At 41.4% G+C, this 72089-nt stretch overlaps 3 protein-coding genes and 2 non-coding genes across 5 annotated transcripts; 2 read left to right on the top strand and 3 right to left on the bottom strand.

Annotated features, from left to right (window-relative positions):
• Positions 1-39619: 39619 nt before the first annotated feature.
• Positions 39620-49680, bottom strand: LOC144065980 (uncharacterized). The gene is made up of 2 exons (XM_077589247.1): positions 49068-49680; positions 39620-42066 (listed from the first exon to the last, which is right to left on the bottom strand). Exons 1-2 carry the CDS (start codon positions 49201-49203, stop codon positions 39902-39904), a joined length of 2301 nt encoding a protein of 766 aa, XP_077445373.1. The 5' UTR covers positions 49204-49680; the 3' UTR covers positions 39620-39901.
• Positions 49681-51880: 2200 nt separating this feature from the next.
• LOC144066350 (U1 spliceosomal RNA) lies at positions 51881-52045 on the bottom strand. Its single transcript, XR_013297525.1, has one exon. It is a non-coding gene; the product is annotated as a U1 spliceosomal RNA (small nuclear RNA).
• A 682-nt stretch (positions 52046-52727) lies between these two features.
• On the bottom strand, positions 52728-52840 carry LOC144066461 (U5 spliceosomal RNA). Its single transcript, XR_013297626.1, has one exon. It is a non-coding gene; the product is annotated as a U5 spliceosomal RNA (small nuclear RNA).
• A 4751-nt stretch (positions 52841-57591) lies between these two features.
• Positions 57592-62635, top strand: LOC144065984 (uncharacterized). The gene is made up of 2 exons (XM_077589252.1): positions 57592-57993; positions 60351-62635. The coding sequence occupies exons 1-2, from the start codon at positions 57960-57962 to the stop codon at positions 62264-62266; spliced, it is 1950 nt and encodes a 649-aa protein (XP_077445378.1). The 5' UTR covers positions 57592-57959; the 3' UTR covers positions 62267-62635.
• A 5172-nt stretch (positions 62636-67807) lies between these two features.
• On the top strand, positions 67808-69242 carry LOC144066157 (uncharacterized). The gene is made up of 2 exons (XM_077589503.1): positions 67808-68538; positions 68623-69242. Exons 1-2 carry the CDS (start codon positions 68103-68105, stop codon positions 69240-69242), a joined length of 1056 nt encoding a protein of 351 aa, XP_077445629.1. The 5' UTR covers positions 67808-68102.
• Positions 69243-72089: the final 2847 nt, after the last annotated feature.

The following is a 72089-nucleotide window of genomic DNA, read 5'->3' as shown; positions in this document are numbered from 1 at the left end:
GTTTTCCACTTTAATTTTGAACATAAAAACATATTTCGTTTCCTTTTGAAATTATATGATTAAAAGACATCTTCCCTTACTTATATTAAATAGGTGTATATATATATATACATATATATATATATATATATATATATATATACACATATATATACATATATACATATACATATATAAGCACGTATATACATACATATAGATGTGCATGCATGCATACGGTAGGTCTTAACACACAGCAATTTTTTTCTTAAAGAGCCTGACAGCTGTTGGGATGAAGGATGTGCGGAAGCGCTCCTTCCTGCAATGAGGGTGCAGCAGTCTATTGCTGAAAGGGCTTTGGAGAGACTCCACAGACTCATGCAGGGGATGGGAGGCGCTGTCCATGATGGACATCATCCTGGTCAGCATCTTCCGCTTTCCCACTTCCTCCACAGAGTCCAAAGGACAGCCCAAAACAGAGCTGGCCCTCCTGATCCGCTTATTCAGCCTGTTCCTGTCCCTCTCTGTGCTCCCGCGACCCCAACAAAGCACTGCATAAAACAATGTAGATGCCACCACAGTGTCGTAGAAAGTCTTCAGCAGTGTCCTGCACACTCCAAAGGACTGTAGAATCCTCAGTAGGTAGAGGCGGCTCTGGCCCCTTTTGTATGTTTGTGGACCAGTCTAGTTTGTTGTTGAGGTGAACACCCAGGTACTTCAAATTCTCCACGATTTCAATGTCTGTACCCTGGATGTTCACCTGAGTGGTCTGTTGAGGATTCCTCCGAAAGTCGATGACCATTTCCTTTGTCTTACTGGTGTTGATGTAGAGATGGTTTTGCCTACACCAGTCAACAAAGGCTGTGATGACTCCCCTGTACTCCAAGTCGTTCCCGTCCGTCACTCGTCCAACAATAGCGGTGTCGTCAGAGAACTTCTGGAGGTGGCAGGTGTCTGTATTATGTTTGAAATTCTGATGTGTAGAGGGAGAAGAGGAGTGGGGAGAGCACTGTGCCTTGTGGGGCCCCCGTGCTGCAAGCTACCACATCAGACGTAGTCCCGGAGTCTCACATATTGTGGTCTGTCAGTGAGGAAGTCGATGATCCATGCGGATAGGTGGTTCCTTACTCCTGCCTCTTCCAGTTTCCCTCTCAGTAGGACCGGCTGAATGGTGTTGAACGCACCGAAGAGGTCAAAAAACATCATTCCCACCGTGCTCCCCGTGTTCTCCAGGTGTGAAAGAGACCTGTGCATGAGGTAGGTGGTAGCATCTTCCACACCAATGCCTGGACGATAGGCGAACTGCAGAGGGTCCAGCTCTGCATTCATCAGAGGATGATCCTCTCCAATGTCTTGATCAGGTGAGAGGTTAATGCTACCGGCCTGAAGTGGTTTGGCTCCCTGGGGTACGCAGTCTTAGAAACTGGGACCACGCAGGAAGTTTTCCACAAGGTGGGGACCTTCTGCAGACTGAGGCTGAGGTTGAAAATATGCAGAATCACTTTGCCAAGCTGATCCGCACACTCTCTCAGTAGTCTGGAGCTGAGGCCGTCTGGACACCTTCCTTGCCTCGATCTTCTTTAGCTGTTTTATCACCTGATCGACAGTAATGCAGAGACCGGTGGAAGAGGGGGAGGAAGAGGAGGAGGAGAACGAGGGGGAGAGTTGCTTCTGGTCTGAGGGGTCAGGGGAGTGGCGGCAGGACTGAATCTGTTAAAGAACTGATTCAGTTCATTGGCCCACTCCCTGTCTCGGGTCTCCGGGTCTCTCTCACTGTTGCCTCCATGGCCCGATGTTGGTCCTCAAGCTCCTCCAGACCTCTTTGGTGTTGCCTCTCTGGAGTTGGTTCTCCAGCTTCCTCCTGTAGATGGTCTTTCCCTTCCTTATCTCTCTCTTCAGCTCCTTCTGGACCATTTTCAGACTCTCTTTCTCCCCCGACCTAAAAGCCCTCTTCTTGTTGTTCAGGAGGGCCCTTAGATCCCTGGTGACCCATGGCTTATTGTTGGAGAAACAACGGACCTTCTTGGGGTGTACAATGTTCTCAACACAGAAGGTAATATAATCTGTGATGCAGTGGGTCAAGCTGTCAATGTCTTTCCCATGTGAATTGCACAGCACCATCTCCAGCTCACCTTTTTTAAAAACTGCCTTTTCAGCTTCGCATTTAATCGACTGATATTCATCATTTCCTTTCGTCAAGTCGAAAACAACATTTGGCATATCACATTGTGCTTTTCGCACAGCCGTTAACTGCACAAATTCACATTTTTGGAACTTAAACAGTGAACGCATCCAGCTCAATATTAAATTCATCATCGTGTACGAGTAAATTGCTCAATGGAGAGGGGCTATTTATCGTGCGTTATTTTTTTTTTGGTTTAGTATTTTGCGTCTGCAATAATTTTTTGAACATGTACAATGATTAAAAATGAATTCAGGAGTTGAATAAGAAAAGCGTGTTTCGGGTTTCAAGACCCCCACCTCTCCTGTTATGTTATGCTGGTGGTACGTTCCAGTAGTCAGACTCAAATGCGAACGAGACCAACTGATCTTTTTTAGTCATTTCGTTTTAAAAACTCATACAATCAATACAACCAAGATAATAAGGAAATCATTTAATTTATAAATGTCATTCGCATACCTGTCAACCTCTGCCGATAACTGCCCTTATAAATGATTATGATTCCCCTTACAAACCCCCAAAAAACCTTACAAACAACGTACGACGCATGTTTACTCGCGGTAACCAGACAGTGTAATAGAAATAACAAAGGTAATTTGCATACAAAGTCTTTTATTCAATTTAAAAAGTTTACAATGCAACAAACTGTGCCTTCAGTGCTTCCTATTGTAAGCCAATGTGCATGATTTAGCAGACTTTATCTGCTCTAATGAGGGTCTCACTTGTGAGCAACAGTTGTCACAGTTCAATTTCATCTGTAATAAAGAAGTAAGAGTGTCTGTTCCCATTGTCTTTCTGTACTCTGTATGAATTTTCCTCACATGGCTGAAAACCCGCTCGCTATCAGCATTACTGTGAGGAAGGCTGAGTAAAATTAGATACATCTTTCTCATCAGTGGAAAGCGATCCAGCCCCAAACCACTTTTCATTTTGAACACATGAGGCCAAAATGTCTCTGGACGAATTGGTTGTCCATCCTGACTTTTCTGAGGGAGAAGATCATCAGGTATTAGTTGATAGTCTTCCCACTCATCTTTTAATTGTTCCTGATCAAAGTCTGGTGTAAACCTATTTGCAAGCTTAACAATACTTGTGTAATCCAACATCTCTCTCTCTTTCTTGGGTCCAACACCACCAAGTCACTCAGTGTTGTATTCTCAAATGAAAATTTTTGTATCATTTTAGTTACAACAGCCTCGTAGAAGGAGCGAACAGAGACAAGGGATGGAGGAGGCGTACACCATTGCCACTGTGAGTGTACGAAAAGCTGCAGAACGAGGTAAAAAGCACTATGACACCAAAGTGAGGAGCTCCGTGCTACAACCAGGAGAGCGCATCCTGATAAAAAACCTGACACCAGAAGGAGGAAAAATTGACAAGAGTATGGAGAGAAATAAACAGCAGCCGGTATCTCATCTTCAAGAGACAGACCAAGACAGTGGTTACGAAGATGACTTTTACTACGAGCCCCTCCAGGTGCTAAATGAGAGAGATGCCCAAGGGATGGAGTCTAAGCACAGGCCACTGCCAGCGAATCAGAGACTCGAAGTGAAGGGCCCTGCTTCCGGACCAGTACAAGCAGAAGATGACTATCAGCTGGAGGACCTGCCTGGTGAGGGAACAAATCTGGCTGTTGAAGATCCTCGTGATGATCATTTATCAGAGACCTCTCCGCCAACCACTGTGAATGAACCTGAGGCGTTGACTTATGAACGGCCAAGAAGTGAGAGACATCCACCACGACGAACGACCTATGATCAGCTTGGTGTCCCCTCCTGTTATAGTACTCAGTCACCACATCAGCTGCTACCTGCTTACCCTGCACCAGGAGTGGTTCCTTGGTTAGTACACCTGCAGCCATATTACATTCAACCACCCTTTATGTATGGACTCCAACAGGCTTGAGCCTACAAGGGTGACATGTATTATGCGAACATGGACTGTTACGGACTGTGATTACAGTTTCCATCCAGTGAACGTGGACCGTACGAGTTGTGGATTATATTTGAACTGTGGCCCTTGCCGCCTGGAGTTTTCATGAGTATCAGCTTACAGAAGAGGATGTGAAATGACAAGTTCGCTAGACTGTTCAGCATTACAACCAACAAGGGGAAGATATTTGGAATATACTGATGTCGGGACGACGTTTGTTTTTGTGGGGGAGAGTGTGACATACTAGAGCAGGGTTGTCCAAACTATTCCACAAAGGGCCGCAGTGGGTGCGGGTTTTCATTCCAACCCATCAAGAGGACACCTTTTCACCAATCTGGTGTCCTACAAGTGCAATCAGTGGATTGCAGTCAGGTGCTTCTTGTTTTCTGCAGAAATCTCATTGGTCAAAGTGCCTGGGCTGGATCGGTTGGAACAAAAACCTGCACCCACAGCGGCCCTCGAGGACCGGTTTGGCCACCCCTGTACTAGAGTGTTTGATCTATTAGTGTGACATACTAGAGTGTTTGATTTATTAATGATTGAATGTTGAGAATGCACAACGAGTTTGGATTGAATGTGAAGATCGGTATTCGATTACTGATGTCTTAGCAAATAGCTTGAGGCACGGGAGGTGTGTTGAATCATTACAGTAAAAGTTGGATTGAAGTAACAACAACATCTCACTGTTCTGATTGTTTCCCCCTGTGTGTCAAGATCGAATGCAGGGTGTAACATACGCAATCCCATAATCATTTTTTATTTATGACAAATACAAATACACTTGGGAAGTCCGTAGTCTCGATCTTTACCAGAATTCACCTTACTTGCATATCTGGCCTGAAAAAGGAAGAACAAAATCATTCTCGTTCAACTCATTTTCATAATTTGCATCATCCTGGACATCAATGTTATCACCAGTAGGCTGTCTAATAAGCAGATACAATCCTTGTAATTCGGAATTTGTTAGAGCTACTGTATATACCCTAAGTCGGTCTAGCAAAAATGGCGGCGCACACGGATGCAGCGGCTTTTTGCTCTCCAGTTTGGTGTTTTCTTTTCTCAATCCTATCGTTATTTACCAACATCTGCGAGGCAAACTTTTCCTACAGTCGCCACGACTTAATTGCTATCGGGAGGAGATGCGATATATCCGATGTCACAACGAACTACCAACAAACCTACGATATCCCCGAGGGCATCTCGAGACCTCCGGGATCTCCGTGGATAGTCAGCCCACTCAAAGCACGTCGAAGGAGGCGAAGGCGGCGGAGAGAAAGGAAGCAAAAGCACGGTTGTCGGGCGGGCCTTGCTGCTAAGCTAAGTCAACAACCACACCGAGCACCGCTTCCGAGTATCTTTTTGACCAACGCCAGATCCATCACCCACAAAATGGATGAGTTGGAACTTCGAATTGCCACCAACAGCTTTGTTAAGAACTGTAACATTATTCTCATCACGGAAACGTGGCTACACCCGCAAATCCCTGACGCTGCGGTATCGCTAGCTAGCCGAACGCTTTTTCGGAACGATCGTTCAAAGGAACTAACAAGCAAAAGCATAGGAGGAGGACTTTGCTTGTTCATACATAATGAATTTTGTGGTGACAGTAGAATCATTGACACTCACTGTTCCCCGGACTTAGAGCTACTGGCAGTACGATATAGGCCCTACTATCTACCGAGAGAGCTAACGGTCGTCATAGTAACGGCGATCTCAATTACTCCTGATGGTAACGTCAACACGGCATTAAACCTCCTGCTAATGGCTGTAAACAAACAACAGCTTGACCATCCCGATGGAGTCTTTATTGTTGCTGGTGACTTCAACAGAGCATGTTTAAAGACTGTTCTACCAATGTTCCCTCTAATTTTTCGTTGGTCTGAGCAGAAAGTCAACCTCCCTGAGCGCACTGAGTACCAGTGTGAGCGACATCATCGGTACTCGGATGATTCGCCTAAAGACGTTTCGCCGACGGACGTTTGACAGACGGGCAGGACGCCGAATGGACGTTCCGCCGAACGTTCATTCGGCCGAACGGAGGTTTCGCCGAAACGGGATTCGCGCGCTCGCCCCGCCCCCGGATCGTGTGTGTACAAGTTTTTCAACCTCGGCCCGCGGGCCATATACGGCCCGTTAGGATTTTTAATCCGGCCCGCCGCCGGTGTTGTCCAAATTATAGTAAAAATCAATGTTAGTCTACCATCAATGGCAGCCCGGGAATAAGCACTCTTGGGCGGGCAGATGTAGCAGAACCGAGCCGTAAAATGACAGCAATCGGGTCAAATCCATCCTAAAACAGCATTTAATGATTAAATACAAATACTGGAGCTCTTTGGACATTAGAACCGAGCCCAGGGAAGTGAATTCCTTGGTAAAATGTCGTGATGATATCGCGATGGAGGCAAAAAAACGTCTATATACGTCCATTCGCCAAACAGCTCAAAATGCTCTCAAATTCGGTCAAATCCAGCCGAAAACAGCGTTTAATGATTAAATACAAATACTGGAGCTCTTTGGACATTAGAACCGAGCCCATCATGAAGAAAGGGGTAAAAAAAAAAAAAAAAAAAAAAAAAAAAAAAAAAAAAAAAAAATCCGTTTTTTTTTTTTTACTGCGCGCCATAGGATTTCTGCTGCGCAGAGAAGACGAGAGTAGTGCGCAATTGCGCACGCGCGCAGCTTAGAGGGAACAGTGTGTTCTACCTAAGTTTATCCAATACGTAAAATGTCACACGAGGGGAGACAAAAATCTTGACCATGTTTATTCTAACATCAAACATGCTTACAAAGCCACTTCCCTCCCTCACCTAGCTGGATCAGATCAGCTCTGTCTAGCCCTCACCCCAGCATACACTCCATTCCGGAGGCTAACAAGGCCACAAATAAAGACAATAAAAACTTGGTCCGGGGACGCCCTTTCTCAGCTGCAGGACTGTTTTTTCCGCACCAACTGGGAACTCTTTGAACACAACAACCTCCAGGACTATACGGACGCTGTACTTTCCTATATCAAAAACTGCATGGACGACGTCACTATAAATAAACAATGCCGTAACATCGCTTTCAGATCAGGGGACAAGATGAAATATAGAGCTGCCAGAGCTGAGCTGAAAAGAGGAATTAAAAAGGCCAAGGCAGAATATACTAAGAAAATTGAGGAGCACTTCACAGAAAATAACCCAAAGAAGATGTGGCAGGGAATACGACATATTACCAACTACAATAACAATAATATGTCTGTTAACGCAGATGCCTCACTAGCAGAGAAATTGAACTGTTTCTTTGCCCGCTTTGAGACTGACAAATCAGACCCAGTCTCAACACCCCCACCACCACCCTGCAGCAATACACTGACGTTCCGGGAACAGGAAGTGAGACTGGAAATGCGGTCTGTGAATACCAGGAAGGCTGCTGGCCCTGATGGAGTACCTGGGAAGGTGCTCAAAGCCTGTGCTGACCAGCTGACTGGTGTTTTCCCAAAGATCTTCAATTGTTCCCTGCAACAATCCATCATTCCATCCTGCCTGAAATCTGCCACCATTATCCCTGTCCCCAAAAAGCCAACCATTGACAGGATGAATGATTATAGGCCTGTTGCTCTCACGCCTGTGATCATGAAGTGCATTGAAAAGTTGATAGCCCGCCATATCAGGAATACAATCTCTCCCTCAGTTGACCCTCACCAGTTTGCTTATAGAGCTAACAGGTCCACTGAGGATGCTATCACCATTGCTCTACATACAGCATTGAGCCACCTGGAACACAATGGGAATTACGTGAGGATGCTTTTCATTGACTATAGCTCAGCCTTCAACACTGACTGACAAACTCTCCCACCTTGGACTATCCTCCTCCATCTGCTGTTGGATAAAGAACTTCCTAACCAACCGACCACAAACTGTTAAACTTGGTCCCCACCTTTCTTCCTCCATTACACTGAGCACTGGCTCCCCTCAAGGCTGTGTACTGAGTCCTCTTCTGTACTCCCTGTACACTTATGACTGTACACCAACCCACCAGTCTAACTACATCATCAAATTTGCTGATGACACCACTGTGGTCGGACTCATCTCAGAAGGGAATGAGGCGGCCTATAGAGACGAGGTCAACAAACTGTCTTCGTGGTGCTCGATGAACAACCTCACACTGAACAACCCAAAAACTAAAGAAATAATCCTGGACTTCCGCAAACAGAGCACAGATCTGGCCCCACTCCTCATAAATGGAGTTCGTGTAGACAGGGTCCAGTCCTTTAAATTCCTGGGGGTCCACGTCACGGACAAGCTCTCCTGGTCCACAAACACCACAGCAGTAGTGAAGAAGGCCCAGAAACGACTCCATTTCCTGAGGGTACTCAGGAGGAACAACTTGGACACTAAGCTTCTGGTAACTTTCTATAAAGCCACTGTGGAGAGCATCCTGGCATACGGCATCACAGTGTGGTACGCTGGAAGCACGGCAGCAGACAAAAAGGCCATGCAGAGAGTGAGTAACACTGCCCAGAGGATCGTCGGCTGCTCTCTGCCCTCACTGGAAGATATTGCCAGCCCTCGTTACCTCAGCAGAGCCGGGAACATTGTTGGGGACCCGGACCACCCTGGTCATAACCTGTTCCAGCCCTCGTTACCTCAGCAGAGCCGGCAACATTGTTGGGGACCCGGACCACCCTGGTCACAACCTGTTCCAGCTGCTTCCCTCTGGCAGGCACTACCGGTCTCACAAAGCACGGACAAAGAGGCTTAAGGACAGCTTCTTTCCCACAGCCATCAGGACTCTGAATTTAAAGTAGCACGACACACAATCCCCTCTGTGTAACAACTTCGGGGTGAGGAAACATGAAGGACGTTGGGCGGTGATCTGCCTCCTGCTGGCTGACTGAAGGTAAGTAAGCAGACAGTGGGAGGTAAGTGATCCATTTTATTCTTTGTTGGCATCGGTGAGGCAAACCTTTTCGCAGTCGCAGGGAGTTGGTTGCGCTCGGGAGGTGATGCGATGTATCCATCACGGCAGAGTGCCAGCAAGTCTGAAACTATCACTTGGTTGGGCTCTTGCCTGGGAAAAGCGCACTTTATGGAGAAGCACTTTCAATTTCGTCATACGCAGCTGGGTATGATGACAATTAGGCTTTTGTCTAGTCAATGATGATGATAAGCCTAAGTCTGATTTTATTTTTATTTATTTTAGCTTCCTTTCATTGCTTTTCCCCCTGGTTGCACTGCTTCCAGATGTGTGTTTTCATATTGAAGCATTTAACCAATCCCATTTCAGCCATTATTTGTTGCCAGATCAGACCTGCCTCAAAGCCTTCACAATCAGTTCTTGCGGGCTCTGCTGCATTAAACTAGACTGTTGCTTTTAACCAATCAGATTTCGAGTTGGCAACCCCACAATGATTTTTCATAGGCGTTAGCATTTTGCTGGCTGGAATACTTCATTGGTTTCACCAACTATGATTGGCTAGTAGGCGGGCCAAAGCAGTACCCGAGGCAGCTGAGATCGCAAACTCCACCCACAATGGCCGAGAGAAGCAAAAACAAATGGATTCTGTGTGCTCACAAAGCTATTTTCCAGACGGACTTTTCCAGAAAAAAGTGGACATCATTAAGAAAGGGGGGTCAACTCCGAAGCTAGCAAGCCTGTTACAGCCGGGAAAATGGTGTGTGCGGCACTTTCAGCGCGCTAACTTAGCTCCACAAGCAACTAGTATATTGTTGTGTTGATTTAAAGCTATTTTCAAAACGGACTATGCCGGAAATATAACAGGACAGGCTCGACTTTCATCATTAGCTTTGATGGCGATAGAAAAGAAGGAAGAAAGGAGGATGGATATTGTGTAAAAAGTTTTTTTGGTGAGTAAAATATGGCTATATTCCTAAATAATATTTCAATTGTGGGCCAAGTTCTGATATCTGAAAAGCTCCAGTGTTTGTATTTAATCACAAAATGCTGCTAGGAAGTGGATTTTACCCCAGTTTAATTTTTGGCGTTTCACCATTGACGTCCATCGCTGTCTTTTCCCGGGAAAAAATCACCCCCTGGTCTGGTTGTAATGTCTCAAAAGCTCCAGTACAGTGGTACCTCGTCATACGACCGCTCGTCATACAAAATTCTCGTCTTACGGCGGAAATTTCGATCGAATAATTCGCCCGTCATGCGATCAAAATGTTGTGATGCGACCAAGCCAGGTCTTTTTTGCATATCTTTCGTGTATAACAATATTTACGAGCACGGAACGATTAATTCAGACGAGTTTCTCCTAAGACAAGGAAACGCACAACGCGCATGCGCGGGCAAAAAGAGGGCTTTCTGGGTAATGAAGTATACTCGTGCACACAACACCCATAGGCAATGGCAACCTTTCTCAGAATAAAACTTCATTACCCACAATCAATACGTGGGTAAGCTCAACTATTGTATTTCCTGTTATTCTTTCTAAGGAAAGAAGCTCCTGCGATCGTTCTTTAAAGACTATTTCTCGTTGGCAAGTGGTCTTGCGTTATCCTATTGTGAGGACATTTGTGTGCATCATTTTGGGAATATTTTGAAAGCAATACAACAGCAAACAGTCCATCGATAGCGAACGTGAGGGTGGAGGCGTGGCAAACCGCCAACCCGGAAAACGAAGGTAACAAAAGATTACAACAAAATTAGAATTCAGTTTTGTGTAAAGTTACATTAAACGTATGTTTGAGTGTCTGTATATATTAATCCAAGTTAATTTAAATTTGTTTGTTCCGTTTACGAGTGCGTTGTCGTGGAAAAAAAACGGAAAAAAACATCACCCCCTCGCCCGGTTTAATGTGTGAAAAGCTCCAGTATTTGTATTTAATCATGAAATGCTGCTAGGAAGTGGATTTTACCCCATTTTTGTGCATTAATTTATTGATTATTTTTTATGTGTCGCAGCTGTAGCTGCAGTAGAGGTTTTATAGCCATAAAAGTTTTTGAGGGTTGGATTGATACGTTGAAGGCGCTACCAGAAAATGCACCGCCCGCTACTGGTGTACACACACGATCCAGTTTCGGCGAAACCTCCGTTTGGCCAAACATCCATTCGGCGAAACGTCTTTCGGCGAATCGTCCGGTTACGCTTTTCTAATGTAAATAAGCTAAGTAAATAAAAAAATTGTTACATTTCTACCAATTATCCCCTTCAACATCAAAAAGATAAAAACAATTAACCGCTAATTTCAGACATGAAGTTACTGTATTTTCACCCCTGTAGAAAGAAAACTATTAATTTGTCAAATTGTTCAAATTAATGTATTCATTTTCCTTAATTTTTAAATCTTAGCACATAACACTTCTCTTTTTTGTCACCTTTGAATTTGGAAGGCTGATTTTGTCAACAAAAAGACCCAAAAAGTATTTTTCGCCAAAAAGAGAGCTTTATTGGAACTACCAAAAAGATGACACGATAAATCGGTTTAAAAACGTGATTCATCTTATAATATGACAAAAGTATAAGGACATTGTACAACTTATTTATTTTGAGCAAATTCATTGTCTTTCACACCATATATCTACTAATGTTACTAATGTATCATTTAGATCACATTATTGATTATTCACTTTGTAATTTCCTAATTTAGGCTCTACTATTTCGGATAGAATTTGGAAGTAAATAAAATCTTCAACAACACTCTTTTCTTATACAGTATTACCTTGACATACAAGTGTTCCAACATACAAGACAAATTTGCAATATGAGCATACCAGATGTTCTCAATTGTGATTCGGTAGTAAATTTGAACAATTTTTTGTGTTTTTTTAGTATGGAAACTGATTACCGTATTTTCACGACTATAAGGCGCACTTAAAAGTCTTAAATTTTCTCCAAAATAGACAGGGCGCTTTATAATCCAGTGTGCTTTATATGGGAAAAAAATTAAAATGTGTCAATCATTGAGGGTGCGCCTTATAATGCGGTGCGCCTTATAGTCGTGAAAACACGGTAATTTGTATTTTGTTCATTTCTATGGGAATAATTGACTTGAGATACGAGTTAATTGACATACTAGCTCGATCCCGCAGTAAGCTTGTATCTTAAGGTATTACTGTATTTGAATAGTGTGGATCGATATTACACATTAAAAAGTGTAAACAAGATTTTCAGAATGCAAAATACAATTATACTGCGATTACAATGATCCCTCATACAGAAATTGAAAAAGCAAGCAAAGCCGTCATTGGCCACCGCTTATCACAACACATTTGCGTCTTTTAAGTCTATCCTTATGACTAAATCTCTGGCAAGAAGCTGAGCAGGAAAGGGGTTTCTGACCGCTGTGGGTAATTGTGTTTTTAAGATATTCCTGCCACAAATTGAGCAAAAAAGAGCTTTTCTCCTGTGCGGGTTGTTAAGTCTTCTTTTCAGGTTTTTCAATTGTGTAGCTTTTTAATTGGACTGTTGTAGCGAATCTGTGGCTACAGACTGAGCAGGAAAACATTATTCTCCAGTGTGGGTTATGTGTTTTTTTAAATATTGCTTTTGAGAATAGGCTTGACCACAAACTGAGCAGGATATTGGTTTTTCAGTTGTGTGGGTTCATGTGTGAAGATTTAAGTGTTCCTTCTGTGTAAATGTTTTACCACAAACTGAATATGAAAATGGTTTTTCACCAGTGTGAGTTCTTGTGTGTATTTTTAAGATTCCGTTCTCTGTAAATCTTTTACCACAAACTGAGCACGAAAATGGTTTTTTACCAGTGTGGGTTCTTATGTGAAGATTTAAGTGTTCCTTCCGTGTAAATGTTTTACCACAAACTGAGCACGAAAATGGTTTTTCACCAGTGTGGGTTCTTATGTGAAGATTTAAGTGTTCCTTCCGTCTAAATGTTTTACCACAAACTGAGCACGAAAATGGCTTTTCACCCGTGTGTGTTCTTATGTGGATTTTTAAGTGTTTATTTGTAGAAAAGGCTTTACCGCAAACTGAACACGAAAATGGTTTTTCACCAGTGTGGGTTCTTGTGTGTCTTTTTAAGCTTCCGTTCCCTGTAAATCTTTTACCACAAACTGAACATGAAAATGGTTTTTCACCAGTGTGGGTTCTTGTGTGTATTTTTAAGATTCCGTTCTCTGTAAATCTTTTACCACAAACTGAGCACGAAAATGGTTTTTCACCAGTGTGGGTTCTTATGTGAAAATTTAAGTGTTCCTTCCGGGTAAATGTTTTACCACAAACTGAGCACGCAAATGGTTTTTCACCAGTGTGGGTTCTTGTGTGAAGATTTAAGTGTTCCTTCTGTGTAAATGTTTTACCACAAACTGAACATGAAAATGGTTTTTCACCAGTGTGAGTTCTTGTGTGTATTTTTAAGATTCCGTTCTCTGTAAATCTTTTACCACAAACTGAGCACGAAAATGTTTTTTTACCAGTGTGGGTTCTTATGTGAAGATTTAAGTGTTCCTTCCGTGTAAATGTTTTACCACAAACTGAGCACGAAAATGGTTTTTCACCAGTGTGGGTTCTTATGTGAAGATTTAAGTGTTCCTTCCGTCTAAATGTTTTACCACAAACTGAGCACGAAAATGGCTTTTCACCCGTGTGTGTTCTTATGTGGATTTTTAAGTGTTTATTTGTAGAAAAGGCTTTACCGCAAACTGAACACGAAAATGGTTTTTCACCAGTGTGGGTTCTTGTGTGTCTTTTTAAGCTTCCGTTCCCTGTAAATCTTTTACCACAAACTGAACATGAAAATGGTTTTTCACCAGTGTGGGTTCTTGTGTGTATTTTTAAGATTCCGTTCTCTGTAAATCTTTTACCACAAACTGAGCACGAAAATGGTTTTTCACCAGTGTGGGTTCTTATGTGAAAATTTAAGTGTTCTTTCCGTGTAAATGTTTTACCACAAACTGAGCACGAAAATGGTTTTTCACCTGTGTGGATTCTTGTGTGTTTTTGTAAATGTGGCTTTTGAGAAAAGGCTTTACCGCAAACTGAACACGAAAATGGCTTTTCACCCGTGTGTGTTCTTGTGTGGATTTTTAAGTGTTTATTTGTAGAAAAGGCTTTACCGCAAACTGAACACGAAAATGGTTTTTCACCAGTGTGGGTTCTTGTATGTCTTTTTAAGCTTCCGTTCCCTGTAAATCTTTTACCACAAACTGAACATGCAAATGGTTTTTCACCAGTGTGGGTTCTTGTGTGTATTTTTAAGCTTCCCTTCTCTGTAAATCTTTTACCACAAACTGAGCACGAAAATGGTTTTTCACCAGTGTGGGTTCTTATGTGAAGATTTAAGTGTTCCTTCCGTGTAAATGTTTTACCACAAACTGAACATGAAAATGGTTTTTCACCCATGTGGGTTCTTGTGTGTATTTTAAATTTTCCCTTGTGTGTAAATGTTTTACCACAAACTGTACATGATAAGGGTTTCTCCCCAGTGTGGCTCCTCATGTGTGTTTTCAAAGAAGACTTTTTCCCAAAAGTTTTCCCACACTGAAAGCATTTGTTGAGTTTGTCGCCACTGGGATTTTTCTTAACATCTTCAACATCATCAAAAAGCAAGTCGTTGCCATCTGATAAAGGAGCAACTAAATTTTCTGCTCGCCTTCCTTCTGTTGAGCTGCCGCTCAGCAGCTCCACCCCTCTGTTGGCCACGCCCAGTACATCTTCACTCTTGAAAGGCTCACCAGTAGACCATTTGACACATTCCTCGTTTTGGATTGGAGGTTGCTCTTCTCTTTTGCACTGTTGAGAGAACTCTGGCTCCTCCTCTTTAATTTGGGGCCATGCTGAGGCGTTTTCAGGCTCCGCCCCTCCGCTGGCCACACCCAGATCATCTTCACTCTTGAAAGGCTCACCAGTTGACCATTTGACACATTCCTCGTTTTGGATTGGAGGTTGTTCTTCTCTTTTGCACTGTTGAGAGAACTCTGGCTCCTCCTCTTTAATTTGGGTCCATGTTGTGGTGTTTGCAGGCTCCGCCCCTCCGCTGGCCACGCCCAGAACATCTTCCCTCTTCATGAACTCACTAAGTGACCAGGTCAAATGATCTTCCTCCGTTTTGATCGGAAGTTGCTCGTCTCCCATTTGTTGTTGAGGGAACTCTTGCTCCTCCTCTTTGATTTGTGGGAGCTCAACTTCGCCTTCAAGGTCAACAGACTCCCGCCCATCAGCACCAAGATCATTTCTGAAACCTGCAAAGACACAAAGATAAATGATCAACCATTTTCCAATTATAAAATGACTGAATTTCTTGTTCACAGAAATGAAACCAAACGGAAGAGGGCGCCATACATTTATTTCGTCACAAAACAATCAATCACAGTGGGAATGTTGACAAGTTCAATGAACATTATGATAAATCATTGAAGAAGTAACTTTTAGGACATAACCTCGGTTTCAACACTACATCACCGTTAGACAACGACATGCGACTTTTGTCCTCCGCTGCCATTGAAGGGCCGCAAAAGAATCCTCGGCCCCAAACGGCTCCCCCGGATCCAACAAAGATATCAAGATGGTGGTGCGCACGGGTGCAGGGGCTCTATGCTCTACTGTTTGGTGTTTTGTTTCCTCAATCTTATCGTTATTTAATAACATCTGCGAGGCAAACTTTTTCTAAAGTCTCCAGGATTTAATTACTTTCGGGAGCAGATGCGATATATACATCACAACAGATTACCAACGGACCTACAATATTCCCGAGGAAATCTTGAGACCACCGGGATGTCCGTGGATAGTCAGCCCACTCAGAGTACGACGGCGGCGGCGAAGGGAAAGAAAGCAAAAGCGCGGATGCCGGGCAGGCCTAGCTGCTAAGCTAAGGTAGCAACCACACCGAGCAACGCTTCCGAGTATCTTCTTGACCAACGCCAGATCCATCACCCACAAAATGGACGATTTGGAACTTCAGCTTGCTACCAACAGCTTTGTCAGGAACTGCAACATTATTTTCATCACGGAAACGTGGCTACACCTGGAAATCCCTGACACCGCGGTATCGCTAGCTAGCCGGGCGCTGTTTCGAAATGATCTTTCGAAAGAATTATCAGGGAAAAGCAAAGGGGGGTGGGGGGGTTCTCCTTTACATGTACATACACAATGAATGGTGCTGCAATAATAAGATCATTAACACTCACTGCTCCCCGGATTTAGAGCTCTTGGCAGTACGGTGCAGAACATTCTATCTACCTAGAGAGCTAACGATTGTCATTGTAATGGCTGTTTACATCCCACTGGATGCTAATGTTAGCATGGAACTTAGCATCCTGCTAGCGGCTGTAAACAAACAGCAGCTTGACCACCCCAATGGAGTCTTTATTGTCGCCGGTGACTTCAACAAAGCATGTTTAAAGGCTGTTCTGCCTAAGTTTATCCAGTACGTGAAGTGTCACACCAGAGGAGATAAAACTCTAGACCACGTGTCAAACCGATTCCGCCGAGGGCCGCATTGGGTCCTGGTTTTTGTTCCAACCGATCCAGTGCCGACATTTTAACCAATCAGGTGTCTTCTAAAATAAGTAGCACCTGACTTTAATTTACTGATTACACTTGCAAAAGTTATCCTCTTGTTGAGTTGGAATGAAAACCTGCACCCCTGCTCTAGACCATGTTTATTCTAATATCAAACATGATTATAGAGCCACACCCCTCCTTCACCTAGCTAGATCAGACCATCTCTGCCTGTACCTCACCCCCTCATTCACCCCACTCCGGAGGCTAACAAGGCCACAAATAAAGATAATAAAAACATGTCCCGAGGACGCCCTTTCTCAGCTGCAGGACTGTTTTTCCCGCACCACTTTGGGAACTTTTTGAACAACACAACCTCCAGGACTACACGGACACTGTACTTTCCTACATCAACAACTGCACGGACAACGTCACTGTTTATAAACGGATATGTTTTTATCCTAACCAAAAACCCTGGATGACCAAGGAGACACAGACACTCATCAAATGCCGTAACACTGCCTTCAGGTCAGGGGACAAGGTACAATACAGCGCTGCCACAGCAGAGCTGAAGAGAGGCATTAAAAAGGCCAAGGCAGCAAATACAAGGAAAATTGAGGAGCACTTCACAGGAAATAACTCATAGAAGATGTGGCAGGGAATACGACTTACAGACGCTCCCCAACTTACGAACATTCAACTTATGAACAACGGTACATACGAACATGTCTGCAAATTGCGTTTAAGTCGAAAAATGTTCGTAAGTCCAATTTTGTATTTTTTTCCGAGTAGTGCTTCTTTCCGCCGCTAATACGCTTGGCGCTGCGAGGGCTCAGCTCACCCAGCATCTACCTTCTTCGTTGCAATGCGGAAGTGCGTGACGTATCTCCAGTGCGCAAAGAACCTTTTTCATCTGTATCATTAAATATCTTGTGCATCCATTATTGAATATGGTTGGTAAAAAGTGAAAGGCTTCTATTGAGGCAGTTGCAAGGAAGAGGCAAGCCATTTCATTTGAAACGAGTGGCAATATTAACGAAGCTTGATGCGCGTGAGAGTGGTAAGCGTTGCACATATAACAACTTGAATCGTTCGACCGTCAGTACCATTTATAAACAGAAAGATCGAGCAGCAGGACCCAAATATTGAACGTTGCACAAAGTTTGCAAATCAATTGAATGATGCCATACAGTGCTACCGCATCATTTATGATGAAAAAAAGAAGAAAACTGTGCAATCGTCGTTAGATCGCTTCTTTCGGCCAGTTTCTAATACATAAATCTGTCTCTCTCTATACAATACTGTACATATTCTCTCCATTTTATTAAATGTTTTTTTCAGTACAAACCAATGTGCGTTACTTATACAAGCCTTAAACATACAAATGCACTTATATAAACCTTCAATATACTTATATAGGCCTTAAACATAAATTATAATACAAAATATAGCACTGAATCAACTTACAAACAAATTCAACTTAGGAACAATCGCTCGGAACCTAACTCGTTCGTAAGTAGGGGAGCGTCTGTATTACCAATTACAATGACAATAATGTGTCTGTTAACGCAGATGCCTCACTAGCAGAGGAATTGAACCGTTTCTTTGCCCGCTTTGAGACTGACAAATCAGACCCAGTCTCAACTTATCCACCACCAACCTGCAGCAGTACACTGGAGCTTCAGGAACATGAAGTGAGACAGGCACTGCGGACTGTGAACACCAGGAAGGCTGCTGGTCCTGACGGAGTACCTGGGAAGGTGCTCAAAGCCTGTGCTGACCAGCTGACTGGTGTTTTCCCAAAGATCTTCAATTGTTCCCTGCAACAATCCATCATCCCATCCTGCCTGAAATCAGCCACCATTATCCCTGTCCCTAAAAAAAACAACCATTGACGGCCTGAATGATTATAGGCCTGTTGCACTTACACCTGTGATCATGAAGTGCTTTGAAAAGTTGGTCGCCCGCCATATCAGGGATCGACCCAGTCAGACGCAGTCTCAACACCCCCGCCACTACCCTGCAGCAATACACTGAAGTTCCAGGAACAGGAAGTGAGACTGGAAATGCGGTCTGTGAACACCAGGAAGGCTGCTGGTCCTGACGGAGTACCTGGGAAGGTGCTCAAAGCCTGTGCTGACAAGCTGGCTGGAGTCTTCACAAAAATCTTCAATTGTTCCCTGCAACAATCCATCATTCCATCCTGCCTGAAATCTGTCACCATTATCCCTGTCCACAAAAAGCCAACCATTGACAGGATGAATGATTATGGGCCTGTTGCTCTCACGCCTGTGATCATGAAGTGCTTTGAAAAGTTGATAGCCCGCCATATCAGGAATACAATCCCTCCCTCAGTTGACCCTCACCAGTTTGATTATAGAGCTAACAGGTCCACTGAGGATGCTATCACCATTGCTCTACATACAGCATTGAGCCACCTGGAGCACCATGGGAACTACGTGAGGAAGCTTTTCATTGATTATAGCTCAGCCTTCGGCAGAGTGCCAGCAAGTCTGAAACTATCACTTGGTTGGGCTCTTGCCTGGGAAAAGTGCACTTTGTGGGGAAGCACTTTCAATTTCGTCATACGCAGCTGGGTATGATGACAATTAGGCTTTTGTCTAGTCAATGATGATGACAAGCCTAAGTCTGATTTTATTTTATTTTATTTATTCAACACTATAATACCGGACACTCTGGCTGACAAACTCTCCCACCTTGGACTATCCTCTCCCATCTGGTGCTGGATAAAGAACTTCTTAACCAGACTACCACAAACTTTTAGACTTGGTTCCCACCTCTCTTCCTCCATTACACTGAGCACTGGCTCCCCTCAAGGCTGTGTACTGAGTCCTCTTCTGTACTCCCTGTACACATACGACTGTACACCAACCCACCACTCTAACTCCATCATCAAATTTGCCGAAGACACCACTGTGGTCAGACTCATCTCAGGAGAGGATGAGTCAGCCTACAGAGATGAGGTCAACAAACTGTCTTTGTGGTGCTCTGTGAACAATCTCACACTGAACACCACGAAAACTAAAGAAATAATCCTGGACTTTCCTTAACACAGCACAGATCTGGCCCCACTCCTCAGAAATGGAGTATGTGTAGACAGGGTCCAGTCCTTTAACTTCCTGGGGGTCCAGGTGACGGATAAGCTCTCCTGGTCTACATACACCACGGCAGTAGTGAAGAAGGCCCAGAAACGACTCCATTTCCTCAGGGTACTCAGGATGAACAACTTGGAAACGAAGCTTCTGGTGATCTTCTATAGAGCCACTGTGTAGAGCATCCTGGCATACTGGATTACAGTGTAGTACGCTGGAAGCACGGCAACAGACAAAAAGGCCATGCAGAGTGATTAACACTGCCTAGAGGATCGTCGGTTGCTCTCTGCCCTCACTGGAAGACATTGCCAGCCCTCGTTACCTCAGCTGAGCCGGGAACCCATACCATCCTGGTCACAACCTGTTCCAGCTTCTGACCTCTGGCAGACGCTACAGGTCTCACAAATACGGACAAATAGGCTTAAGGACAGTTTTTTTCCAACAGCCATCAGGACTCTGAACTTACAGTAGCACAACACACAATCCCTTCTGTGTAATAACTTCGGGGTGAGGTAACATGAAGGACGTTGGGCGGTGATCTGCCTCCTACTGACTGACTGAAGGTAAGTGAGGAGACAGTGGGAGGTAAGTGATCCGTTTTTTTTTCTTTGTTGGCATCTGCGAGGCAAACTTTTTCTGCAGTTGGCGGGATTTGGTTGCGCTCGAGGGATGATGCAATATATCCATCACGGCAGAATGCCAACGAGTCTGAAATTATCACTTATTTGGGCCTTTTGCCGGGAAAGCGCACCTTGTGGAGAAGCACTACCAATTTCGTCATACGCAGCTGGGTATGATGACAATTAGGCTTTTGTCGAGTCAATGATGATGACAAAGCCTATGTCCGATTATTATTATTATTATGATACAATTTGAAAGAAGACAGACGTTTCTTTTTTAAAATTGAAGTGTGTATTTGAGAAATTTGTAAATTGGGGTTCGGCTGGGTGGATGGGGGTTTATTTAGTTTCATGAATTTTTGGACCAATAGACGCAGTCAACGTCTTCACACATGCAAAATATTGTAATCCACGGGTAGTATTCCCAACTGCAGGCTTTTAAAAATGGAATTGGGAGATAATAAAATGTACACACCCAAATAGTCTCACATACATTGCAACATCAATAGAATAACATTTGGACACGGAAATTATAAATCACGCTGTGTACTGTAAACAAATGCTCATCAAAAGTGAACCCACCTTCTAGTCTGTGAAGAATAACTTTTGCTTGCATTAATTTGCATTCAATGGGGTGGCGGTGACGTGTAAGGTCCTCTTTTACGTCAAAAAGTTCCCCCTGGAACTTTGTTGTTGTTTTATGGCAGCCATTTCGCACAATTGAATTCAGCTTTTTTACGACGTGTTGATGGAGACGCTTGTTTTTTTTATAGCAGCTAGCTAGCGAAGCTAAGCTAAATAAAGTTGCACAGTTTTAAGATGGATGACTGATGTTGAATCCGTATAGTGAATAATGCTAGAAACATCGTCAATACTTCAGTTTAGTTAAGTGACTGAAATTAAAAGACAAATTAGACGGGCAAAAAGTCAAATATTAGCAGACTAAGCGCTCCCTATTCGGCCATCTTTATTTTTTTTGCCCTTGCATTTCTTGTCAGGGGTGCATGATGGGAAAGACAGTTTCCCGTAATGCCAACCTTCCGTTCAAAATAAGATGTTTCATGTATGTATATTATTCAATCTATATTTGAAAATTGGGGGGGATCAATAATGTGAGACATTTTTTTTGGAATCGCTGCTTTTTGACGATATGTTGTGTTCTTTTTTTAACGGAAATAAAAAAAGTGTGTTATTATCATTCCTAAGGTTTATTCAAACTTTCTATTTGTAAATTGATCTATGATGTATGTTGCAGTCCACGAGTATCAAACTCCTGTTAATATATATTGTTTGGCTTCAAGTATTTTTCTTATAAATATGAAAACATGTTTTAATATTAATAGGATAATAGTAAGTATAACTAAGTGGCATATTCATTAATCCCGATTCTCGTATCATCAATTTGCTTTTTGTATATTTAAATTTGAATACTGTTAAACCTGGCAAAAACTTTGACTTGTGTCTCTAAATATTTTAACAATTTATACCCGAATGGCATTTATAAATTAAATGATTTCGTTATTATCTTGGTTGCATTGATTGTATGAGTTTTTAAAACGAGATGACTAAAAAAGATCAGTTGGTTATCATTTTTCCATTGGAGAAAAGGTTTATAATTCACACATTTCCACAATATGTTTCGTATTTCTATTCTTTTTTTTCCCGTCTGAAGGCAAAATCTTCGCCGCTTGTATATGACGTCATCGCCACTGGCTGTTACAGATTATAGTACTGTACAGTGGTACCTCGTCACACGACCGCTCGTCATACAATATTCTCGTCTTACAACGGAAATTTCGATCGAATAATTCGCCCGTCATGCGATCGAAATTTTGTGATGCGACCAAGCCAGGTGGCCATGGCACTGTCTTTTTTGCATATCTTTTGTGTGTAACAATATTTACGAGCACCGAATGAGTTATTCAGACCAGGAAACGCACAACGCGCATGCGCGGGTAAGAGAGGGCTTTCTGGGTAATGAAGTATACTCGTGCACACAACGCCGACAGGCAATGTCACTCAGAATAAAACTTTACCCACAATCAATACGTGGGTAAGCTCAGCTGCTGCATTTCCTGTTATTTTTATCTAATACGAGGAGTATTATATTACTTCTCGTTCGCTGGCTCGCAACTCCCCGCAATAGCATCCCGGTAGCAACTCTATCATAGGCGCCGTTCGAGGGGATGCGAACACAGATGCTACAAGCTAAAAGGGAGCTGCTAGCCAGCGCCCCCGAAGCTCCCATGAGCAGCGGAGCGATCGCTGATAAAAGACTGCTGCTCGTTGGCAAGTGGTTGGCGTTATCCGATTGTGAGGACATTTGTGTGCATCATTTTCGGAATATTTTGAAGGGAATAGTACAACAGCAAACAGCCCATCGACAGCGAACGTGAGGGTGGAGTGTTTGTTCCGTTTACGAGTGCGTTGTGTGGGAAAAAAAAACCGAAGCCCCCCGCCCCTTTTGTGCCCCTCTCCCCTCGGCGAAATCCGCCCAATTTTAGTAAGATTAAACACATTTCATTTTTTTAAACCACTAGTTATGTGTTACTTTGTTAATAGATGGGGAATTAGAAGAAATAAAACATTTTTTCCAAACCAATATCGTGTTTTGGTGTTTTTTTCAGAGGGCTGGAACGAATTATAATTTTTTCCATTCATTTCAATGGGAAACGTCCGCTCGAGTTACGAGAACCTCGTCATACGATCTCAGTCTCGGAACGGATTATGATCGTATGTCGAGGTACCACTGTATAGTGATCAGTTAGCGACATCTAATGGTTCATCATTGTAGCACGTTCTCAGTTCTAGCCATAATGCTATGCGCTGTCATGCTTCGATTCATTCAATAAAGTCACGATCAGAAACAACAATGCCACCCCGTTAAAAATTTCATTATGAAATATTAATTGTGTAACGTAAAGTATATATCGGTCTATCATGCACTTATGATCATCAAAAGTGAACGTACCTTCGAGTTTGTGAAGAACAACTTTAGCTTGCATCATTTTGCAAACAATAAAATGTTGATGACATGAGAGTTCCTCTTTCACGCCATAAAGTTCCTTCTGAAACTTTGCCGCAACCGGCGTCGTTCTCCCAGACATTTTTCACACTTTTTTGTGTTCGCTTGACGACGTACTGATGCAGACGACGTGTTCCTTTGTTAGCTGCCAGCTAGGCTAGGCTAAAGTACGACTCCCAAAACGGATTGAAGACAAACGGACTGACGTTCGAGTCCACAAACTATTTAATGTTGAGCATGTTGTCGAGGTTTCGTTTCATTTAAGTTAAATTAAATTGAGGAGAAACAAGAGGCACACAAACAAAAAGTTAAAACCCTAGCCATGCAGAAATGAACGCCCGAATCCCTTCTTCTTCTTCTTTTTCTTTTTCTTCCGCTGGGGGTTTTACGGTTGTCGGCAGCCAACGTACTGTAGCATTATCGCCCTCTACTGTCTCAATACCTCAAAATACCAAGTTCTCAATTCAGATTTTAGACAGAGGGGGCGATAATGTTAAATTTGGTCTCTTAATGCCACAGCGTGAAGACAGCAGCTCGAAGTCCAGTTCGAGTCTAGCTAGACGTGACACTAAATCGAAAAGCTACATTTTGAGAAAAAGTTAGACAATTTTAAGGACATTTGCTTTAAATGTTACATTGCGTTTGATCTTATTGCAAGTAACAAATAACACATTTTAATATTTAAATATAAGGGTTTTTAAGGTTATTTCACAATTTAGAACTACACAATCCCTCATTCAAGGTCGTGTGGACAAGTGGTCTGAGCCATGGATATAAATTCCAGTCTCTCAGGAGGCGTGGGTCCAAATCCCACCACTGCCAATTAATTCATGGGCTGTTTATGGTCCCTTTGTTGGATTGCTTATGGCTCTTCACTAACCTGTAAAATAAAATGTGAAACCACTGGTGAGAGAGCTGAGTCCCGAACACACTAATAGTCACGTTTGCACACCACTGTGTCACTGACGGTACCTCTAGCTTCGCTTTAATCATAATGATTTTTTTTATGAGACTCCTTTTTGCACATCAACGGCATAACAATGTTGTTAAAGAATTCAGAGATTTTTTGTATTTTAAAAGTGTAGGAATATTAAATTAAATGCACACATTTTTGGCGTGAGTGGTTAGCGCGTCAGCCTCACAGCTCTGGGGTCCTGGGTTCAAAGCTAGGTCATGTCCATCTGTGTGGAGCTTGCATGTTCTCCCTGGGCCTTCGTGGGTTTCCTCTGAGTACTTCGGTTACCTCCCACATTCCCAAAACATGCATGGTAGGTTGATTGGACACTCTAAATTGCCCCTAGGTATGGGGGTGTGTGTGTGCATGATTGTCCGTCTCAATTGTTATGTAGAGGAGGAATTTCCATTATGTGTGTAGCAATTCCATGGAAGCTTGAATTTAAAATTGAAGCGAATGAAGATGCAAGATTTTTTTCCACAAATAAATGATTGCCTCTGCAAATAATGTCTAGATTCCCACAATTTAGTTACCTGTGGTGTGGCAGTGAGTGAAAAGGAGAATAGCAGCAGCCCGATTTACCAGCCCATTTCTTTGACTTGTCATAATGTCACGTAGTGTGGGGGTGAAGGAGGGAGTGGAGCCAATCGCAGGGAAACCAGGACATTCATGGTATACTTAAAGAGTTTTAATTGAAGAGACCAAAAGCGAAGTGCAAACATTTCAGCCGAGATTCTCATTTTCTGAACGGCTTTATCCACTCTCGGGTCGCGGTGGCCAGTCGATCGCAGGGCACAAGGAGACAGACAACCATCCACACTTACACCCAATGTTCCCTCTAATTTTTAGCTTGTCTGGGCAGAAAGACAACCTCGCTAAGCACACTGAGTACCGGTGTGAGCAACATCATCATTGCTCGCTATGGGCACACACCAGTATCACACCTGCCATAAGCAGGTGCATGTCTACTACACATACATGATTTAGTAATAATAAAATGTAATGATTAATATCTATGAATGGGCGGCCCGGCGGATGAGTGGTTCACGCGTCGGCCTCACAGCTCTGGGGTCCTGGGTTCAAATCCAGGTCGGTCCACCTGTGTTGAATTTGCATATTCTCCCTGGGCCTGCGTGGGTTTTCTCTGAGTACTCCGTTTTCCTCCCACATCCCAAAAATATGCATTGTAGGGCAGGCTGATTGGACACTCTAAAATTGCCCCTAGGTTTGGGTCTGAGTATGCATAGTTGTCCGTCTCCTTGTGCCCTGCGATCGGCTGGCCACCGATACAGGGTGTCCCCCGCCCCTGGCCCAAAGTCAGCAGGGCTAGGCTCCAGCACCCCCCGCGAGTGATAAAGTGGATAAAGCGGTTCAGAAAATGAATGAAAAAATATCTATGAATAAAACATTTTCATAAATGCCATTAGAATATGCACAAATCCGACTTAAATTTTAACTTATTTTACACATCTGTCCTTCTCACTTCTCATTCTCGTTCAAATGACTTTTCTGCTGAACGTGTCACATGAGATAGTCAAGTTTCCATTTATATGCAATATTTTTTTCCATGTTTTTGCTTTGATTTATTTAATAGGGGATAGCACATATTAATGAACATATTTATATTCATGTTAATGAACATATATATGTTAGATTGTAGCTGAGGGCTAATTTCCATTTACTGTAGTCCAGGGGTTGGGAACCTTTTTGACGGAGAGAGCCATAAACATTTCTTATTTTCTAATGTTATTTCTTGAGAGCCATTCTCAGAATTGAAAAGTAAAATTGCATGAAAATGTGTGATCTTTTTATCCTTTCACCACTTTTAGGTATAAAAAGTCTCAGAATTCTTTTGACAACATTTTTATGATGTTGCTAATAAATCAGTATCAATGATATCATGCATTCAGAAGTGTAATAAAAAACAAAATTATGATTAAAGTGGTGGTAGAGGTAGTGTCAACGCCACAATGATGCTCCTATTAGTATGTTCGGGACTCAGCTCTCTCACCATTCATTTTCAAATTTTACCTCACAGGTTCGTGGAGAGCCATATGCACCCATGGAAAGAGCCACATTTGGCTCCCGAGCCATAGGTTCCCTACCCCTGCTCCATTGTGTAGGTTGAAGACAAACGATCACACATACTAGACACACACGCACGCACGCGCACAACCACACACACAGCAGATTTAGACAGTTCTCACCTGATTTTGCCGCTTGTTCTTCTATTTGCACAGTAAAGTAAAAAGGAATGTATTAAGAAATATTAGAATGTAATTAAAAAAAAGATAGAAGAGCTGTAAAACACGAAAAACATAAGAGCGGACAGAGCTACTGTTACTGGCTGCCGCATGAACGGCGCCATCATGAGGAAAGAGGAAAAAAGTTTGGATTTTATTTTGTGTGCGCCATATGATTGCTGCTGCACGGAGAAGACGAGAGTAGTGCGCAATTGCGCACGCGCGCAGCTTAGAGGGAACATTGGTTGCAGGTCCCATTTTTTGTGGTACTATATATAAAAAGATATTTCCATAGTTTTCAGGCAAGGTGGGTCAATCCTAGTAGTCTACGACTTTTACTACTCACATACTAAAAATTATGCACTTTCACAGATAAAATTTGGAGACAATTGGAACTAAATTTGCTGCATGCATGCTTTGTTCAAGGTTGCAGGTCCCATTTTTGTGGCTGTATGGAATACAGAAGATGAATGAATGAATTTAAAAGTTGTGGAAGAAGTTCCACAACTGAATGAAAACGTGTTTAGGTTGTGGAATTCAGTGACTTAGTTTCAATTTATGAGAAAGGAGGATTGTGAGGTGTGAATTGATTTTATGAGTGAAATGGGTTTGAGGTTTTGACAAATGGGAGCAAGTTTAATTGAATGTGGCCTTGTGCTTTCGTGAGTTGGATTTTCTGAATTAGCAATTGGGAAAAACTAACGTGTCACTGTCAATCAGTAGTTACTGAAAATGCACGTTTGAAATGAATAATAAAGGAAAATGAAACATTTCTTAAGGTTGTCATTAACTGAGAACACATTTTGTAAGCAAAATTTCTGAAAGACTTTTTTTTTGCCAGGTCATCCAGGCCTAGAATCAGGGCATGCGACTTCATACGTGAGGAAGTTCACAGAATACATTTGTTCTACATTCATAAACTGATGAAGCCATCATCACCCCTTCCCACACCAACACAGTTGTCTCTTAAGGTTCTCCTTCTGACTTTTTAAGGTTTGTTTCAGTCTAAATGTTTGGCGAACATTCTGTGTCCAATGTGTTTAGACTACACGTCGATGATGGGCTCGAATTTGTACATGAATACAAATGGTCTTGGGTTTCTCACCTCGTTATTTCTACACAAAGCCGGCTTTAAAATGAAAGCATTTTTTAAAATATAGTTTTTGTATTTTAATCTAGAATAACCATCTATTGTGTTTGAATGTGTGTACTTTATTTCTTAAATTGGTTCTTGTTGGAATAATGATTAAAACCTTTTGAATCATTATTAGTAATATTTAATTAAAAAAGGAAAAACATCTTTCAACATAACTGCTTGCAACTTCGAAGGAGATACCTTGTGACGTCGTCTTAGTCCACAAGGCATTCTTAATTGCAGTAACTGAATTTAATCGCGACACTCGAAAAACATGTTTATGTAATCTAGAAAAACAACAGTGCGAGAATTGCCGAAGTGAGCATAAAAGTTGAACAAGGCACCCAAACAATGGCGTGAGGAATTGCATAATATTTTCATTATAAGGTAAACAAAGTAGTTTAAGAGTCCTTGTAGATCCTGGAACTTGTATCTGGGGAAAGGGTTGAGGCGTATCTTCCAGTAATCAGTCCTCGGAGCAAGGACTCAGTGAATTGTTAAGTCTCTAGCTGGAGCCAGCTGTCCTGGAGAGTGACCTTGGAGTAAGCGTTTGTCTTCGTTGAAAACACATTAATTCTAACTCTAACATAAAAGCGATCAACAATATATATATATATATATATATATATATATATATATATATATATATATATATATATATATATATTGTTTAATATAGTTACACATTTAGGATGAGCATTACTATTCCTAATAAGCAAATATATTGATTAATATAGTAAGCATGTATATTATAAGGCTTTATATTCCTAAATAAGCATTGCAAACACATTTATAATAATGATTACTCCAACAGGGTTCTAAAGTGTTGATAATATATATATTTATATATATAGGTGTAATTGTACATTATGTTTTGGGTTCTAACATGTTGATAATGTATATATATGGGTGTAATTGTATGTTATGGGTTTTTGTGTTAAATGATTACAGTAAAAGTTGGATTGAAGTAACAACAACATTTCACTGTTCTGATTATTTCCCCCTGTGTCAAGATCAAATGCGGGGTGTAACACATACATATACATACATATACATACATACACACACATGCATACACACACATACACACACATACACACACATACACGCACATACACACACATACACACACATACATACACATACATACACATACATACACATACATACACACATACATACACATACATACACATACATACACATACATACACATACATACCAAGATGGTATGTATGTGGATTCCAAGATGGCGCCGTTCACGCGGGAGCCAGTGGAAGTAGCTCTGTACACTCTTGTTTTTTGTTATTTACAGCCCTCCTATCTTTTTTTAAATTACATTTTAATATTTCTTAATACATTCCTTTTTACTTTACTTTGTACTTTATACATTAATGTTTTTACAACTTTCCTTGTTCTGTTAGCCTGGCTTCTTTCAGCTACTTCTTTTTTTGGAACCATTCAGCCATACCTACGCTGCCACACACATGGGACTAGCTGTTACAATACGCAGCGGAAGGAGCAACACCTCGATGCCGCCGGGGATTCAGAGCTGGACAAAAGTGCCGGGAGAAGAGGCAACGCTTCTGACCAACTGTTCCATCGTGGGATAAGATGGAAGAGCTGTCGGCGCTTACTAGCAACAGAGTCGAGGGGCCCTACTCTGCTACTGTTGTCTTCAGCTCCAGACTACTGAGGAACTGTGCGAATAAGCTTGGAAGAGTGAATCTGCATATTCTCTACCTCAGTCAGTCTGCAGAAGTTCCCCATCTTGTGGAAGACTTCCTGTGTGTGGTTCCAGTTTTTGTTTCCATTTTCCAGTTTCCATTTACTTTGATTTGCTTTGTTGTTGTGTGGCCTTTGCGACTGTACTGTCTAACTTATAACTATGCCTTTTCTTGCTACTGTCACAATGAAATTTCCCGAATACAGGATGAATAAAGTTATAAAGTTATCCAATCCAATACACATACATACACATACATACATATACATACATACCAGTGGCGGGCGGTGCATTTTCTGGTAGCGCCTTCAACGTATCAATCCAACCCTCAAAAACTATTTTATGGCTATAAAACCTCTACTGCAGCTACAGCTGCAACACATAAAAAATAATCAATAAATCAATGCACAAAAATGAGGTAAAATCCACTTCCTAGCAGCATTTCATGATTAAATACAAATACTGGAGCTTTTCAGACATTAAAACCAGGCCAGGGGGAGATTTTCCCGGGAAAAGACAGCGATGAACGTCAATGGCGTGCGGGCAAACATTGTCAGAAAATGGGGTAAAATCCAGCCGAAAACAGCATTTATTGATTAAATACAAATACCGTACTTTCTCGAATATAACACGCAGATTTTTGCTATATAATTAATTCCAATAGATGGGGGTGCGTGTTATAATCAATAACTAAAATAAATTACCGTAATTACTCGAATATAACACGCAGATTTTTGCTATATAATTAATTCCAATAGTTGGGGGTGCGTGTTATAATCAATTACTAAAATAAATTACAAATGTTCGATCGAAAAAAGCATTGTCAAACTCACTTTGACGCACGGATTTCACGTCATCTCGTAAAGACGACGCACGGATTTTACGTCATCTCGTAATTTCGATCGAAAATCGGAAAGCCGAGACCACCACTCCCCCCCTCTAGCCTCCTACTCGTCTCAGTTCACCCTCTCTCAGTTCAGTGTTATAATCAATAACTAAAATAAATTACAAATTTTCGATCGGAAAAAGCATTGTCAAACTCACTTTGACGCACGGATTTTACGTCATCTCGTAAAAACGGCGCACGGATTTTACGTCATCTCGTAATTTCGATCGAAAATCGGAAAGCCGAGACCACCACTCCCCCCCTCTAGCCTCCTACTCGTCTCAGTTCACCCTCTCTCAGTTCAGTGTTATAATCAATAACTAAAATAAATTACAAATTTTCGATCGAAAAAAGCATTGTCAAACTCACTTTGACGCACGGATTTTACGTCATCTCGTAAAGCCGACGCACGGATTTTACGTCATCTCGTAAAGCCAATCGGATGATGTGTTGTGGGAGGAAGAGGAAGTGGATGAAGGAAGCGTGGACGTTGATAGGATTCTCAACGAAGAGATGTATGAGGAGACGGATGAGAGGACAGACAAAGAGAGAGAGGAATATCTGCAGAGACTATTTCAAGATTCTGATGCGGACTCTTCATTTGAAGGATTCTAATGAATAAATTTGTACTCTTGATGAACACTTGTAGTTTAAACACATGTGATAGTCTTTTCCATTGTGCTAATCTTCAAATCATTTATTTATTCAATTTGTATGTTCCTTTTCTTGTTTGAGAATGACAATAGATATTTGAATTAAAACATGGTATTGTCAATTGAAATGTAGTCAATGTTCAAGGAAGTCTAAAAGGTATTGCAACATAACATGTCTACATGATATGTTTGTCCACTCTGTGTATCCCTTTTCACATAATAATCAAGTTCAACGCACATAATTGATTGTCCCTTTGAAGTCTTTTAAGTCCCCATACCCTCGTTAAGAGAAAGTAATGCACGACACTCGACACGCTCGTACCTGAAGATTTCTCTATCCGGTTTTGAACAAAACAATCGTGAAACGAAGAAAAAAAGGTAAGATTTCTGATTTTCGTCAGCGGGAAATTTTAGGTGCGCACTATATTCGATTACTGCGTTTTTCCAGATGTTTTTGGCCCAAAATTACCTGCGTGTTATTTTCGAGTGCGCGTTTAATTCGAGTAAATACGGTACTGGAGCTTTTTAGACATCAGAACTGGGCCCGGAGTATCATTTCCCCGGTAAAAAGACAGCGATGAAGGCCGATACGTCCATACGTGAAATGACAAAAAATGCACTAAAATTAGGTAAAATCCACTTCCTAGCATAATTTATTGATTGAATACAAATACTGGCGCTTTTGAGACATTACAACCAGGCCAGGGGGGTGATTTTTCCCGGGAAAAGACAGCGATGGACGTCAATGGTGAAACGCCAAAAATTAAACTGGGGTAAAATCCACTTCCTAGCAGCATTTTGTGATTAAATACAAACACTGGAGCTTAAAAACAAACACTGGAGCTTTTCAGATATCAGAACTTGGCCCACAATTGAAATATTATTTAGGAATATGGCCATATTTTACTCACCAAAAATCCTTTTTACACAATATCCATCCTCCTTTCTTTCTTCCTTCTTTCCTATCGCCATAGAAGCTAATGATGAAATTCGAGCCTGTCCTGTCATATTTCTGGCATAGTCCGTTTTGAAAATGGCTTTAAATCAAAACAACAATATACTATTTGCTTGTGGAGCTAAGTTAGCACACTGAAAGTGCCGCACACACCATATTCCCGGCTGTAACAGGCTTGCTAGCTTCGGAGTTGACCGCCCTTTCTTAATGATGTCCATTTTTTTTCTGGAAAAGTTCGTCTGGAAAATAGCTTTGTGAGAGAAATCTGCAACAGAATTCATTTGTTTTTGCCACTGTCGGCCATGTGGGTGGAGTTTGCGATCTCTGGCTGCTTTGGCCCGCCGACTAGCCAATCATAGTTTGTGAAAGCAATGACACGTCCCAGCCAGCAAAATGCTAACGCCTATGAAAAATAATTGTGGGGTTGCCAACTCGAAATCTGATTGGTTAAAAGCAACAGTCTAGTTTAATGCAGCAGAGACCGCAAGAACTGATTGTGAAGTCTTTGAGGCAGATCTGATCTGGCAACAAATAATGGCTGAAATGTGATTGGTTAAATGCTTCAATATGAAAACACACATCTGGAAGCAGTGCAACTAGGGGCAAAAGCAATGTAAGGAAGCTAACAGACCATTTGGAATAATAAGTATTGATGGACAAAATATAATATGATTCAGATATTTCTTAGGCCAGCAGAGAAGGCCTTGAAGGCCCTGCCGGCCCGCCACTGATATTATATATATATATATATATATATATATATATATATATATATATATATATATACCGTAATTACTCGAATATAACGCGCACTCGAAAATAACACGCAGGTATAACTTTGGGCCAAAAAATCTGGAAAAACGCAGTACTCGAATATAGTGCGCACCTAAAATTTCCCGCTGACGAAAATCAGAAATCTTACCTTTTTTTCTTCGTTTCACGATTGTTTTGTTCAAACAAATGTATTCATTAGAATCCTTCAAATGAAAAGTTCCTCTCTCTCTTTGTCTGTCCTCTCATACATCTCTTCGTTGAGAATCCTATCAACGTCCACGCTTCCTTCATCCACTTCCTCTTCCTCCCACAACACATCATCCGATTGGCTTTACGAGATGACGTAAAATCCGTGCGTCAAAGTGAGTTTGACAATGCTTTTTTCGATCGAAAATTTGTAATTTATTTTAGTTATTGATTATAACACTGAACTGAGAGAGGGTGAACTGAGACGGGTACGAGGCTAGAGGGGGGCAGTGGTGGTCTCGGCTTTACGAGATGACGTAAAATCCGTGCGTCGGCTTCACGAGATGACGTAAAATCCGTGCGTCGGCTCTACGAGATGACGTAAAATCCGTGCGTCAAAGTGAGTTTGACAATGCTTTTTTCGATCGAAAATTTGTAATTTATTTTATTCAATTCAATTTCAATTCAATTTATTTGGCAAGAAAAAGCACCAGGCTAAGGGCCATGTAACAAGACACAAAAAAAAAAAAAAAAAAAAAATTAAAAAATTAGTTATTGATTATAACACGCACCCCCAACTATTGGAATTAATTATATAGCAAAAATCTGCGTGTTATATTCGAGTAATTACGATATATATATATATATATATATATATATATATATATATATATATATATATATATATAAATATAAATATTATATCTAAAATAGTCCGGCCCACATGAACTCGTGTTGATGTTAATGCACCATTGGGCTTTTTGTATAACGTTTCCTGCAGTGATTTCTAACGTCCACTAGGTGTAAGTATTCTGCGAAGCAGTAGGTCACTGTATGGAAACGACAAGTGATGCTCACAAACCCATCACTAGTAGTGTGTCAATACAATTATTACGGTATACATAAAGAGTTTTAATTAAAAACACAAAAAGCAAACTGAAAACCTGAGCCCAAAATAAAAAATTACACCCCAAAAAATTAAAATGAACAGGACGCAGTAAGGCATGGGTTAACGAGACATGGAAAACAGGTGGGTGACACAGGGGAGGCGACCACAGGCGAAAGCAATATACAATCACAACGATAAGTTTCAAGCCATCAATATTTTTATCCATACTAAGGATTGTACATAAGAATATTGAGTATTATCTGTTTGTTCAACATTAAAATAAAATTAAAAAAACAATTCACATTTGACTTCATATACCGACTGCCAGGTCTATTTACATACAAATCAAATCAGTTTGGATAAATATGAAAAGCGAAAAGAACTACTCAAAAATAAACCCAAAGTCGGTTCTTATAGTTAAAAAAAAGGAAAAGAATGTAGTTTACAAAGCTAATAGAAAATTCTGAAGATTAAATGAAATAAATCCTTGGCAACAAACTTAGTATTATGTATTATTAAGTATTTTTAACCAATGTGTTGAACCACAAATTGAGCAAAGAAAGGGCTTTTCGCCACTGCGGGTTAAGTCTTCTTTTCAGGTTCCCTTCTGTGAAAATGTTGGAACATTAACTGCACCTGGAAAAGGTTTTTGAATTGTGTAGCATTTTAATTGGGCTGTTGTAGCGAATCTGTGGCCAGAGACTGAGCAGGAAAACATTGTTCTCCAGTGTGGGTTAATAAGTGTTTTTTTAAGCTTCTCCTTTGGGAAAATGTTTGACCACAAACTGAACACGAAAATGGTTTTTCACCTGTGTGGGTTCTTGTGTGTATTTTTAAATCGTGCTTAAGAGAAAAGGCTTTACCACAAACTGAACACAAATATGGTTTTTCACCTGTGTGTGTTCTTGTGTGCCTTTTTAAGTTTCCCTTCTTTGTAAATCTTTCACCAAAAACTGAGCATGAAAATGGTTTGTCACCTGGGTGTGTTCGTGTGTATTTTTAAGCTTCCTTTCTCTGTAAATCTTTTACCACAAACTGAACACGAAAATGGTTTTTCACCCGAGTGTGTTCTCGTGTGCCTTTTTAAGTTTTGCTGGTGTGTAAATCTTTGACCACAAACTGAACACGAAAATGGTTTTTCACCTGTGTGGGTTCTTGTGTGTATTTGTAAAACGTGCTTATGAGAAAAGGCTTTACCACAAACTGAACACGAATATGGTTTTTCACCTGTGTGTGTTCTTGTGTGTATTTTTAAGTTTCCCTTCTCTGTAAATCTTTTACCACAAACTGAGCATGAAAATGGTTTGTCACCTGGGTGTGTTCTTGTGTGTAATTTTAAGCTTCCTTTCTCTGTAAATCTTTTACCAAAAACTGAGCAAGCAAATGGTTTTTCACCTGTGTGTGTTCTTGCATGACTATTTAAGCTTCCTTTCTGGGTAAATCTTTTACCACAAACTGAACACGAAAATGGTTTTTCACCAGTGTGGGTCCTTGCATGAATTGTTAAGTGTCCCTTCTGTGTGAATGTTTGACCACAAACTGAACACGAAAATGGTTTTTCACCAGTGTGTGTTCTTGTGTGCCTTTTTAAGTTTCCCTTCTCTGTAAATCTTTTACCACAAACTGAGCATGAAAATGGTTTGTCACCTGTGTGTGTTCTTGCATGACTATTTAAGTGTCCCTTCTCTGTAAATCTTTTACCACAAAATGTACATGAGAAGGGTTTCTCCCCAGTGTGGCTCCTCATATGTGCTTTAAAGGTAGACTTTTTCCCAAAGGTCTTTCCACACTGAGAGCATTTCCAGAGTTTGCCGTCCTTAAGACCTTCATTGTCATAAAGCAAGTCTTCGGTATCTGATAACGGAGCAATTAAATTGTCTGCTTGCCCTTCTGCTGAGCTGCCGTTCGGAGTCTCCGCCCCTCTGCCGGCCACGGCCAGATCATCTTCACTCTTGAAAGACTCACCAGTTGACACGGTGACATCTTCTTCCTCCTTTTTGATTTGCTGTTGAGGGAACTCTGGCTCCTCCTCTTTAATTTGGGGTAATGTTAAGGTGTGTGCAGGCTCCGCCCCTCTGCTGGTCACGCCCAGATCCACTTCACTCTTGAAAGGCTCACCAGTTGGCACGGTGACATCTTCTTCCTTTTTGATTTGCTGTTGAGGGAACTCTGGCTCCTCCTCTTTAATTTGGGGTAACGTTAAGGTGTGTGCAGGCTCCGCCCCTCTGCTGGTCACGCCCAGATCCTCTTCCCTCTTCAGGAATTCACCAAATGACCAGGTGACATCATCTTCCTTCTTGATTGGAAGTCGCTCGTCTCTCATTTGTTGTTGAGGGAACTCTGGCCCCTCCTCTTTAATTTGGGGGAGCTCAAGTTCCTTTTTAAGGCCAACAGACTCTTTCCCATCAGGACCAAGATATTCTCTGAAACCTGCAAAGACACGAAAATAAATGATATGTTTCATAATCTGTCTATCCAAAGAGAAGTCCTTTAGGTTAGACTGGGAATGTAAAGTCTTATACTTCTATCGGCGGTGGTTAGACTCGTAACATGACATTAACTTGAAATTTAACTGAAATCAACTCAAATGACTATACACACCCACACATATTTGACCACCATCTCAATAAGCTCGTATCTCCAATTTGTCTCATATCTCAAGGAAAAAAATTGCTCGGAAATTAGCTCGTTTCTCAAATTTCCCGTAAATTGGGACACTCGTATGTCAAGGTATTCCTATAATATGCAGGCTGCCACAGCAAATGTTTAATTAACAAGCAATAATTATAGCACTTGCGGGTGACCCGCATTGTAATCAACAGTTTGAGGAAAACAGAGTTCACCTTCAAAATTAAAGTACAATTAAGAGCACACCTACACATTTCAATGTTTAAAAATGTTTTGTTTTATTAAACCCAAAGGATTCTTTAATCTCATCTCATTTTCTGAACCGCTGTATCCTCATCAGAGTCGTGGGGGGTGCTGGAGCCTATCCCAGCTGACTTTGGGCCAGAGGCGGGGGGGCACCCTGAATTGTTGGCCAGCCATTCGCAGGACACAACAAGACAGACAACCATTCACGCTCACACTCATACCTAGGAGCAATTTAGAGTGTCCAATCAGCCTACCATGTCTTTAGAATGTGGGAGGAAACCGGAGTACCTGGAGGAAACCCACGCAGGCCTGGGGAGAACATTAAAACTCCACAAAGGTGGACTTCACCTGGATTTGAACCGAGGACCCCAGAGCTGTGAGGCCGACGCGCTAACCACTCGCTCCTCTGGGCTGCTTTTTCACATTTTTAAGAACATAAAATAAAATAAAAATATTCAGTGCTGAGTCCTAGTAGCAAGCGGGAGAAATGGGAGTTGCTCCCGCTTGAAAAATAATTTACAAAATAAAAATCATTTTCGCATTAAAAAATCTGCGATGTAGTGAAATGCTGAGGATTACTGTACTTGAATTTGCAATTGCAGCGCACAAAAATAGCACTTCTACAATTACCATTAAGCCTTAATGGTTTAGGAAATATATAGATATAAAAATGGACACACCTTCTAGTCTGTGAAGGACAACTTTTGCATGCATTATTTTGCAAAATGTCGAGTTTTCCTCGTGGAACTTTGCGGCTCTTTTCCCACACGTAAATTCTGATGGAGACGCCATTGATAGCTGCTAGCTCGGCTAAGTTAACGAGGGCGCAAAGCTTCAAAGTTCTTCGACGACTTGAAGAGTTGTTCCTTTGATATATGCTAACAGGCTGAGCCAAAGTAGCCCACAAAGCTTCACCGCGTTTGTTCCCAGTTAGCTTGTCGTAGCTAGCATGTTTCGTCTGGTAGTGCCTCTTGATGTTGAATTCCTTGAAAACAGCCACAGTCTCTTGGCAAATTAGGCAGACACAGTTGTTTCGTATTTCAGTGAAAAAATACTCAAATTTCCACTTGACCTGGAAGCGGCGGCCCTCGCGGTCAACTTTCCTTTTTTTGTTTACAGACGCCATGTTAGAAATGGGCTGGGCTGAAACGATCACGCCAGAGTGCGGCCACAGGGCTACTGCCATCTTCTGGTGAAATGAAAAATATGAAAAATAGCTTTTTGTACACATGTATTTTATACTGTGGTCAACAGTGCTGGCGGGCCGCATATTATTGATTTCATGATAGAGGCCGCGGGCCGGTAAAAATTTGTCCACGGGCCGCAATTGGCCCGGGGGCCGGACTTTGGACATGACTGCTTTAGAGCAATTACCGTAATTACTCGAATATAACACGCAGGTTTTTGCAAAATAATTTATTCCAATAGTTGGGGGTGCGTGTTATAATCAAGAACTAAAATAAATTACAAATTTTCGATCGAAAAAAGCATTGTCAAACTCACTTGACGCACGGATTTGACGTCATCACGTAGAGACGACGCACAGATTTTACGTCATCTCGTAATTTCGATCGAAAATCGGAAAGCCGAGACCACCACTGCCCCCCTCTAGCCTCCTACTCGTCTCAGTTCACCCTCTCTCAGTTCAGTGTTATAATCAAGAACTAAAATAAATTACAAATTTTCGATCGAAAAAAGCATTGTCAAACTCACTTGACGCACGGATTTGACGTCATCACGTAAAGACGACGCACGGATTTTACGTCATCTCGTAATTTCGATCGAAAATCGGAAAGCCGAGACCACCACTGCCCCCCTCTAGCCTCCTACTCGTCTCAGTTCACCCTCTCTCAGTTCAGTGTTATAATCAATAACTAAAATAAATTATAAATTTTCGATCGAAAAAAGCATTGTCAAACTCACTTTGACGCACGGATTTTACGTCATCTCGTACAGCCGACGCACGGATTTTACATCATCTCGTAAAGCCAATCGGATGATGTGTTGTGGGAGGAAGAGGAAGTTGACGCATACCGGCTGTAGCCAATCCATTCATTGCTTTCGTTTCCTGTATTTAAGTAGCGACGCGTCATCACACGTCGCCGGATCGTTCACTATCGTTGACTATCATTGACTGTTGTTAGCGGTTGCTAGCGGTCGCTAGCTGTCGTTATTCTGTTGCCTCTGTCCGTATGCGCGCCGCATGCGGCCACGTTTGTTTCCACGCCTTGGTTGATTCATTAAAGGACTCCGTATCACGCTGAATGCCTCGTCCTCTCCTGCTTCCTGCATTTGCACAACGCGGCGCGACCGTAACAGATGCCCCCGATCGCGCTGCGATGACCCAGCGACGCGGCGCGATCATAACAAGAGGACAGACAAAGAGAGAGAGGAACTCTTCATTTGAAGGATTCTAATGAATAAATTTGTTTGAACAAAACAATCGTGAAACGACGAAAAAAAGGTAAGATTTCTGATTTTCGTCAGCGGGAAAGTTCAGGTGCGCACTATATTCGAGTACTGCGTTTTTCCAGATATTTTTGGCCCAAAGTTATACCTGCGTGTTATTTTCGAGTGCGCGTTATATTCGAGTAATTACGGTAAGCCATATAAAATGCATGCTAATCAAGAACTCCAAATTCATTCAATAATGTGAATAATACCCCAATCTAGTAGTGTTTTGCAAACATTTAACATTACATTCCCTTTGTAGTTTGTCCTATAAAACTTTCTTACTCAATGTTTTTCCAATAGTTACACATAAAATAAAAATCTACCAATAATCCCCTTCAACATCAAAAAGATAAAAACAATTTACCGTTAATTACAGACATGAAGTTACCGTATTTTCACACCTGTAGAAAGAAAACAATCTTTTATATCATAATTTGTCAAATTGTTCAAATTAATGTATTCATTAAATCTGAGCAAATAACGCTTCACTTTTTTGTTACCTTTGAATTTGGAAGGCTGATTTTGTCCACAAAAAGACCCAAAAAGTATTTTTCACCAAAAAGAGAGCTTTATTGAAACTACCAAAAAGATGACACGTTAAATTACAGATTAAAAAGTGTAAACAAGATTTTCAGAATGCAAAATACAATTATACTTTGATTACAATGATCTTTCATACAGAATTTGAAAAAGCAAGCAAAGCCGTGATTGGCCACTGCTTATTACAACACATTTGCGTCTTTTAAGTCTATCCTTACGACAAAATCTCTGGCAAGAAGCTGAGCAGGAAAAAGGTTTCTGACGTGTGGGTAATTGTGTCTTTAAGATATTCCTGCCACAAATCGAGCAAAAAAAAGGGCTTTTCTCCTCTGCGGGTTGTTAAGTCTTCTTTTCAGGTTTTTCAATTGTGTAGCTTTTTAATTGGGCTGTTGTAGCGAATTTGTGGCCACAGACTGAGCAGGAAAACATTGTTCCCCAGTGTGGGTTATTAAGTGTTCTTTTAAGCTTCTCCTATGGGAAAATGTTCGACCACAAACTGAGCAGGAAAATGTTTCTTTGCCAGTGTGGGTTATAATGTGTGTTTGTAAAGCTGGCTTTTGAGAAAAGGCTTTACCGCAAACTGAGCAGGAAAATGGTTTTTTGCCAGTGTGGGTTCTTGTGTGGTCTTCTAAGTGGTGCTTTTGAGAAAAGGCTTTACCGCAAACTGAACACGAAAATGGTTTTTCACCAGTGTGGGTTCTTGCATGACTAATTAAGTGATCCTTCTGTGTGAATCTTTGACCACAAACTGAACACAAAAATGGTTTTTCACCAGTGTGGGTTCTTATGTGGATTTTTAAGGATTCATTGCGAGAAAAGGCTTTACCGCAAACTGAACACGAAAATGGTTTTTCACCAGTGTGGGTTCTTGCATGACTAATTAAGTCTCCCTTCCGTGTGAATCTTTGACCACAAACTGAACACGAAAATGGCTTTTCACCCGTGTGGGTTCTTGTGTGTATTGTTACACTTCCCTTCCGTTTAAATGTTTTACCACAAACTGAACACGAAAATGGTTTTTCACCAGTGTGGGTTCTTGTGTGTATTTTTACACTTCCCTTCCGTTTAAATGTTTTACCACAAACTGAACACGAAAATGGTTTTTCACCAGTGTGGGTTCTTATGTGGATTTTTAAGGATTCATTTTGAGAAAAGGCTTTACCGCAAACTGAACACGAAAATGGTTTTTCACCAGTGTGGGTTCTTGCATGACTAATTAAGTGTCCCTTCTGTGTGAATCTTTGACCACAAACTGAACACGAAAATGTTTTTTCACCAGTGTGGGTTATTATGTGGATTTTTAAGGATTCATTTTGAGAAAAGGCTTTACCGCAAACTGAACACGAAAATGGTTTTTCACCAGTGTGGGTTCTTATGTGGATTTTTAAGGATTGATTTTTAGAAAAGGCTTTACCGCAAACTGAACACGTAAATGGTTTTTCACCAGTGTGGGTTCTTGTGTGTATTTTTACATTTCCCTTGTGTGTAAATGTTTTACCACAAACTGAACACGAAAATGGTTTTTCACCAGTGTGGGTTCTTGTGTGTATTTTTAAGGTTCCTTTCTCTTTAAATCTTTTACCACAAACTGAACACGAAAATGGTTTTTCACCAGTGTGGGTTCTTGCATGACTAATTAAGCTTCCCTTCCGTGTGAATCTTTGACAAGAAACTGAACACGAAAATGTTTTTTCACCCGTGTGTGTTCTTGCATGACTAATTAAGTCTGCCTTCCGTGTGAATCTTTGACCACAAACTGAACACGAAAATGGTTTTTCACCAGTGTGGGTTCTTGAGTGTATTTGTAAAACTTGCTTATGAGAAAAGGCTTTACCGCAAACTGAACACGAGAATGGTTTTTCACCAGTGTGTGTTCTTGCATGACTAATTAAGTGTCCCTTCTGTGTAAAGGTTTTACCACAAACTGTACATGATAGGGGTTTCGCCCCAGTGTGGCTCCTCATATGCATTTTCAAAGAAGACTTTTTCCCAAAAGTTTTCCCACACTGAAAGCATTTGCAGAGTTTGTCGCCACTGGGATTTTTCTTAACATCTTCAACATCATCATCGTCAAAAAGCAAGTTGTTGTCATCTGATAAAGGAGCAATTAAATTTTCTGCTCGCCATCCATCTGTTGACCTGCCGCTCAGAAGCTCCGCCCCTCTGTTGGCCACGCCCAGATCATCTTCACTCTTGAAAGGCTCACCAGTTGACCATTTGACACATTCCTCATTTTTGATTGGAGGTTGCTCTTCTCTTTTGCACTGTTGAGGGAACTCTGGCTCCTCCTTTTTAATTAGGGGCCATGTTGTGGTGTTTGCAGGCTCCGCCCCTCCACTGGCCACGCCCCGAACATTTTCCCTCTTCACGAACTCACCAAGTGACCAGGTGGAATCATCTTCCTCCTTTTTGATTGGAAGTTGCTCATCTCCCATTTGTTGTTGAGGGAACTCTGACTCCTCCTCTTTGATTTGGGGGAGCTCAACTTGCCCTTCAAGGTCAACAGACTCATGCTCATAAGCACCAAGATCATTTCTGAAACCTGCAAAGACACGAAGATAAATGATTAACCATTTTCCAATTATAAAATGACTGAATTTCTTGTTCACAGAAATGAAACCAAATGGAAGAGGGCACTATACATCCATTTCGTCACAATGCAGTACAGACGCTCCCCTACTTACGAACGAGTTAGGTTCCGAGCGATTGTTCATAAGTTGAATTTGTTTGTAAGTTGATTCAGTGCTATATTTTGTATTATAATTTATGTTTAAAGCCTATATAAGTATTTTGAAGGTTTATATAAGTGCATTTGTATGTTTAAGGCTTGTATAAGTAACACATATTGGTTTGTACTAAAAAACATTTAATAAAATGGAGAGAATATGTACAGTACTGTATAGAAAGAGAGATTTATGTATTAGAAACTGGCCGAAAGAAGCGATCTAACGACGATTGCAGTTTTCTTCTTTTTTTCATCATAAATGATGCGGTAGCACTGTATGGCATCATTCAATTGATTTGCAAACTTTGTGAAACGTTCAATATTTGGGTCCTGCTGCTCGATCTTTCCGTTTATAAATGGTACTGACGGTCGAACGATTCAAGTTGTATGCCCGTGCAACGCTCACCACTCTCACGCGCATCAACCTTCGTTATTGCCACTTGGTTCAAATGAAATGGCTTGCCTCTTCCTTGCACCTCCCTCACTAGAAGCCTTTCACTTTTCACTAACCATATTGAATAATGGTTGCACGAGATATTTCATGATAAAAATTAAAAAGGTTCTTTGCGCACTGGAGATACGTCACGCACTTACGCAACTTACGCACTGCAACGAACTGGGCAGAGGAAGGTGGATGCTGGGTGAACTGAGCACTCACAGCGCCAGGCGTCGGTATTAGTGGCGGAAAGAAGCACTAATCGGAAAAAGGCGCGCAATACAAAATCGAACTTACGAACATTTTTCGACATAAACGCAATTTTCAGACATGTTCGTATGTACCGTTGTTCGTAAGTCAAATGTTCGTAAGAGGGGAGCGTCTGTACTTACTACTGTAGTATTCTCGTAAACAGCAACATGAGTTGAAAACTGTTTATAGGTGCATTTTTCAAAGTATGGCACTATTGGTCAGAAAAGTTTCTTCACTGGTGATGTAACTCCTTAAAATTAGTCAAAAAAATTTGGAGCCTTTTCATTGTAAACATTCTCTTATGTTTTAGATTTTAATTTAGTTTAAATGCTTTCGCCAAAGGGCAGTGGCGGGCCGTTAGGGCCTTCAAGGCCTTCTCTGCTGGCCTAAGAAATATCTGAATCATATTGTATTTTGTCCATCAATACTTATTATTTGAAATGGTCTGTCAGCTTCCTTTCATTGCTTTCCCCCCTGGTTGCACTGCTTCCAGATGTGTGTTTTCATATTGAAGCATTTAACCAATCACATTTCAGCCATTATTTGTTGCCAGATCAGATCTGCCTCAAAGCCTTCACAATCAGTTCTGCGGGCTCTGCTGCATCAAACTAGACTGTTGCTTTTAACCAATCAGATTTCGAGTTGCAACCCCACAATGCTTTTTCATACGCATTAGCATTTTGCTGGCTGGGATACGTCATTGCTTTCACCAACTATGATTGGCTAATAGGCGGGCCAAAGCCATAGTGAGGCAGCCAGAGATCGCAAACTCCACCCACAATGGCCGACTCACAGCAAAAACAGAGGCAAAAACAAATGGACTCTGTTGCAGATTTGCTCACCAAGCTATTTTCCAGACTGACTTATCCAGAAAAAAATGGACATCATTAAGAAAGGGCGGTCAACTCCGAAGCTAGCAAGCCTGTTACAGCCGGGAAAATGGTGTGCGCGTGCCACTTTCAGTGCGCTAACTTAGCTGCACAAGCAAATATATTGTTGTGTTGATTTAAAGCCATTTTCAAAACGAACTATGCCGGAAATATGACAGGACAGGCTCGGCTTTCATCATTACCTTCGATGGCGATAGGAAAGAAAGAAGAAAGAAAGAAAGGAGGATGGATATTGTGTACAGTTAAAAATAATTTTTGGTGAGTATAATATGGCTATATTCCTAAATAATATTTCAATTGTGGGCCCGGTTCTGATATCTGAAAAGCTCCAGTGTATGTATTTAAGCTCCAGTGTTTGTATTTAATCACCAAATGCTGCTAGGATGGGGATTTTATCCCATTTTAGTGCAATTTTTGCCGTTTCGCCATTGACATCCATCGCTGTCTTTTCCCAAGGAAATCACCCCCCCTGGCCTGGTTGTAATGTCTCAAAAGCTCCAGTATTTGTATTCAATCAATAAATGCTGCTACGAAGTGGATTTTACCTAATTTTAGTGCATTTTTTGTCATTTCACGTATGGACGTATCGACATTCATCGCTGTCTTTTTACCGGGGAAATGATACTCCGGGCCCGGATCTAATGTCTAAAAAGCTCCAGTATTTGTATTTAATCAATAAATGCTGTTCGGTTGGATTTTACCCCATTTTCGGGCAATGTTTGCCCGTACGCCATTGACGTTCATCGCTGTCTTTTCCCGGGAAAATCGCCCCCCTGGCCTGGTTTTAATGTCTGAAAAGCTCCAGTATTTGTATTTAATCATGAAATGCTGCTAGGAAGTGGATTTTACCCAATTTTTGTGCATTGATTTATTGATTATTTTTTATGTCGCAGCTCTAGCTGCAGTAGAGGTTTTATAGCCATAAAATAGTTTTTGAGGGTTGGATTGATACGTTGAAGGCGCTACGAGAAAATGCATCGACCGCCACTGCCAAAGGGGAGGCATTAAAAAAGCATTATCTTTTATTCAGTAGCAGGTCTATTATTATTTGGGGGATTGATGAGATAGAAATTGAGGTACAGTGGTACCTCTACATACGAGCAGCTCGAGATACGTGGAAAATTTCGAGCAAATAACGAGATGCGAGAAAGCCAGTTAGCCAAGACATGAGGCTGTTTATCATTGTAGCGCACTGTCTTTTTTGCCGCATCTCTTTCGTGTATAACTGATATCTACGAGCACTGGGCGGAGCGTTGCATTTTTTTCAGTGTTTTTTTCCGTCACTCAGCGCGAGTGCCGGAGCGATCGCCAATACGAGCAGTATAGTATATTACTTCTCGTTGGCTGCTCATAAGAACATCAGAGGCACTGGCTCTCTCCCTCGCAACTCCTCGTGTAATATCTCTGGTCGCAACTATACCTCTTTGTAACGTCTCCGCGAGCACTGAGCGGACCGTTGCTTTTTTTCAGTGTCCCCCCCCTTAGCCTGTTAGCACCCGTTAACGGAGCAATCGCTAATTCAAGACTACTTCTCATTGGCAAGTGGTCGTGCGTTATCCTATTGTTAGGACATTTGTGTGCATTATTTTCGGAATATTATGAAGGGAATGCTACAGCAAACAGCCCATCGATAGCGAACGTGAGGGTGGAGGCGTGGCAAACAGCTAACCCAGCCAGAAGTTATAAAAATGTAAATCCAAATTAGAATTCAGTTTTGTCTGAAGTTACATTAAACGTATGTTTGAGTGTGACTGTATATATTAATCCGAGTTAATTTAAATTTGTTTGCCGTGGAAAGAACCCCCCCACCCTCTATGTCCCTCTCTGTACCCGCCGCAAAATCCGTCTAATTTTAGTTCTAATAAACACATTTTATTACTATTAAACCACTAGTTATGTGTTACTTTGTTAATAGATGGCGAATTAGAAGAAATAAAAAAAAATTCCAATCCAATATCCTGTGTTTGATGTTTTTTCAGAGGGCTGGAACGAATTCATTTGCTTTTAGTTCATTTCAACGGGAAACGTTCGCTCGAGTTACGATAAGATAGACACACGAGCTCAGTCCCGGAACGAATTAAGCTCATTTGTAGATGTACCACTGTATCGTCTGATTGGACACTCTGAATTGTCCCTAGGTATAAGTGTGAGAGTGAATGGTTTTTTTTCTCCTCGTGCTCTGCGATTGGCTGGCCACCGATTCAGGCTGTTCCTCTCCTCTGGCCCAAAGGCAGCTGGGATAGGCTCCAGCACCCCCTATACACGATGTAGCATATCAGAAAATGAATCAATGAATGTTGGAATTAAAAACAGTGGGAGAAGCCCAATGTAGCTTCGGCAGCAAACCTCGACTGGGTAGATGGTGCATTTCCAGACAAATTTCTGGCACACAGATTCAAGTATTCGGCCTTCTTGCTCTCGAAGGTGGCCTCTGTTGGTACTGGTAGTTCTATGAGGTGAAGCGCTCTTGTCTCTGAGGACCCTACGTCAATGTCTGTGCGGAGTGATGTAGTGATGATCTCTGATGATAGTTAATATTCTATTTATTTATAAGCTGCATTTGAATTTTAGCATTAAATATGAAGTACTTCCGCAGACCGCACCACGGACCGGCAGTGGGCCAGATTTGGCCATCGGGCCGCAACTTTGACACCCTTGTTTGAACGCTGCTCTTGTTGTTGTTTAGTGCATCTACATCTCTATTTTTAAAATTTTCAATTTAGAGCAAGCAAATGAGTGTTATGTCACTCAAGCATTTAGCCAAAAATGGAGGGCGAGTAGTAGGAATGACTCTTGAATGGGGGGGACGCTCGCGCGTTGCGTAATTTGAAAAATACATTGTTTGTTTGTGATAAGGATACAATAAAAGGAAAGCTACTGTTTAATGCCGTTGTTAAGTATTAACGCGTTGAGACTCATTCTTCCCTCCTAGAGTGGTTACATTTAAATAGAAATAAAATTTATTACGTCTTTCTTCGAATGGTGCTAGTGCAAATTCATGAAAATGTACGTACGCTACTATAGTGTCATGTCAATAGAATACCTTTAAGGGAATGCATGGAAATAAAAAGTGAACCCACTTTCTAGTCTTTGAAGAACAACTTTCTCATGCGTTATGTTGCAAACTGTTGATTGCTCGTGAGTTGAATGCTCCTGTTTGACCTCAAAAAGTTCCTTCTGGAGCTTTGACCGTTGTGTTCTTGCCGACATTTCCACACGTGAATTCTGATGATGGCGGCGGCTTTGATAGCAGCTAGCTAAGCTAAATTAGCCCGGAAACCCCCAACGAGTTCTTCAACGCGTTTCTTAGATAGCTGCTACTATGCTAAAGCATAAAAAAGCACTTCGACGACTTGTTTATTTGATAGCTGCTAGCTATGCCGAGCTAATATAGCCAGGAAACCTACAACGAGTTCTTCGTCGACTTGTTCCTTTGATAGCTGCTAGCTAAGCTAAAGCATAAACAAGCTATTCGACGACTTGTTTCTTTGATAGCTGCTAGCTGGGCTAAGCTAAAGCAGGTTTTGCTGATAAATAGTGATGGAACGAGCGACGCTGGTGCGTCAGCACTGTGCTGATAACTCAAGAGAGAAATCCCGTATTGTTGTGTGTATTGCTTTAAGAAAGAACCACGTGACTGATACAGAAAATGTATCGTTTGGCCAAAGTGTTTAGTATAAGGAAATAAACTTTATCCAAGTGTCGTGGGTCTGTTGGATGGACTTTTACGTAATCATTGATAATTCTAAAGAGTTTCCCTCAGTGTGGAATTATTTTGATCGTATCATGAACGATTTGTTCTGGGCATGCGCTTTAAGCGTCGCCTCCTTTTTTAGCCGCAAGTGATTTATGCTCAATTTACTTTTCAATTTAATTCGAACCTGCGCAATAATTTTTGCTAAAATCATATGTCAGACCATTTGATGAATATTTATTTCCTATGTCCCACTCTCTTGCATTTATAAAGCGAATGCCATTGAAAGAAGTGACGCTTGATTCGCGCATGCGCAAAATTCGTCACTTAACTCTAAAACAATGTTTATTTTTTTTCTTAGTAAGGGAAATGTCTTTTAATCATGTCATTTCAAAAGGAAACAAAATATGTTTTTATGTTCAAAGTTAAAGTGGAAAACAGAAAATATTTTTACAGTTATTTTTACATTTTACAAAATACTTATTGAACTAAAACACAAAAAGAAAAAAATGGATGTAAAAATTCCAAATATTCGTTAAAAATGGGAAAATCAAGAAATATCATTTAGGTTGGTCCGGATTAAGGTAGGAAATGGTTTGTGCACCTGCGATTGAACAGGAAAAGGCAAGCATGCTCCTCGCTCATTCGTGGTGGATGTTCACGGCACTCTCTACAGGCGCAACCGCGTGGATCTACGAGTGGCAGAGCGCTCAGCGGAAATAAAGGGTCTGAAACAGCGAAGTCTGGAATGTGACTGGGACATCAATCCGGGCAGAGACTGCCCATGGGTCAGGCCATGGGGAAATTGCACAGTGCAAAAAGCCCAAGCGCCCCAAGCAGTCTGGCTCCTCGCAGCCCGTCTACATCGGCACCAGAGGACAATGCCAGACACCGGAGAGACGCAGTAACTCACCAGGCCAGGCAATCTACACACGTTGTGGCCGCCTCTCACGGCCACCGCCTAAACTGAATTGGTGATCGTAGAAGAGCATACATGAAAACAAGGGTTCGACTAGGGTGTAGGCTGCACGCTGCCCTTACTAAGCCCAGACCCACGCATACATAGACAATGACAGCACACACACACGAAGAAGTTGCACAAGAGACTTTTGGTTTGTTGTCAGATTGTTGAAGAAAAAAAAAAAGAGGAAAAAATGTGTCATTTTGTTAGTACAAGGGTTAATGTCAGGAATAAGCATAATACAAGAATAGTTTATGTTCAGAACAATATGTCATGGTGGGCAGCAATGTTTAATGTGAATAAAAGGTTACTATAAAGTTACAGAACAGTAATCTAAAGGAAGGAAGATGTTACAGATTATAGTAATGAATATTGAGCAGTTAGCGACATCTGGTGGTTCATCATTGTAGCAGGTTCTCAGTTCTACCCATAATGCTATGCGCTGTCCTGCTTTGATTCATTCAATAAAGTCACGATCAGAAACAACAATACCACCCCGTTAAATATTTCATTATGAAATATTAATTGTGTAACGTAAAGTATATATCGGTCTATTGAACTAATGATCGTCAAAAGTGAACGTACCTTCGAGTTTGTGAAGAACAACTTTAGCTTGCATCATTTTAAAAACAATAGAATGTTGATGACATGTGAGATCCTCTTTCACGCCATAAAGTTCCTTCTGAAACTTTGCCGCAAACGGCGTCGTTCTCCCAGACATTTTTCACACTTTTTTGTGTTCGCTTGACGACGTACTGATGCAGACGACGTGTTCCTATGTTAGCTGCCAGCTAGGCTAGGCTAAAGTACGACTCCCAAAACGAATTGAAGATAAACGGACTGACGTTCGAGTCCACAAACTATTTAATGTTGAGCATGTTGCCGAGGTTTCGTTTCATTTAAGTTAAATTAAATTGAGGAGAAACAAGAGGCGCACAAACAAAAAGTTAAAACCCTAGCCATGCAGAAATGAACGCCCGGACACAGAAAATGAGGACTTTCAGGGATTTGTGGGTGATGATGACGTGAGTGAGTTGTAAAATGTCTAAATAAAGTACAACCGAACTCAGTTTTGCTTCCGTTGCCTTTTTAAAACATGTTTTTAGCGTGTGGGTGTAGCGTGCAAGAACTATATTTCCCAGCAGTCACTGCGCACCGGAACCCGGAAATCGGCTGCTTCCGGTAGCCAGCGCTATTGCGTTTTGATGTTCATCCATATATAATATATATGCGTGTAATGAAACGGTGCGTGCTTTGTGTGTCTAAAACACAGAAATAGCACTTGTTACTGACACTGCGGCTTAAAATACAATGCGCCGAATAGTTGTCAAAATATGGTAATTCAGTGAGGGCAGCGAGCAGCCCATGATCTTCTGGGTGGTGTTGATCACTCTTTGCATGGCTTTTCTGTCTGCTGCCGTGCTTCCAGCGTACCACACTAATGCAGTATACCAGAATGCTCTCCACAGTGGCTCTATAGAAGGTTACCAGAAGCTTAGGGTCCAAGTTGTTCCTCCTGAGTATCCTCAGGCTTCAAACCCTAATTGGCTACAAACATAGTAACATCCATAAGATGACAATCATTTTGGACTTTGCTTGCTCTAACTGAAAGACAACAAAAACAACATTGGCTTTTTCCACCTATCTCACATTTAACACATCCATCTTTCAAATGACATGTTATGCATTGATTAAATAAAGTGTTTATTATCATTTCCAAAGGGTTTTGAAATTAGTGTGGGTGGCTTGGCGTGTTCATCTTCCCAATTTGCGCCAATATTCCACAAAGTGGGCGAATCCCACAGCCTTGTTGCAAAGCTGCACTGGAACGGATGTGTAGCGGTGATGAAGCAAATTTACTTCATTTCCCATTATTTAGTAGGGTTACGGAAATTCCTATTTCCATACAGGGTGCTGAGGAATAGTGTGCCGAACTCTTTCAAGCATTTTCAAGGACTGTATGCAAAATTCTAACATTTTTAAACCTTGAAAACATTACAGGTAAAATTCAAGTATTTTCAACGATTTCAAAGACTTTTACAAATCCCGATTATTAAATGAATGCCCATATAAGCTGCAAACGTGAAATATAGATTGGAGTCACATACAGTATGATTGGAGTATGATACTAAATAAGTATGATACTTATTTAGTCTCCCGATTTCCCAGTATAGATCCAGTATCCCGCCACCAGATTCATTTTTCTCTCACCCCAAGTCTTTGGAAAAAAAGGCGGGAGCGCGCCCAATTTGGCAAAGCTCGCTGCGCTGGGGGAAACCCCGTGCATCAAGTGAACGCACCCAGTATACACGTGAAAAACATGTCCAAAGCAGTACTATACAGAAATAAATCCGGACGCAGTGCATGCATGATGTCACGCACAGTATATGTTATACAAATAAATAATCACCAAAGGTAAACTAACCTTCTAGTCTGTGAAGAACAACTCTGGCATGCATGATTTTCCCACGAGTCGAGTGATACGAAGGCTCCAATGTGACGCCACAAACTCCCCCCTGGAAGTTTTCCGCAGTCTGTGTTGTTCTCGCCATTTCCTTTGTTAGCCACCCACGAGGCTAGGTCTTCAAACTTCAACGAGTTCCGAGAATACTCGAAAATGGACGTACTGATGTCCGAGTAAGTCACGCTGGAAACGTCGCCGAGATTTCGTCGTAACTAAGTGAATGGATAAAGACGAAAAACCGTTCCACGTTGGCTAGTCTTTCTTATACATGCATTGCATGATGGGTAAGGCAACGCCGAGCCCCTTCGCGTCTTAGATCCCGCCCCAATTTTAACCCCGTGTCCGCCTAATCAACTTTATTTCGCTGGAGGGGGTCTACAGTGAGACGTTTTTGTGATGGAATCGGGGGACGAATGATCTTAAGAGACATGTACTGCCTTTCTTAGCACTAGTTCTTATTAAAAAGCATAATTAAAAAATCGTAGAGTCATGCTGGGCCAATGAATATGCTGATTTTGTTTCACATAAGCATCTTGACCATTAAAACGAAATCAGGATGAAATGCGATGAAATATTTTGGTTTTGCCTTTGTTTAAAATGTTAAATTTAATATAGTGGGAGTAATACTACAAGAATGGTAATCCCGTGCCGATTCATGCTTTTGTCCACATTCTCTTGATGGACACTCGTTAAATTGTGTCTGCCATTTTGGTGACTAGTGTATCTGTGTTTTTTTTATCAGGCTTTTTGTTTCCTTTTTCAAATGATTTTTTCACCTATTTTATCGGACGCTTTTCAATTGCATTTACCTGCAGCTCCAACGTAGCCTCCGGAGAGTTTGATACGACGAGGTTGCTGAATCTCTGGGATTTAACCATATTGAATTATTTAAAAGTTTGGTCAGTTGCTTGAATGTTATTTTTTGACAACAAATCAGGGCAGAGCGCAAACGCAGTCCCCCACTATCAGAAATTATCCAGTCGAGATTCACATATTTGAAGAATTCACAGAGGTCAGCACAACCAAGAGTGCAATGGCTGGGCCTCACCCTGGGTTAACCACCTTCTTGATCATGGTATCTCCCCGGCCAGGTAAGTATGAGTTGTCCCTGGCTGCAGCACCCTCTTCTTTCACGTGCTCGCCATCTTCAGTCACGTGCCCGTTTACTACACCGTAATAAAACACACCCGCGCATGCACGCGCACAAAAAAAGTGAACAAAGGCACAAATTAAAATACAAGTCGAACAAAATAGCACTTCTCTACAAATAACATTTTTATAATCTCTAACAAAATGATGCTTCGAAGAATTAAAAACCAAATAGTAAGTTTTTTTAAATCCAGAGTTAAAAAAGGGAAACGAACATCTGAAGCTTTCTACATAAAAACCGCCTCTTCACAGTAATATAAGTTAAAACATTCATGAATTAAGCAGTGGGTTTGTCAGCAATGAGTGTTAGTTGATTAATCAATTGACATAATACATTTTACTTTATCACTACTTCAATTAACAAAGTCAAATGTTTGAGGATGTAAACAGTATGTATAAATCCAAGCATTGAAATTGTGAAATACCATTGCGCCATATCAATAGCAATTCCATATTTAATTTTGACAGAGAGGGACAGCTCTGGTAGCACAGAACATCAAATATTTGATTGAACAAGGTGAGATGCTTAAGGACATAAATAGTCTATAAAAATTCAAGGGGGAATATTGCCTGAATTAACTTTAAGTTTCAGATAAGTAGAAAGTTCATATTTACCATCGACAGAGAGGGGAGGCTCTGTTAGTGCAGAGCATCCAAAATTTGATTAAAACTCTTATTGTTCCTCTCCACGAAAGTCTTTAGTGAAAGGCAAAAGATTAATGAGATTAGAAGAGAAACAGCATGTGGAAAAGCTTCAAATTGATTGTTGAATATGCTACAGAAAATTGCGTTGGTTTCGCTGAATGTAGTCAATGTGGCCCTTTGCTTTCATACTACACCAAAAAGAGTGGCACCTCGATGCTGAGCAGGCATTTAAACTAGCTGTACTGGCAAAAATGATAATTGTCAAACCTATATATTATTATATAAGATGTGAATGTTTATACAGTCATGTTTTACTTGGATATTGTTACAAAAGAAAGGCTTTAATTTGTTAATTTAAATCTCCCCTCATCCGCATGATTAATATATTAAATTTCAGGTTTGCTTCTGTCATTTCAATCATTAAGTTAGGAATTCCAAGAGTAAGTAGTAAATGTATTTTTGATAAAGAGCGAGTGGTGCACCTTTCTTGGAGATACTGCAATAACAGATTGATGCATAGAGTGGAAGGAGCAAGGTCCTATTCCATCCCCTAATTCTAAAATACAATTTAGTATATGGTCAACATTTACGTATACATCAAACTACAATGATACACGTTTAGTGTGATAAGAGAGAAACTCATCTCATCTCGGTTGCGGGGGGTGCTGGAGCCAATCCCAGCTGTCTCCGGGCCAGAGACGGGGGACACCCTGAATCGGGGGCCAGCCAATCGCAGGGCACAAGGAGACGGACAACAATGCACACTCAAACCCACGCTGGATTTTAAGTTAAAAAATTTAACCCACAACCCCAGAGCTTTGAGGCCGCGACGCTAATCACTCGCCCCAATGGGCCGCATACCTGAAAATGTCTGCATTTATTTTAACATTCCTACACTTTTAAAATACAAAAATTCTCTGTTCTTTAATAACATTGTTACGCCGTTGATATGCAAAAAGGAGTCTCGTAAAAAAATCATTATGATTAAAGCGAAGCTAGAGGTAGCGTCAGTGACAGAGTGGTGTGCAAACGTGACACTCCTATTAGTGTGTTCGGGACTCAGCTCTCTCACCAGTGGTTTCACATTTTATCTTACAGGTTAGTGAAGAGCCATAAGCACTCCAACAAAAGAACCATAAATAGCCCATGTATTATTGGCAGTGGTGGGTTTTGAACCCATGCTCCTGAGAGACTGAAACTTATATCCAGCGGCGTGGACCGCGTGTCCACACTACCTTGAATGAGGCTGAATGAGGGATTGTGTAGTTCTAAATTGTGAAATAACCTTATAAACCCTTATATTTAAATATTAAAATGTGTTATTTGTTACTTGCAATAAGATCAAACACAATGTAACATTTAAAGCAAATGTCCTTAAAATTGTCTAACTTTTGCTCAAAATGTAGCTTTTCGATTTAGTGTCACGGCTAGCTAGACAAGAACTGGACTTCGAGCTGCTCTCTTCACGCTGTGGCATTAAGACACCAAATTTAACATTATCGCCCCCTCTGTCTAAAATCTGAATTGAGAACTTGGCAATTTGAGGTAATGAGACAGTAGGGGGCGATAATTCTACAGTACGTTGGCTGCCAACAACCGTAAAACCTCAAGCGAAAGAAGAAGAAGAAGGGATTCGGGCGTTCATTTCTGCATGGCTAGGGTTTTAACTTTTTGTTTGTGCGCCTCTTGTTTCTCCTCAATTTAATTTAACTTAAATTAAACGAAACATCGACAACATGCTCAACATTAAATAGTTTGTGGACTCGAACGTCAGTCCGTTTGTCTTCAATCCGTTTTGGGAGTCGTACTTTAGCCTAGCCTAGCTGGCAGCTAACAAAGGAACACGTCGTCTGCATCAGTACGTCGTCAAGCGAACAGAAAAAAAAGTGTGAAAAATGTCTGGGAGAACGACGCCGGTTGCGGCAAAGTTTCAGAAGGAACTTTATGGCGTGAAAGAGGATCTCTCATGTCATCAACATTCTATTGTTTGCAAAATGATGCAAGCTAAAGTTATTCTTCACAAACTCGAAGGTACGTTCACTTTTGACGATCATTAGTGCATAATAGACAGATATATACTTTACGTTACACAATTAATATTTCATAATGAAATATTTAACGGGGTGGCATTGTTGTTTCTGATCGTGACTTTATTGAATGAATCGAAGCAGGACAGCGCATAGCATTATGGGTAGAACTGAGAACCTGCTACAATGATGAACCACTAGATGTCGCTAACTGCTCAATATTCATTACTATAATCTGTAACATCTTCCTTCCTTTAGATTACTGTTCTGTAACTTTATAGTAACCTTTTATTCACATTAAACATTGCTGCCCACCATGACATATTGTTCTGAACATAAACTATTCTTGTATTATGCTTATTCCTGACATTAACCCTTGTACTAACAAAATGACACATTTTTTCCTCTCTTTTTTTTCTTCAACAATCTGACAACAAACCAAAAGTCTCTTGTGCAACTTCTTCGTGTGTGTGTGCTGTCATTGTCTATGTATGCGTGGGTCTGGGCTTAGTAAGGGCAGTGTGCAGCCTACACCCTAGTCGAACCCTTGTTTTCATGTATGCTCTTCTACGATCACCAATTCAGTTTAGGCGGTGGCCGTGAGAGGCGGCCACAACGTGTGTAGACTGCCTGGCCTGGTGAGTTGCTGCGTCTCTCCGGTGTCTGGCATTGTCCTCTGGTGCCGGTGTAGACGCGCTGCGAGGAGCCAGACTGCTTGGGGCGCTTGGGCTTTCTGCACTGTGCAATTTCCCCATGGCCTGACCCATGGGCAGTCTCTGCCTGGGTTGATGTCCCAGTCACATTCCAGACTTCACTGTTTCAGACCCTTTATTTCCGCTGAGCGCTCTGCCACTCGTAGATCCACGCGGTTGCGCCTGTAGAGAGTGCCGTGAACATCCACCACGAATGAGCGAGGAGCAACCTTCTGAATGCATTGGCCCAATTGCCATCTACCCGTACGGTCACCCGGAAGCGGCTTCATTCTGATCTGATCTCCCACATTTGGCTTTGGGAGGTCTTTGGCGGATCTGTCGTAAGTCGATTTCGCAGTCCGCCGTTTCCACGCCAACTTGCCAGTCACTCCGACCACCACATGTGGTTGCAGTAGGCTGTCTGCAACTGGTAGAGAGGATTTCAGCCTCTTTGACATTAAGCGCTGGGCGGGGCTACTGCCTAACCCCTCCGTGGGCGTGGATTTCTCGTTTAGCCCTGTGGCTAACACAGTGTCCTCAAATTCAGCACGGAAAATTTCCCAGTTCTTTGCCAAATCCCCGAACATTAGGCACAAAAGGGGCGGGGGGCTTCGTTTTTTTTTCCCACACAACGCAAACAACATAAACGGAACAAACACTCCACCCCACGTTCGTTATTGATGGGCTGTTTGCTGTTGTACTATTCCCTTCAAAACATTCCGAAAATGATGCACACAAATGTCCTCACAATCGGATAACGCACCACCACTTGCCAACGAGCAGCAGTCTTTTATCAGCGATCGCTCCGCAGCTCATGGGAGCTTCGGGGGGGCTGGCTAGCGGCTCCCTTTTAGCTTGTAGCATCTGTGTTTGCATCCCCTCAAACGGCCCCTATGATAGAGTTGCTCCGGGGATGCTATTGCGGGGAGTTGCGAGCCAGTGCCCCTGATGTACTTATGAGCAGCGAACGAGAAGTAATATAATACTCCTCGTATTAGATAAAAAATAACAGGAAATGCAGCAGCTGAGCTTACCCACGTATTGATTGTGAGTAAAGTTTTATTCTGAGAAAGAGTGCCATTGCCTGTCGGCGTTGTGTGCACGAGTATACTTAATTACCCAGAAAGCCCTCTTTTCCCCGCGCATGCGCGTTGTGCGTTTCCTGGTCTGAATAACTCATTCGGTGCTCGTAAATATTGTTATACACGAAAGATATGCAAAAAAGACAGTGCCATGGCCACCTGGCTTGGTCGCATCACGAAATTTTGATCGCATGACGGGCGAATTATTCGATCGAAATTTCCGTCGTAAAACGAGAATATTGTATCACGAGCGGTCGTGTGACGAGGTACCACTGTACAGTACTATAATCTGTAACAGCCAGTGGCGATGACGTCATATACAAGCGGCGAAGATTTTGCCTTCAGACGGGAAAAACATAAAAAAAGAGAAAGGAAAAAAAGAATAGAAATACGAAACATATTGTGGAAATGTGTGAATTATAAACCATTTCTCCAATGGAAAAATGATAACCAACTGATCTTTTTTAGTCATTTCGTTTTAAAAACCTCATACAATCAATACAACCAAGATAATAATGATATTATTTAATTTATAAATGCCATTCGGGTATAAATTGTTAAAATATTTAGAGACACAAGTCAAAGTTTTTGCCAGGTTTAACAGTATTAAAATTTAAATATACAAAAAGCAAATTGATGATACGAGAATTGGGATTAATGAATATGCCACTTAGTTATACGTACTATTCTATTCATATTAAAGCATGTTTTCATATTTATAAGAAAAATACGTGAAGCCAAACAATATATATTAACAGGGGTTTGATACTCGTGGACTGCAACATACATCATAGATCAATTTACAAATAGAAAGTTTGAATGAACCTTAGGAATGATAATAACACACTTTTTTATTTCCGTTAAAAAAGAACACAACATATCGACAAAAAGCAGCGATTCCGAAAAAAATGTCTCCCATTATTGATTTCCCCCCCAAACTTTCAAATATAGATTCAATAATATACATACATGAAACATCTTATTTTGAACGGAAGGTTGGCATTACGGGAAACTGTCTTTCCCATCATGCACCCCTGACAGGAAATGCAAGGGCAAAAAAAATAAAGATGGCCGAATAGGGAGCGCTTAGTCTGCGAATATTTGACTTTTTGCCCGTCTAATTTGTCTTTTAATATCAGTCACTTAACTAAACTGAAGTATTGACGATGTTTCTAGCATTATTCACTATACGGATTCAACATCAGTCATCCATCTTAAAACTGTGCGACTTTATTTAGCTTAGCTTCGCTAGCTAGCTGCTATAAAAAAAAACAAGCGTCTCCATCAACACGTCGTCAAAAAAGCCGAATTCAAGTGTGCGAAATGGCTGCCATAAAACAACAACAAAGTTCCAGGAGGAACTTTTTGACGTAAAAGAGGACCTTACATGTCACCGCCACCCCATTGAATGCAAATTAATGCAAGCAAAAGTTATTCTTCACAGACTAGAAGGTGGGTTCACTTTTGATGAGCATTTGTTTACAGTACACAGCGTGATTTATAATTTCCGTGTCCAAATGTTATTCTATTGATGTTGCAATGTATGTGAGACTATTTGGGTATGTGTACATTTTATCATCTCCCAATTCCATTTTTAAAAGCCTGCAGTTGGGAATACTACCCGTGGATTACAATATTTTGCATGTGTGAAGACGTTGACTGCGTCTATTGGTCCAAAAATTCATGAAACAAAATAAACCCCCATCCACCCAGCCGAACCCCAATTTACAAATTTCTCAAATACACACTCCAATTTAAAAAAAAAAGAAACTTCTGTCTTCTTTCAAATTGTATCATCATAATAATAATAATCGGACATAGGCTTTGTCATCATCATTGACTCAACAAAAGCCTAATTGGCATCATACCCTGCTGCTTATGACGAAATTGGTAGTGCTTCTCCACAAGGTGCGCTTTCCCGGCAAAAGGCCCAAATAAGTGATAATTTCAGACTCGTTGGCATTCTGCCGTGATGGATACATCGCATCACCCCTCAAGCGCAACCAAATCCCGGCGACTGCAGACAAAGTTTGCCTCGCAGATGCCAACAAAGAAAAAAAAACGGATCACTTACCTTCAGTCAGCCAGTAGGAGGCAGATCGCCGCCCAACGTCCTTCATGTTACCTCACCCCAAAGTTATTACACAGAAGGGATTGTGTGTCGTGCTACCGCAAGTTCAGAGTCCTGATGGCTGTTGGAAAAAAACTGTCCTTAAGCCTATTTGTACGTACTGTGTGAGACCTGTAGCGTCTGCCAGAGGGCAGCAGCTGGAACAGGTTGTGACCAGGGTGGTATGGGTCCCCGGCAATGTTCCTGCTCTGCTGAGGTAACGAGGGCTGGCAATGTCTTCCAGTGAGGGCAGAGAGCAGCCGACGATCCTCTGGGCAGTGTTAATCACTCTCTGCATGGCGTTTTTGTCTGCTGCCGTGCTTCCAGCGTACCACACTGTAATGCAGTATGCTCTCCACAGTGGCTCAAGAGAAGGTCACCAGAAGTTTAGTGTCCAAGTTGTTCCTCCTGAGTACCCTGAGGAAATGGAGTCGTTTCTGGGCCTTCTTCACTACTGCCGTGGTGTATGTAGACCAGGAGAGCTTATCCGTCACGTGGACCCCCAGGAAGTTAAAGGACTGGACCAGATCTGTGCTGTGTTTGCAAAAGTCCAGGATTATTTCTTTAGTTTTCGTGGTGTTCAGTGTGAGATTGTTTACCGAGCACCACAAAGACAGTTTGTTGACTTCATCTCTGTAGGCCGACTCATCCCCTCCTGAGATGAGTCCAACCACAGTGGTGTCATCGGCAAATTTTATGATGGAGTTAGACTGGTGGGTTGGTGTACAGTCGTATGTTTACAGGGAGTACAGAAGAGGACTCAGTTGAGGGGAGCCAGTGCTCAGTGTAATGGAGAAAGAGAGGTGGGGACCAGGTCTAAGAAGTTCTTTATCCAGCAGCAGATGGAAGAGGATAGTCCAAGGTGGGAGAGTTTGTCAGCCAGAATGTCCGGTATTATAGTGTTGAAGGCTGAGCTATAGTCAATGAAAAGCTTCCTCACGTGGTTCCCATGGTGCTCCAGGTGGCTCAGTGCTGTGTGTAAAGCAATGGCGATAGCATCCTCAGTGGACCTGTTTGCTCTATAAGCAAACTGGTGGGGGTGAGGGACAGGCAGAGATGGTCTGATCTAGCTAGGTGAGGGAGGGGTGTGGCTCTATAAGCATGTTTGATATTAGAATAAACATGGTCTAGAGCAGGGGTGTCAAACCGGTCCTCAAAGGGACGCAGTGGGTGCAGGTTTTCATTCCAACTCAACAAGAGGATACCTTTTGCAAGTGTAATCAGTTAATTAAAGTCAGGTGCTACTTTTTTTAGAAGACACCTGATTGGTTAAAATGTCGGCATTGGATCGGTTGGAACAAAAACCAGGACCCACCGCGGCCCTCGGCGGAATCGGTTTGACACGTGGTCTAGAGTTTTATCTCCTCTGGTGTGACGCTTCACGTACTGGATAAACTTAGGCAGAACAGTCTTCAAACATGCTTTGTTGAAGTCACCAGTGACAATAACGACTCCATTGGGGTGGTCAAGCTGCTGTTTGTTTACAGCCGCTAGCAGGATGCTAAGTGTCGTGCTAACGTTAGCATCCGGTGGGATGTAAACAGCCATTACAATGACAATCGTTAGCTCTCTAGGTAGATAGAGGGTTCTGCACCGTACTGCCAAGAGCTCTAAATCCGGGGAGCAGTGAGTGTTAATGATCTTACTGTTGCAGCACCATTCATTGTGTATGTACACGCATATCTTTGTCTCTTTGCAGGTTTCAGAAATGATCTTGGTGCTGATGGGATGGAGTCTGTTGACCTTGAAGGGGAAGTTGAGCTCCCCCAAATCAAAGAGGAGGAGCCAGAGTTCCCTCAACAACAAATGGGAGACGAGCAACTTCCGATCAAAAGGGAGGAAGATCATTTCACCTGGTCACTTAGTGAGTTTGTGAAGAGGGAAGATGTTCTGGGCGTGGCCAGCGGAGGAGTGGAGCCTGCAAACACCACAACATGGCCCCCAATTAAAGAGAAGGAGCCAGAGTTCTCTCAACAGTGCAAAAAAGAAGAGCAACCTTCAATCAAAAATGAGGAATGTGTCAAATGGTCAACTGGTGAGCCTTTCAAGAGTGAAGATGCTCTGGGCGTGGCCAGCGGAGGGGAGGAGCCTGCAAATGCCTCAGCATGGCCCCAAATTAAAGAGGAGGAGCCAGAGTTCTCTCAACAGTGCAAAAGAGAAGAGCAACCTCCAATCAAAAACGGGGAATGTGTCAAATGGTCAACTGGTGAGCCTTTCAAGAGTGAAGATGATCTGGGCGTGGCCAACAGAGGGGTGGAGCTTCTGAGCGGCAGCTCAACAGAAGGATGGCGAGCAGAAAATTTAATTGCTCCTTTATCAGATGGCAACGACTTGCTTTTTGACGATGATGATGTTGAAGATGTTAAGAAAAATCCCAGTGGTGACAAACTCTGCAAATGCTTTCAGTGTGGGAAAACTTTTGGGAAAAAGTCTTCTTTGAAAACATATATGAGGAGCCACACTGGGGAGAAACCCTTATCATGTACAGTTTGCGGTCAAACATTCACACAGAAGGGACACTTAATTAGTCATGCAAGAACCTACACTGGTGAAAAGCCATTTTCGTGTTCAGTTTGTGGTAAAACATTTACAGAGAAGGGAAGTGTAAAAATACACACAAGAACCCACACTGGTGAAAAACCATTTTCGTGTTCAGTTTGTGGTCAAACATTCACACAGAAGGGACACTTAATTAGTCATGCAAGAACACACACAGGTGAAAAACCATTTTCGTGTTCAGTTTGCGGTAAAGCCTTTTCTAACAATGAATCCTTAAAAATCCACTTAAGAACCCACACTGGTGAAAAACCATTTTCGTGTTCAGTTTGTGGTCAAAGATTCACACGGAAGGGAGACTTAATTAGTCATGCAAGAACCCACACTGGTGAAAAACCATTTTCATGTTCAGTTTGTGGTAAAACATTTACAGGCAAGAGAAATTTAAAAAAACACACAAGAACCCACACTGGTGAGAAACCATTTTCGTGTTCAGTTTGCGGTAAAGCCTTTTCTAACAATGAATCCTTAAAAATCCACATAAGAACCCACACTGGTGAAAAACCATTTTCGTGTTCAGTTTGCGGTAAAGCCTTTTCTCAAAATGAATCCTTAAAAATCCACATAAGAACCCACACTGGTGAAAAACCATTTTCGTGTTCAGTTTGCGGTAAAGCCTTTTCTCTAAAGCACCACTTAGAAGAACACACAAGAACCCACACTGGCGAAAAACCATTTTCCTGCTCAGTTTGCGGTAAAGCCTTTTCTCAAAATGAATCCTTAAAAATCCACATAAGAACCCACACTGGTGAAAAACCATTTTCGTGTTCAGTTTGCGGTAAAGCCTTTTCTCAAAAGCACCACTTAGAAGACCACACAAGAACCCACACTGGCGAAAAACCATTTTCCTGCTCAGTTTGCGGTAAAGCCTTTTCTCATAAGCCAGCTTTACAAACACACACAAGAACCCACACTGGCAAAGAAACATTTTCCTGCTCAGTTTGTGGTCGAACATTTTCCCATAAGAGAAGCTTAAAAGAACACTTAATAACCCACACTGGGGAACAATGTTTTCCTGCTCAGTCGGTGGCCACAAATTCGCTACAACAGCCCAATTAAAAGCTACACAATTGAAAAACCTGAAAAGAAGACTTAACAACCCGCAGAGGAGAAAAGCCCTTTTTTTGCTCGATTTGTGGAAGGAATATCTTAAAAACACAATTACCCACACGTCAGAAACCTTTTTCCTGCTCAGCTTCTTGCCAGAGATTTTGTCGTAAGTATAGACTTAAAAGACGCAAATGTGTTGTAATAAGCAGGGGCCAATCACGGCTTTGCTTGCTTTTTCAAATTCTGTATGAAAGATTATTGTAATCGAAGTGTAATTGTATTTTGCATTCTGAAAGTCTTGTTTACACTTTTTAATCTGTAATTTAACGTGTCATCTTTTTGGCAGTTTCAATAAAGCTCTCTTTTTGGTGAAAAAAACTTTTTGGGTCTTTTTGTTGACAAAATCAGCCTTCCAAATTCAAAGGTAACAAAAAAGTGAAGCGTTATTTGCTCAGATTTAATGAATACATTAATTTGAACAATTTGACAAATTATGATACAAAAGATTGTTTTCTTTCTACAGGTGTGAAAATACGGTAATTTCATGTCTGTAATTAACGGTAAATTGTTTTTATCTTTTTGATGTTGAAGGGGATTATTGGTAGATTTTTATTTTATGTGTAACTTGGAAAAACATTGAGTAAGAAAGTTTTATAGGAGATGATAGACAAACTACAAAGGGAATGTAATGTTAAATGTTTGCAAAAGACTACTAGATTGGGGTATTATTCACATTATTGAATGAATTTGGAGTTCTTGATTAGCATGCATTTTATATGGCTTAATTGCTGTAAAGCAGGGGTCTCAAACTTGCGGCCCGCGGGCCAACTGCGACCCTCGGGACGATAATTTGCGGCCCCCGTCTTAATATGAAAGATCGATTTATTTATTTTTTTGATGTTTTTTTTTTTTTTTTACCCCTTTCCCCATGATGGCGCCGTTTAAGTGGCAGCCAGTGGCAGTAGCTCTGTCCACTCATGTTTTTCTTGTTTTACAGCATGTTTTACATGAAAAATTAGAGGGAACATTGACATGCACCTGCTTGTGGCAGGTGTGATACTGGTGTGCCGATAGCGAGCAATGATGATGTCGTGACCGGATGATTCGCCTAAAGACGTTTCGCCGACGGACGTTTGACAGACGGACAGGTCGTACTAGTATTTGTTAGTTTAATGATTAAATACAAATACTAGTATTTGTATTTAATAATTAAACGCTGTTTTCAGCTGGATTTGACCGAATTTGAGAGCATTCTGTGCCGTTTGGCGAATGGACGTCTATAGACGTTTTTTTGCCTCCATCGCGATATCATCCAGTATTTGTATTTAATCATTAAATGCTGTTTTAGGATGGATTTGACCCGATTGCTGTCATTTTACGGCTCGGTTCTGCTACATCTGCCTGCCCAAGAGTGCTTATTCCCGGACTGCCATTGATGGTAGATGAACATTGATTTTTACTATAATTTGGACAACACCGGCGGCGGGCCGGATTAAAAATCCTAACGGGCCGTATATGGCCCGCGGGCCGAGGTTGAAAAACTTGTACACACACGATCCGGCGGGGCGAGCGTTCGAATCCCGTTTCGGCGAAACCCCCGTTCGGCCGAATGAACGTTCGGTGGAACGTCCATTCGGCGACCTGCCCGTCTGTCAAACGTCCGTCGGCGAAACGTCTTTAGGCGAATCATCCGAGTACCGATGATGTCGCTCACACTGGTACTCAGTGCGCTCAGGGAGGTTGTCTTTCTGCTCAGACCAACAAAAAATTAGAGGGAACTTTGGTTAGGAGCTGAATGAACCAATCACGGTGAGGTATACGGCTCTGGAGGGCGGGACATCGGCCGGGCTGTCCAGTGCCTCGCTCACTCACTCATTCATTCCTCCAATCAGCTGGGCGGAGGAGAAGCCGTGAGGCCGATCACTCCGCTCGGCGCGCACACTCCTCCGCTGCTCTCAGCATAGAACTGAATGAGGCGCTATGATCCGTGATCCAGCCTGTGTCAGTGTCTGTAGCCATCTCCGCGATTGAAACGGAGAGCGAAAGTGCACATGCGCCACAAACCCGCGCGACTGAATGTGAAAGATCAACCCGAGACTCATTCCAAGTGGAAAAACATATTACAGAGCCCCAGAGATGTCTCTTTCAAAGCCTGCCGTGAAGAGAAAGGTCGGTGATGAGCACAGACAGTTTCAAGAAAAGTGGGGAGTGCAATATTTATTTGTTGAACACAGGGGCACCCCGACGTGTCTCATTTACACTGAAAAAGTTGCGGTGCACAAGGAATACAATTTGAAACGTAATTGTACTACGAGACATGCTGAGGAGTACGAAAAATACCAGGGAGATGAGAGAGCCAACCAGGTTGCCAGTCTTAAAACACGTCTTCTGAGGCAACAGGATCTCTTCAAGAAGGCTACCAAAGACAGTAATGCAGCAGTCAAAGCTAGCTACGCCGTTTGTGAGTTGATTGATCCTGTGCTGTCTTCCCAAATGGCTCATGGACTTGGCTTTTCTTGTTGATATCACACATGAACTTAATGTACTGAACAAGAAGCTACAAGGCCAGGGGCAACTTGTCAGTGCTGCCTATGACAACGTGAGAGCATTCTGCACTAAACTTGTGTTATGGAAAGCCCAGCTCTCGCAGACAAACCTTTGCCATTTCCCAGCATGCAAGGCTCTCGTGGATGCAGGCACACCATTCAGTGGTGAGAAGTATGTTGAGGCCATTTCGAAGCTACAGGAGGAATTTGATCACAGATTTGCAGACTTCAAGACACACAAAGCCACATTTCAAATTTTTGCGGACCCCTTCTCCTTTGATGTGCAAGATGCCACTCCTGAGCTTCAAATGGAGCTCATTGACCTGCAGTGCAACTCTGCACTCAAAGCCAAGTTCAGGGAGGTGAGTGGAGAAGCAGACAAGCTTGGGCAATTTTTGAGGGAGTTGACCCCCAGCTTCCCTGAACTTTCCCGAATGTTCAAGCGGACCATGTGCCTTTTTGGGAGCACATACTTGTGTGAGAAGCTCTTCTCCACCTTGAACTTCAATAAGTCCAAGTACAGGTCCAGACTTACTGATGAGCATCTTCAAGCTCTACTGAGGGTCTCCACTGCTTCCTCCCTCAAGCCAAATGTGACTATGTGAGAAGAAGCGCTGCCAGGTCTCTAGCAGCAAGGAGTAGGCAAGAGAAGCCGAGTTCAGAATATTTCATGTTCAATGTTGCATTCAAGTTCAGAAAGTTAAAGGTTAAAGAGCTGTTAATACAGACATTTGAAACGAAATAAAAATAATTCATTTTCTCTACTTAGCCAGCCAGTATATATCTACTGTATGCTCATTAGTATTATTTGGTTTTGTATTACTGATTGATTTATTTTTTATTCATCTTTAAGTTAATTTATTTAATTCATTATTTTTTGTTAAAAAATAAAGATATTTGATAACGTTGGAATGTTTTATCAGTGCTTTTCTTGTGGAAATCCTGATGCGGCCCAGTCTCACCCAGACTCGGCCTCTAGCGGCCCCCAGGTAAATTGAGTTCGAGACCCCTGCTCCAGGTACTCCGGTTTCCTCCCACACTCCAAAGACTTGCATAGTAAGGCTTTTTTAATACTAAAAAAGACCATGTAAAGTAAAGTATCAGTTTCTTTAAAAAATGACCATTTATAGAAAGGCTTTTTTTTCAAAAAAAATTACCTTTTTATTTTGACGCGTGTGGGTTTTCTCCAGGTACTCCGGCTTCCTCCCACATTGTAAAGACATGGTAGGCTGATTGGACACTAAATTGCTCCTAGGTATGAGTGCGAGCGTGAATGGTTGTCTGTCTTGTTGTGCCCTGCGATTGGCTGGCCAACAATTCAGGGTGCCCCCCCTCTGGCCCAAAGTCAGCTGGGATAGGCTCCAGCTCCCCCCCCCACACGACTCTGATGAGGATAAAGCTGTTCAGAAAATGAGATGAGATTAAATAATCCTTTGGGTTTAATAAAACAACACATTTTTATACATTGAAATGTGTAGGTGTGCTCTTAATTGTACTTTAATTTTGAAGGTGAACTCTGTTTTCCTCAAACTGTTGATTACAATGCGGGTCACCCGCAAGTGCTATAATTATTCCTTGTTAACTAAACATTTGCTGTGGCAGCCAGCATATTACAGGAATACGTTGACATACGGGTGTCCCATTTTACGGGAAATTTGAGATACGAGGTAAATTCGGAGCTTTTTTTTTCCTTGAGAAATTTGACAAATTGGAGATACAGACGCTCCCCTACTTACGAACATTCAACTTACGAACAACGGTACATACGAACATGTCTGCAAATTGCGTTTAAGTCAAAAAATGTTCGTAAGTCCAATTTTGTATTTTTTTCCGAGTAGTACTTCTTTCCGCCGCTAATACCGACGCCTGGCGCTGTGAGGGCTCAGCTCACCCAGCATCTACCTTCTTCGTTGCAATGCGGACGTGCGTGAACGTATCTCCAGTGGGCAAAGAACCTTTTTCATTTGTATCATTAAATATCTCGTGCATCCATTATTGAATATGGTTGGTAAAAAGCGAAATGCTTCTATTGAGGGAGTTGCAAGGAAGATGCAAGCCATTTCATTTGAAACGAGTGGCAATAATAACGAAGCTTGATGCGGGCGAGAGTGGTGAGCGTTTCACAGGCATACAACAGAAAGATCGAGCGGCAGGACCCAAATATTGAACGTTGCACAAAGTTTGCAAATCAATTGAATGATGCCATACAGTGCTACCGCATCATTTATGATGAAAAAAGGAAGAAAACTGTGCAATCGTTGTTAGATCGCTTCTTTCTGCCAGTTTCTAGTAAATATCTCTCTCTCTAATGTATGTATACAGTACTGTATGTATTCTCTCCATTTTATTAAATGTTTTTTTTCAGTACAAACCAATGTGTGTTACTTAGAGAAGCCTTAAACATACAAATGCACTTATATAAACCTTCAATATACTTATATAGGCCTTAAACATAAATTATAAAACAAAATATAGCACTGAATCAACTTACAAACAAATTCAACTTATGAACAATCGCTCGGAACCTAACTCGTTCGTAAGTAGGGGAGCGTTTGTACGAGCTTATTGAGATGGTTCCGGGTGGTCAAATATGTGTGGGTGTGTATAGTCATTTGAGTTGATTTCAGTTGAATTTCAAGTTAATGTCATGTTACGAGCCTAACCACCGCCGATATAAGTATAAGACTTTACATTCCTAGTCTAACCTAAAGGACTTCTCTTTGGATAGACAGATTATGAAACATATCATTTATTTTCGTGTCTTTGCAGGTTTCAGAGAATATCTTGGTCCTGATGGGAAAGAGTCTGTTGGCCTTAAAAAGGAACTTGAGCTCCCCCAAATCAAAGGGGAGGAGCCAGAGTTCCCTCAACAACAAATGAGAGACGAGCGACTTCCAATCAAGAAGGAGGAAGATGATGTCACCTGGTCACTTGGTGAAATCCTGAAGAGGGAAGAGGATCTGGGCGTGACCAGCAGAGGGGCGGAGCCTGCACACACCTTAACATCACCCCAAATTAAAGAGGAGCCAGAGTTCCCTCAACAGCAAATCAAAAAGGAGGAAGATGTCACCGTGTCAACTGGTGAGCCTTTCAAGAGTGAACATGATGTGGGCGTGGCCGGCAGAGGGGCGGAGACTCCGAACGGCACCTCAGCAGAAGGGCAAGCAGACAATTTAATTGCTCCGTTAACAGAAAGCGAAGACTTGCTTTATGACAATGAAGGTCTTAAGGACGGCAAACTCTGGAAATGCTCTCAGTGTGGAAAAACCTTTGGGAAAAAGTCTACTTTGAAAACACATATGAGGAGCCACACTGGGGAGAAACCCTTATCATGTACAGTTTGTGGTAAAACATTTACACACAAGGGAAACTTAAATAAACATGCAAGAACACACACAGGTGAAAAACCATTTGCGTGTTCAGTTTGTGGTCAAAGATTCACACTGAAGGGAAGCTTAAAAATACACACAAGAATCCACACTGGTGAAAAAACATTTTCGTGTTCAGTTTGTGGTAAAACATTTACACACAAGGGACACTTCACTAATCACGCAAGAACCCACACAGGTGAAAAACCATTTGCGTGTTCAGTTTGTGGTCAAAGATTCACACGGAAGGGAAGCTTAATTAGTCATGCAAGAACACACACTGGTGAAAAACCATTTTCGTGTTCAGTTTGTGGTCAAAGATTTACAGAGAAGGGAAACTTCAAAAGACACACAAGAATCCACACTGGTGAAAAACCATTTTCGTGTTCAGTTTGTGGTAAAAGATTTACACACAGGCGAAACTTAAAAAGCCACACAAGAACCCACACAGGTGAAAAACCATTTTCGTGTTCAGTTTGTGGTAAAAGATTTACACACAGTCGAAACTTAAAAAGGCACACAAGAACCCACACAGGTGAAAAACCATTTGCGTGTTCAGTTTGTGGTAAAACATTTACACACAAGGGAAGTTTAAATTATCATGCAAGAACACACACAGGTGAAAAACCATTTGCGTGTTCAGTTTGTGGTAAAAGATGTACAGAGAAGGAAAACTTAAAAAAACACACAAGAACCCACACAGGTGAAAAACCATTTGCGTGTTCAGTTTGTGGTCAAAGATTCACACTGAAGGGAAGCTTAAAAATACACACAAGAATCCACACTGTTGAAAAAACATTTTCGTGTTCAGTTTGTGGTAAAACATTTACACACAAGGGACACTTCACTAATCATGCAAGAACCCACACAGGTGAAAAACCATTTGCGTGTTCAGTTTGTGGTCAAAGATTCACACAGAAGGGAAGCTTAATTAGTCATGCAAGAACCCACACAGGTGAAAAACCATTTGCGTGTTCAGTTTGTGGTCAAACATTCACACGGAAGGGAAGCTTAATTAGTCATGCAAGAACACACAGTTTAAAAGCCATTCTCGTGTGCAGTTTGCGGTAAAGCCTTTCCTCAAATGCAAGATTTCCAAAAACAAGTATCCACGCTGGTGAAAAACCATTTTCGTGTTCAGTTTGTGGTAAAACATTTACAGATAAGGGAACGATAAAAACCCACATAAGAACCCACACTGGTGAAAAAACAATTTCCTGCTCAGTTTGTGGTCGAACATTTTCCCAAAGGAGAAGCTTAAAATAACACTTATTAACCCACACAGGAGAACAATGTTTTCCTGCTCAGTCTCTGGCCACAGATTCGCTTCAACAGCCCAATTAAAAACCTACACAATTCAAAAACCTTTTCCAGGTGCAGTTAATGTTCCAACATTTTGACAGAACGGAACCTGAAAAGAAGACTTAACAACCCGCAGTGGCGAAAAGCCCTTTCTTTGCTCAATTTTTGGTTCAACACGTTGGTTAAAAATACTTAATAATACATAATACTAAGTTTGTTGCCAAGGATTTATTCATAAGACTTAAAAGACACAAATGTGTGTGTGTGTATGTTATCTATTAATTGGCAAAAATGATGAGAATCCCTCGTGTCATTTTTGAATCATGTTGATAAAATTAGTCTGCTGTGAATTTGTGTCTGTTTGAAAAAGAGAAAAACAAGTCAAATGTTGTTTTATTTCATTTATTCTTCAGAATTTTCTATTAGCTTTGTAAACTACATTATTTTCCTTTTGTAACTATAAGAACTTACTTTGGGTTAATTTGGGAGTAGTTTTCCATTTTATATTTATCCTAACGGATTTGATCTGTATGTAAATAGACCTGGCAGTCGGTATATGAAGTCAAATGTGAATTGTTTTTTTAAATTTTATTTTAATGTTGAATAAACAGATAATACTCAATATTCTTATGTATAATCATTAGTATGAAAAAAATATTGATGGCTTGAAACTTATCGTTGTGATTGTAAATTGCTTTCACCTGTGGTCGCCTCCCCTGTGTGTCACCCACCTGTTTTCCATGTCTCGTTAACCCATGGCTTACTGCTTCCTGTGGCTTTTTGTTCATTTTAATTTTGGGGGGTGTAATTTTTTATATTTGGCTCATGTTTTCAGTTTGCTCTTTGTGTTTTGAATTAAAACTCTTTATGTATACCGTAATGATTGTATTGACTCACTATGAGTGATGGGTTTATGAGCATCACTTGTCGTTTCCATACAGTGACCCACTGCTTCGCAGAATACTTACACCTGGTGGGCGTTAAAAATCACTGCAGGAAACTACAAAAAGCCCATTAACGCCAACTCGATGTCATGTGGGCCGGACTATTTTAGATATTATATATATATAGTGTATATATGTATGTATTTATGTATGTATGTATATATATGTATTTATATATGTATGTATGTATATATGTATGTATATATGTATGTATATATATGTATATATGTATATATATATGTATGTATATATGTATGTATATATATATATATGTGTATATACATATGTATGTATATATATATATATATATATATATATATATGTATATATATGTATGTATATATGTATGTATATATATATATGTATATATATATGTATATATGTGTATATATATATATGTATATATATATGTATATATGTGTATATATATATATGTATGTATATATATATATGTATGTATATATATATGTATACAGTGGTACCTCGAGATACGAGCTTAATCCGTTCCGGAACTGAGCTCGTATGACGAGGTTCTCGTAACTCGAACGAACGTTTCCCATTGAAATGAATGGGAAACAAATTAATTCGTTCCAACTATCTGAAGAAAACACCAAAAACAGGATATTGGATTGGAAAACATGTTTTATTTCTTATAATTCACCATCTATTAACAAAGTAATAAATAACGAGTGGTTTGATAGTAATAATGTGTTTAATAGGAGTAAAATTAGACACATTTCGCGGAGGGGAGAGAACAACACACACGGAGGCGGAGGGGGGGGGGGACTGTTCGGGGTGACTTTCTCCACGGCAACATTGCACTCTTAAACGAACAAACAAATTTAAATTAACTTGGATAACTAAAAAAACAGACACTCAACCTTTAATGTAACTTCAAACAAAACTAAATTCTAAATTAGTTGTAATCTTTTTTACCTTACTTAGTTCTACGGGTTGACACCACCTGGCCGCTCCGCCGAAGTCTTCAAAACGAACGCATCAAGAGTTGTTTGTTTTTGTCTACCCTTCAAAATATTTCGATAATGTCGCATACAAATGTCATCATAATACGATGATGTGCGACCACTTGCCAGTTTGTCAGGGTGAATCGTTTCTATAAAATCCGAAACCTCTTGCCACTTCGCGAGCATGTCTTTGATATCTTTTGTAGCCGCCTCTTCCGCCGCCTCCTCGCTACTAAGTTCCGGCAACAAATGTTCACGCTCCTGTAGGTCGATTAAATCCTGTGTCATGAGTTCTTCGTGGTGCTCGGCGATTAGGTCATTCACATCTGCCTCATCAAGTCTTTCCAAAATTCACGAAGGGTTAGCTCTGTGTCATCTGTCACATCGAAGCATTTCTTGAATAAATTGTACACCAGTAGTGGCTTAATTTTACAGTCACCGCTGGCATTAGCACACAACGCTAGCGTTAAGCGGTCTTTCATAGGTTTGTGTCCCGGTAATGCCTTCTCTTCTGCCACGATGAATGTTCGCCTGGGCATTTTTTTTCCAAAAAAGACCAGTTTCATCGCAGTTGAAAACTTGCTGGGGGTGTAATTTTCCTGGGCGATAATCAAGGCAAATGTCTTGATAAATTCCACCGCAGCTTTCGAATTGCAACTCGCCGCTTCTCCGTGTCGGATTACAGAGTGTATTCCAGATCGTTTTTT

This window comes from Stigmatopora argus, chromosome 20, assembly GCF_051989625.1.
Source record: "Stigmatopora argus isolate UIUO_Sarg chromosome 20, RoL_Sarg_1.0, whole genome shotgun sequence".
NCBI classification, from domain to species: Eukaryota; Metazoa; Chordata; class Actinopteri; order Syngnathiformes; family Syngnathidae; genus Stigmatopora; species Stigmatopora argus.
The sequence above is the reverse complement of the archived record's forward strand: the minus strand, read 5'-3'. Positions and strand labels throughout refer to the sequence as shown.

Excerpts from the sequence above, each read along its gene's own strand:
- LOC144066157 (XM_077589503.1), top strand. The coding sequence starts at position 68,103 with ATGAGGAGCCACACTGGGGAGAAACCCTTATCATGTACAGTTTGTGGT. Across the intron at positions 68,539-68,622 it reads ACACACAAGAATCCACACTG|GTGAAAAACCATTTTCGTGT; the intron begins GTGAAAAACCAT and ends GAACCCACACAG.
- LOC144065984 (XM_077589252.1), top strand. The coding sequence starts at position 57,960 with ATGCAAGCAAAAGTTATTCTTCACAGACTAGAAG. Across the intron at positions 57,994-60,350 it reads TATTCTTCACAGACTAGAAG|GTTTCAGAAATGATCTTGGT; the intron begins GTGGGTTCACTT and ends GTCTCTTTGCAG.
- LOC144065980 (XM_077589247.1), bottom strand. The coding sequence starts at position 49,203 with ATGTCTGGGAGAACGACGCCGTTTGCGGCAAAGTTTCAGAAGGAACTT. Across the intron at positions 42,067-49,067 it reads TGTTCTTCACAAACTCGAAG|GTTTCAGAAATGATCTTGGT; the intron begins GTACGTTCACTT and ends GTGTCTTTGCAG.